The sequence below is a fragment of the Lytechinus variegatus genome, chromosome 3 (assembly GCF_018143015.1).
Source record: "Lytechinus variegatus isolate NC3 chromosome 3, Lvar_3.0, whole genome shotgun sequence".
NCBI lineage: Eukaryota > Metazoa > Echinodermata > Echinoidea > Temnopleuroida > Toxopneustidae > Lytechinus > Lytechinus variegatus.
Window position 1 is genome coordinate 51,433,482 of NC_054742.1, and position 64,800 is coordinate 51,498,281.

A 64,800-nucleotide genomic window follows, 5' to 3' on the forward strand; every position below is an offset into this window, starting at 1 on the left:
CCATTCATTAATCTTATCAGGGCCTCGAAAAAGGCAATCACTTTGATCATGATAGTCTACTTGTCCAAACAATGTATGTACATTACCTTCTCTATTCTATGTGCACAGAGCAAAGAGAATTGTACTATTGATATTTATTTTTTTTTTCAGTTCAAAGAGGACACTAGCCTCATACAGCAGCCTAGCAGGGCTCAGCAGTGTTACAAGTGTAAAGAGTCCAGAGACGCTTGTTAGTCAAGTAAGTTAAAGCAAGCATACTCCTTCACTTCATATAACATGAAGTGAAGGAGTCTTAATTTACTGTAAATTTTCATGTAAATGAAATATTGCTGAAAGTTAGGGCCTAGTCCAAGCAGATGGCCCACAAAATCTTCTAGACTGGTGCACCACTAGGATAAAGAAATGAGAAAGTCAGTGTTAAATCATTAGCACTGCTAAGGATAATGATACAGGGGAGATTGGGGTAAATAGGCCCCATTTTGTATAATTCCAATCATGTCATTGTAATGCGTAGCAGTAGAAACAGTAAAATACAAGGTCAACAGTAGACCTACATTATCCTATAGAAATAGAACTAATCTCATTTGCATTTTAATGAGCACTACCATAGGCAGCTGAAGCAGGGGACCTGTCCCCCCCCCCTAAATTTGAGGTGGAGGGCTGTTCTCCCCCTAAATTCACGTGAGCCCCTCCCCCCTGAAATGTTTGTGGTCCCCCCTAAAATTTAGGTTGATAACTCTTTTGGGGGAGGGGGGGGGGGCTTGTCAAATTTTTTTCCCTGTGTCCATCCAATAATTCAGGTGTGCCCCCCTAAATTTTGGGGCTTCCGCCTCCAATGAGCACTACACATTGTCACATGGCCTTGTTTGCCCCCATTGAAATGGGTCAAATGAGACCCCTTGATTAAAAAATATTGTAATATTTCACTTGGTTTGATACAATTACTGAACATTTACTAGTTACATTGTAACAATCACATGATTAATTGATTATTTTCTCAAAGGCACCCATTTAAGGATTTATTTATTAATCCTATCCAATATGATTGGATTGTTTTCTCAACTGTCACAGATACAAGATATTTTTTCATGTTTTTTTGGATATGGTCACTGGTGTACATAATAATAGACATATATATAGCGCCATCTATCTAGAAATATTCTATTCCGAGGCGCGTTATTATTACCCCGGCTTTAGCTCGAGCTGCCTCTCAGCGCCATGCATTCAAGGAATTAATCCTGCCGGGTACCCTTTCACCTCACCTGGGTCGAGTGCAGCACAATGTGGATAAATTTCTTGCTGAAGGAAATTACACCATGGCTGGGATTCGAACCCACGACCCTCTGTTTCAAAGTCAGAAGACTTATCTACTTGGCCACAACGCTCGCTCCACATAAGCAAGTGTGGAGATGTCTACACTGTATTTTAGTGTTTTAACAGATGTAACCATACAGTGCTGTAATCTAGGGGGCCCTCATTTCCCCTTAACCCTAAATCTCCCGGGGTATTTTGATTCTTGTCATTCCCGGGGGGGCCATTATGGCCCCCCCTTAAGATCTCGGCCGCCGATCGCGCAAGCGACGCAAAAATTTGCACGCTGGTAGTGTGCGATGTAATCTAAAAGGTTGTATGGTAAAATTTTGCAAATTAATGAGATGTTATTTTATATGAATTAATTATGCTAATTTATGCATAAATCATACTTTTTGCTCTAATTCACTAAATAAAGCTCCTAGAATGCTAATTTTGGTAAAAATTTTCTTTGTAGCATTCTTAACAATCGTAATTCAAAAAAACTTTGGTTTGGAAATAAATTTCTTATGTATTTTATTGTTTTATGAATTTCTTATGTATTTCTTTGTTTTTTTACTTTTTGTTTTTTATTGTTTTTTCAATGGAAATTGTTCCAGACATAATTCTGATCATAAACAAGGCAAAATTAATTAGGTTTAATCAGTAAAAGTAGAAATAATGAAACATTTATGAATTTTGGCTAAATACGCAATTTGCATTGGATTTGTACATGAAATCACGTTTATGAGCAATTTTGGGTCTGACATGCACTTGCATAATGTTGCGTAATGTCGTAACCGCGTACCCGGGCGTCACAAATTTGGTCTCAAAATTTGCGCGAGACTTGAATGTAAAAAGTCAGTGAGCTGCAAGGTGAAAAAATTTCGCGCAGCAGATATATCGCGAAAATTGTTGAGGGGGGGGCCATTATGGCCCCCCCCCCCCCCCCCCCCGGAGTATTAGGGTTAAGGCATGCTGAGTTATTTTGCTTTCCAGTCAGAAAAAGAGCATAAGGGGCGAATTTTCCCATACAATGTGAATGGGGGTATGTAGGAATTGGCAATCTGCGGACACAGTCCATTTGCAAATTTTGGGATTCTAACTACTTCCACAGTTTTTTTGCAAATTATCTTGAAATTTGGAACACACGGGTCTGGGGATAAAAGATGTGCTAGACACATTTTTCATGTTTCAGAATGTGTGTTGCCATGGTAACATTTTGGCAAAAATTTGGTTAAAAAAAAACCTTGTAGTTCAAACTACAGTTTTTAACCAATTCTCCTGTAAGTCTGAAATGAAATAGAAAGATGCTTAAAGGAGAAATGTATTGATTATGAATGTGGTCTTATTATATATCAATGGAAAGGTAATGATGTGGGGATTATCAGTGGGTCATTCAAAAATACCGAAAATAATACAAAAGGTGAAAATCGCCGATTAAAAAACGCTAAAATGCCTCTCCGAAATATGCCTCGCATCGGTCTCTGAATTGACTGGAATTTGATGACGTCACTGTCTGTACGAGAGGCGTGATTGGCTCTCCCACGTTAAGCTCCACTTGCATGCAAAACCTGTTGCGTGGGTACGTTTTCTCTACGAAATGAAAGAAAACCCAGAATTTTATCTACATTTGGATTTTCAAATTGATGATTTTAAAGATGAAGAGAATGATGATGAAGTGAACAACAAAGTGACGTAGTTGGAGGTAAATCGGGGGAACTACGCCGATGATGATGATGATGATGAAAATTCAACTTGCATGACGATCACAAGTCATGTACATGCGGATTCGCTACTAACTCGTGCAGCTGCTGCTACAACTTGCTAGCTACACCGCGCGGGCCAAATTAAATCCATGAAAATGAATAACCACATCCAGACAGAGTCTATCATAAGAAGAAAAATAATGATATAACTGTACTTACAAACAAGTGAATAATCCGAACCTGAAGGCAAATCAACTCAACGAATAGCAGCAGACGATATGCACCGACAATATACTTCATGTGGCTGGGACACTTGTCACTCGTTCTGTTAGATGTAATTTTTATCTCATTAATTTGACAAAATTACTATATTTTTATATAGATAAATAATTCCCCGAGTTTCGTAATTTTGTCAAATTAATGAGATAAAAGTTACATCTAACAGAACGAGTGACAATCTATCCCAGCCACATGAAGTTTATCGTCGGTGCATATGCCATTTCGTCTGCTGCTATTCGTTGAGTTGATTTGCCTTCAGGTTAGGATTATTCACTTGTTTGTAAGTACAGTTATATCATTATTTTCCTTCTTATGATAGACTCTGTCTGGATGTGGTTATTCATTTTCATGAATTCAATTTGGCCCGCGCTGTGTAGCTAGCACTTCCAGCTGCATGAATTGGTAGCGAATCGGCATGTACATGACCGTGTTGTAAGTTGAATTTTCATCATCATCATCGGCGTAATTCCCCCAATTTACCTCCAACTACGTCACTGACTGTGTTGTTCACTTCATCTCAAAATCATCAATTTGAAAATCCAAATCTAGATAAAATTTTGGGTTTTCTTTTATTTCGGGATCGAAGTATTCAGTGACAATGAGGAGAAAACGTACCCTCACAGGTTTTGCATGCAAGTGGAGCTTCACGTGGGAGAGCCAATCACGCCTCTCGTACAGACAGTGACGTCATAAAAAATCCCCAATTTCGCGGACGTAATTCTGCGTGTTTGAAGCATTCAGGGAGAGAGCTTTAAACTATCAATTAACTGAGTTTCATCGGTCTCCATGATAAATGATGTACACCATCGTGTTCTCCTTATTTTCTCCTTTATTTTGATATATGATTCTCCATTTTTACGATTTTCAATATATTTCTACTTTAATATCACAAAGCAGTTGCCAGTATGCACTGTTCATTTTGTATCATTTTGCATAAGAGAAAACGTTTTCATTATTTGACAAGCACCCCTTGATGATTAGATCATAAGTTATTTATGACAATTTCACATAGGTCTCAACTCTCAAGATAAAATCAAGTTGTGCTTCATGACGTCATTGCAGGAAAAAAATATTCTGTTCAGTATTATGGGTATAACATGGTCACTGAAACCTTGATTGTAGCACTTCAATGATAACCTTGTTGAGTAAATTCTATCTTTTCCCCAGATTGTTAGCCGTGGCTTCCAGACGTCAGTACCTCAACGTGATGTAGAGGCCGCAGCAAAATTCATTGGTGCAGGTGCTGCCACTGTAGGACTCGCTGGATCAGGAGCTGGTATTGGAACAGTTTTTGGAAGCTTGATCATCGGCTATGCCCGCAACCCCTCCCTCAAGCAACAGCTATTCACATACGCCATCCTGGGTTTTGCCCTTTCAGAAGCCATGGGTCTCTTCTGTCTTATGATGGCTTTCCTGATTCTCTTTGCATTGTGAGCAATGCTTTGTTGTACACAGTTTAGCCATGCCCTCTTGTTTCATAAGTATATAAGATTTTAGAGACCATATTGTGAATTACATTTTGCTTGATTGGTCTTCAAAGAGAGAGAGTTCTAATGAATATTCTGTTAAGGAAAATGTGAGTTCTGTGTAAATTTTATAGCATTGGTTATTGATGAAACAAATATATGATTCCCCCCAAATATCTACTGAGGCCAAGCCTTGTTGACCAATCAATGCACGGATGTCCTGCACATATTTAAATTGACACTTTCTGGACATGCAGTGCTTCATGGGACTGTTGACTGCATGGGCAGCAAGAGGTTCAAAGCATCTTCAATGAATTGTGTTCTGTGATGTCTCATTCTTTACAGTTTCTTTACATTGTCGTAACATCAATTTTCACTCTTGTTGGGAAATGCTCGGTCAGGGAGGGGGGTCAGATGGGACAAATATGTATACATGTATAGCCAGTATATTTCCGGTATGATTCCTTTCAAACTCTACTGCAGTCCAAATACCTTGTGCGATGGTACAGCTTGCAAGTGCAGTACTGCCATTGTCAGAAGACAGTTATAAAACTTGTCTAAGAAATGTGGTCTTGGTTTATAAAGACGATTAAAGAGTGATTATAACTTGAAACAGGAATTGTTTGAGTTCATTATTTTTTGTGTAAGATTCTCTTGGTGATATTTTGGAAGTGATACAGTTATTACATGATGTTTGAGATGTTTTGTTGAGTTCAGTGCTTGTCCACTTTTGAACTGCTTCTGCTGGCTACTTATCCAAAAGAAATTGTAGACTTCAAAAAATATTGGTTAATTCACATTGATGGACATTGCTGTATCAGAGGACAAAATAATTTGCTTTAAAAAAAATGTTCCATGAATAACAAATATTTGATAGTTGTATTCTGAACTTAAAAATAAATTTTGTGGTCAAGCCTGGACTATTGTGTGCAGTTGGCGTGCCCACCATGCCATTACAAGTTTACAACTCCCCCTCTTCTGTTGATATTTAATAATACCCCTGTTGACGTGAGCACCAGTTTGCTTCGTATTTAATTTTAGAAATCTATTTCTGGATGATGGCACAATGAACAAATCTTGTTGGGGTTTCAACTTCCATCCTTTTGAAGATGAAGGGAACGTGCTGCATTTGAATATAATAGGAAGGAGCAACGCAATAAAAAGAGAGGGGCAAGTCCATCGGGTTAGGTCAATTTTTGTGACATACCAAATCCAACAAACTCAAACTATGTAATATCCTCCATTGATTACTTCAGCAAAAAATGGTGTCCTACAAAGGTTTGATCTTCGCTGTGAAATAGTATAGTTTATAACTGTTACATGGACATCTTGTATTTTTAACCTAACCCGATGGAATTTCCCCGAGATATAGAAGGCAAGTTAAAGAAAAAGGTGTAAGAGGCAATATTGTGATGGGGGGGGGGTAGTGTATGTGGATGTTTTTATGAGCATGTCTAGCTGATGGTATTTTTTTTTCTTTTTTAATTCAAAGACAGTGTAGTATCTTGGTGGAGGGCGCCAAGAAATGAATTTGAATAAACTTCATGCAGAGCAAAATAAGCATAACACTTGCAGTTCAAAAATATATATACATCAATTATCAAGTAAGGTGAAGTTGCACTAATAGTTTCTCGAAACATTCACGACACCGGCGGTTTTCAAATAACGGAATCGATTTCCCCCACTCGCCACTACTGTAATTAATAATGTGAAATTACTTTTTTACTTTTCGCCATTGTGAAAATAAAAGTAGATTCCTCCATGAACGTGATGGAAGTGCCATTGTGATCCTATCAAGAGCCCCGCTGTCCAATCTACCAAAACTCGACTATGATTATATAATTTTTATTTAAAAAAATACAAAGCAATGATCGTGTGTATTAGTACCAAAAATGGCTCTCTCATTAATTTGAATATCGCCCGTGTTGTGCATTTAGTGTTTCTTCATCAGATTTTGAGGAAATTTGTTATATTTGTTTATTTATTCAAATCCACTTTTTGTTAGGGTTCACCTGACCTTGAATGACAACTCCATGGGCAACATAGCTGCCTAGGTTCATATAGTATGTAGTAGGGGATGGGAGAGAGATCTGGGGGGTGTTTCATGAAAGGACTTGTCGGACGTTTTATCTGACAAGTCCAATTTTATCCGACAGTTACTATAGTAACAGTGCCTCTCAGCCAATCAAAATCACGGAAAGATGTCAGATCTGACAACTTGTCAGACAAACATGTTGATGAAACGGTCCCCAGTACTGGGAATATTTCTTTCTTGTTGGGTGTTTCATAAAGCTGTACGCAGTTAATCCTAAATAGCATGGGCAGAAATCTCGGGGGGGGGGTCGTGTGTCCCCTCTACTCAAAATAGTAGAGGGACACAATATCAAATGTCCCCCCCCCCCCCCTGTTGATGCTAAGTAATACATCATTCAAAATCGAAATAAAACATGTATATTAGGACGATATGACCTTCTGGGATAATAACCTTTCTTTTTTTTTGGCTTGTCAAATTTTCCAGCCCCTTGTCCCCCCTACCTTTTGGGAGAGATTTCCGCCCCTGTGATCTAGGCCGTCGATCGCGACGAAAATTGGCATGCGCGTTACCCATGGCATAATCTACAAAACTAAGATCAGATTTTACGAAAAATCTCATTGCTAACTGAAAACGCTAATTTATGTATATAGGCAAAACTGCTCTAATTAACTGAATAATGCCCCCAAAATGCCAATTTTTGGTTTTCAGAATCTGATCAAATGTGCTTTACGAAAATTTCAACATTACATATTTTTTCTTATATATTTATTGTTTTCTTGACTAGTTATGTATTTCTTTGTTCTGTTTTTTTTTCAATGGAAATGACTAAGATGAAATTAATGTATTTTAATTAGTAAAAGGAAAATAATGGTACATTAATGAATTTCTTGCAAAAAAAACACATTTGCATTGGATTTGTACACGAATTCACGTTTTTGAACAATTTGGGGTCTGCATGCACTTACAAAATATTGCGTAATGATATCAGAACCGCGTACCCGGGGTCATAATTTTGGTCTAAAAAATGCGAGAGCGAGAGACTTGAAAGTAAAAAGTCAGCGAGCCACGTACGCGGTCAAAAAAAAATGCGCGACTGATTTATCGCGAAAAATATCGGGGGGGGGGGCTGAGTCAGTCCCCAGTCCTAGAGCGACCGGTAATCCTTGCTTGTGGTAAATGGTAAACACCAAAATTGGCGATTGTTTAGCGCTTAAAGGTTTTCCATTCGTTCTTAAATTACGAGCAGCCTTATGAAACACACCTGCTGCTTCTTTAGCTCAGGGTTTGTAATTTACAAGGGCTATTTTGAATATTCAAAGACTAAAACACACTTAGTCCTTAGAACCCGGCTTAGAAATTATCACTATACACCTCGCAATAAATGACAGTCTGATTTTGGACCAAAGATTGTTTTTTTTTTTGAGGGGGCGGGGTGGCTTTGGTTTTCTTTGCCGGTGATTAATGCCATTTGTCTTGTCTTTCACTAGGTAGATAAGCTGTCCTTCAATTTTTCTATTCCTGTTTATGCCATCGAGCAGGGGCATTGATCCATGTTTCAGATTGGAGCAAAAATGAAAGTGCGCCGAAAATCAACAATTTTGGATATGTACTGGTATTTTCATTGCCAAGGTTAATGGTTTTATGTTGCTTTACAATACTTTTATTTAACCCATTTGCAATTTTAATATTATGAATATTTCAAGTAGCTCATCTCATAATTTGTTTACAAATTCAAAGGAAATTGACGTCCGTCTTGGAATTCATAAAAAAAATCTGAATCAAGGGCATAATCCCATTATCGAAAGCTGGATCTGCCCCTAGCTGTTATTAGGTAAAATAATACATAGCTAGAAAGCCGAAAATGTGTTGTGTCCCTCAGACTCAAGTTCAGAGTGACGCCTATGCATGAATACCACAGTACATGTAATACATGTATTCAAGTTTATGTAACGGGCAGTGGCTTGATTTTTGGGCGCATATTTCTATTAATTAATCATACGAGTAGGATTAATTAGAGAATTATTATATTTTTGTTTAGAAAAATAAACCGGCTTGCAGTTATGCGTGAACAAGCAGTCAAAACTGGGTGGGGACTGCGGAGCCGAAAAGGAGGAGGGAATGGTGCTTTAGCCCCCATTTTTTTTTAAACCTACCCAGAAATTGTTTGGATTTTTTTTCATTTTCACCCTCCCCCCTCCTTAAAAACGTCCCGCCATTCCTACATGGGATAATACCCTATCACACACCTTAAGTTTTAAGCACCTTTGAAACAGCTGAGGCTTTGATGTTAAGATGAGCTCTTTATTTTACCAATTTATCATGAATGGTTTGTTTTTAATCCTATCGAGCAAAACCTATTGAATTGATTAAGTTGAAATTACCGAAGCGTGTATTTATACTATTTTCGATTGGTTTTTATTGTTGGTTTTATTAAATAGCAAATTACTACGCATACATGTATTTCTGTTTTACTTGACCCCTAAGACATGTAAGATCCCTGATTTAAAAATAAACACAATTCTTGCTGTCCGGTGAATTTGCTGCCCTACAAAGAGCATATTTGATTGTAGGCTAGAAATTTGTGAATATCAGTCAATAATATTTCGACAATCTCACCGCCAAGGTCATTTTAGATCCTCCGTTATTTTCCAGTAAAATGACAAACAGAATGAAATAAAAGGGGTCATAACAAGAAATGAAAACAGAAAAATCGATGAACGATATGCTGATATCTCACAAATGAATTCCAACTCCATCTCACCCTGTTATATATCCGGTTATATATTCGACCAGCTCCATGATTCGACTATTCATAAATCCATATTAGACGCTCTCTGCGGACATGTTAGCGAATTCATTATTGCCGAGTATTTCGAGCAATAGTGAGTTGCGTGCAAGAAAAACGAATCAATATGTTCATTGGATGATTATAGAACATTGTCGTAAAGTCTACCAACTACATTAATGTACTTGAGAGAGAAACTGATACGTATCATTCCTGCTTCTCTCTATTGCTAATCCCTTATGCACTGATGACCCATTGTGCCCCTCTATCTTTCATCACGGGAACGATTCGTCAACAGTTTAGTCTGACAAGTGGTCAGATCTGACAACTTTCCATGATTCTGATTGGCTGAGAGGCACTATGGTAACTGTCGGATAAAACATGCGATAAGTCATTTCATGAAATGCTCCCCTGACCTTATATCCCCCGATCCCCTTACCCTTTCCTCTCTTCTTTTCAACACGCACACACACCCGACACACACACTGGGGTAGCATGGTCGGGGGAACGGCATGCGCTTTTCAAAAAACTTACAGGGGTCCGGTCCGAAAAATTTGTCTTAAGAATTATAAAAAGGTGATGTTTTCAACTTCGATCGACGTTAGCCCGGCCGTGCCAGGAAGCGCCTTTTTTAATTACACATTCAGTCTTCGATTTTACTATTGTAAGGACCCGGCATTGAAATGCAGATTGTATTACTGGAATGTTGTACGATGGACATGTGGAAGTTTTTCGGACCGTTCATCGTTGTTATGAACTGCATAAAAATCAAACAGCTTACATGTATATAGGCCCAGGGGCGGCAAGCGAAGTTGAAGGGGGGGGGGGCAAAGGAATAGGGCACTTTTTGTTTCGAAAAGGGCACTATCTTAATACAAAGAAAATAATGGTATAATGAGCAAAAAAAATGAGGGGGCTAGATATGACTGTCATATCACGTACAATTTATAAGCTGCGAGTCAGCAAAAATTTTGACATTTTCTTAAAAACGGAAATCCAAATTTGTGATAGATTTCGACGTAGTTTTCAGAAAATAATATCATATTTTACCCTTCTCTCTCTCCTTATCTTTCCTTTCCCTTTTCTTTTTCTTGGTCGTGAAAAATGGGGGGGGGATACCCCCAATATGTACGCCACTGCTTATCTACCCCACTCACATGACTCATGAATAAGGCACTTAGGATTATTCTTACAAATTTGTTTTTCCTTCATAAGTAGTAACATCTAAAAATAGGAGAAGATTGTTTTCTTGTTTCAAAGGGCACTCGTTAACACATAAAATGGGCCATTCTCAGGTGATAGGGGCACAAAACACGTTCGTGAGGGGCTCTTTTCTTTGGTAAAAGGGCACTGATTCGAGAAAGGCACTTGCTCACACATAAAACGGGTCCTTCTCAGGTCGAAGGGGCATAGAACACGTTCGTGAAGGGGTATTTTTATGCGGAAAAGTGCACATTTTCAGTGCTTCAAAAGGTAGGGGGCACTGTGCCCCCGGTCCCCTGGATGCCGCCCCTGTATAGGCCTACCTGAGATTAAGGTGGAGGTGGGAGTGTGTCAGGAGAGTGTCCTGAGATGTTGGTGTTGGAATGACAGCTAACTAGAGATGGGGGTATATTGACCAGTGTTTCAGCTTTTTATTTATTTGTTTGTTTATCAACTTTTAGGTATTTTTTGTTTGGGGGTCAGCAAGGTATCAAAAGCCGGTGAAAATGGGGTGGAAAGCTGAACATGCATTAATGATAAATTTCAAGGTTAATTTTACGTTTTGTACACGGTTATATCGAAATGAGTGGGGAGGGCTGAAACCTAGACCCCCCCCCCCGGTTCCGCGGTCCCTGCTTTCATTCCTTCCCATTTCTTTCCCTTAGTTCTTGGGCAGGCATACTCTCCTCTTATCCCACTTATTTCCCCTGCTCGTACACAATCATACACTTTTTGTTCAACACACACATTCTTAAGGCCCGATCACGCACACCTTCACATCACCCACACCCTCATGCACATCCCCCAGACAGACCCTACCCTCATCTTAGATCTCTCTTTCCCTCTCTCTCGTCCCTCGCAGGCATTACACATCCCAACCCTCACACTTTGACCCATACACACACCCGCGCACCCTCCCTAACTAACAAAAGCATTGCTCCAGGTACGTTTTATATCCATGATTTATTGTCTTTCATTTAGCAAAATTCATATAATCCCAAAGCAAAAGAGAATGTATTTACAAAGAAATTTAATTGTATAACAATAAGCTTAACAATATAAACAGCAATATGCAGTGTATAAAAATGTTATAATTTAGCTTTTGCAATACACAGCATGACGGTGTGTGCTAATAATTATATCGGAAGCACGTTAATTCATAAAAGGCTATATAAATCATAAAATGTTCCGCATTTTGAAAATCTGTTTCGAATTCTTCCACCAACATTAATACGGCAAGTATCTTTATCATTTCATTCAAATATGAGAGGAGTACGAACTAATTGGGCAGCCCCCGCCCCCCCCCCCCCCCCTCGCCTTTAATGACAACCATGCGAACACAATTGTCAACCCCGTAATGTGCCGTTTACAACTGATGAATGCTATTTAATTCATTTCGTTATTTTTATTAGTACATTCATTCTGTCATTTTTAATAAAAAAAACTCTGATATACTCCTAATTACTTTCCTTTGAATTTGTGAGAAGTTCCCAATATGATTATTGTTCTTCTAGTAGCCTACTAGCTCGTATTCGTCCTCGGCCCGCTATGCCCTATAGTAAGCGTAAGAATAGATGAAATCACCCCCATGTACCCTCGCAGTCGTGGTTAATTTCGAGACGCGAATTCTTGAAAATTTAAATTAAACTTTATATGACATATTATGTAACAATAATGTATCTTATTCAAGTTACATCCATTATTCATGTTATTATGTTGCTTGTCGGTTTGCATAAAACTCATAGCACCAGAGTAATAACACATTTATCAAGCATATACACGTAGATATAAAAAAAGTGAAAATACACAAATTACGGAATATCATCATACAAGCATCATCACACACCATCCTGAACTCCTTTGTAAAAAAAATGTTTATTGCATTCATATTAAAAAAGTACAAACTCCTCTTCATCTTATAATGAACTTGTTTGTTCTCTTAATGCCTGAAGCCGATCATCATTCACTAATTATACTAATTATACGCAGTGATTAACCCCTAACCAATCTTATTTTCTTTTTAATTATACAGAATTGTAACCCAGTATATAACCTACCTAGAGCATGCATAGAAAAAATATTTTCGTTTAAAACAAGGGAGAGCCCATTACTTTACAACAAGTTTATAAGATATAGTGAGAGAAAAAAAAAGAAATATGAACGTTAAGCTGAAATTCACCATAGAATAACATAAATAATGATGAACTTAGACATTTTAATTTTGTGAAGGCTCGTGAACTATGTTCTTTCGTTAATTTTCGTTAAACATTCATTAATCATGTTAATGATGTTTTTCCCCCTTTTCAGTCTTCATAATAAAAATGAAGCCAGGCTTACTCGTATTATATAAGACATCAGATAAAGAATAGAAAATAAAATATGGACCAAAGAATTTACAAAAGAATGCAACATACTTATAAAGTACCCGTTCTTGCCAATGGAACAAACATAGGGGTAAAACATTCCACAGTAAAAACACTGCTTAACTTTTTCTATACAACGCCGTTGAACCTTACAGTATTTGTTTAACAGTTTAAACAATCATGCTTAATTCATTGAAAATTGAATATTAAAATCAAACTTTGTTGCTTAAGAGTTAAACACTTTGTTTAAACGACTACTGTAAGGTTCGTATATACACACTTAAAATATTGGGCAACACACTGTCCACTGTGTTGAGTAATGTATGTTGGTAAAAAATATATATACATTCTGAGCAATCATTATCTAATGGAGCAAATTTGTTACACAATTATTAGTTTTTATTACCCAATTTGGACAGATTTTAAACAATAGCTGTGTGGATAGTATGTTGCCCAGGGTTGGTTAAAAGTTGGGCACTTTTACCTAACTATTTTAAGAGTGTAAACAGCGATGTACATTTAAACAGCATTTTTACTGTCCACTAGGAAGAGGGCAATCTATATTCCACACAGAATTGCAGTTTTCATATTAAAAAAAAAAACTCTTAAGAAAATACAAAATTGAGGGATTTCCTTGACACTGATTATGATAGCATTATTTGCAACGATGAAAGCCAGCAGATAAGGCAGTAGCGTAGAGTATGGTAGATGGTCAAAATTTGAAGGGGGAGATGCACGCACCCAGATCTGCATCGGGGGACCGTTTCGTATGGCGAGTCGGTGATTTTCATCGACTAATTTGCTCTTAGCCAATCAGATACAAAGATTTTCAGTAGCTTATAACAACGGTCGGTGAATACCACGAACAGAAATTTTCATTGGGTAAGACCCAGTCGACTATACGAGGGGTTCTTTAGCCGATGGTGTATAGTCCTCGTGTATGTTAGTCTTTTATCATAATCATTGTAATATTTAACATGAACAAGAATAAACACCCCAAATGGAACAAAGTCACAGTACATCGCGTATCACACTGAGGGTATTCTGTGAAATCTCATTGTTGACTGTGATTTTGCACTATATGGATCATTTTATGAAGTGGAAAGTACCACCCCCTTCCTCCATTCCTCGCTGTCCTGATGTGTTAAGTTATAATGGAAAGTTAATGCAATATGGTTAATATTCTTCTTCATCGTCCAACACTTGTCCAAGTATATACACAACTCTCTCTTTCTTCCTCTTCATCTCCTCATCTAGTTCGGTAACCTCCAATTCGTCATCGCTATCGGGATCATCGAACATCATGACGATTTTGGGGTAAATCTTTCGGATGAGCTCTTCGACCCCGTAATAGGCCACGGACCAGATGAACCCCTCGATAGGCATGGATATGCTGAAGATGGACACCAGGGTAAGAACTTCATGGAGAGCGTTTTCGTCTTGCCCAAAATAGTTCCAGGCCATGGCTGAGGCAATGAACCAATTCGGTGTGCCGACAGCGAGCGAGACAGCACTGCAGGCCTCGTATGGTAACTTGAAGAAGGAAGCGAGGATGAGACCAAAGATGAATCCAACAAAGGGTAGGAGACAGCCACCTACCCAAAGCTGCCAGGCACCGATATAGTGATTTGGATGGTTTATGCCGTTCAGGATAGGACATACCACAACAGTCACTACAAATGCAAAGCTGCAAATCTGAAAAGAATATAAACTCAGTACTATTATTTACAATGATTAAAAAATAAATCACATTGACATAAAAGTTAAAGTAATTTATGCTCTGTATGCATGTTTATCCATGCTTGGAACAAAGTGACATCCGGTTAACGAAGAGTTAAAAGTAATACGCCACAAATCTATTATTATAGTAGACAATGTTATCAGCACTGTCAGAAGGCGACATATTGTTGGAAATGACAATTATTTTTCTCTTTTTTCAAATGTGATGAACAATCAACATGATCAAGATCAAAATAAAGAAATGAAAACTGAAAGACGAATATCAGGAAGAAGATTTCGAATGGACTAAAAAGTATTCGAGAAAAAGTTTCCAACTATTCTACGGGGGCATAGCGGCTAATGTACGGAAGTTTTGAGTGCCAAACAGATGACGAGATAGGAAAATGAGAAGATAGTTAAAAATGACGAGATGACGAGTTTTTGGAAGACGACAGGTAGGCTTGTTTGGAACAAGCCAAGATGGTGAGTTGTTTGAATTCAAAAAGTTAACTTTTTTCAGTTTGGGACAAGAAGACAATGCAATGACTAGTTTGACGAGTTGATGATTTTGAAAGTAGACTTGTTCGGTACAAGAATAAAGGATGACAAGTTGTTGAAATTTAGTAAGTTAACTTGTTCGGCGTGCTCGGGATAAGAAAATAAGATCACGAGTTGTTCGTGTTGTGGAACTCGAAACGTCGATTTGTTCAGGACAAGAAGACTAGCTGGCGAGTTTCTGGGAAACTGGCAAGGTGACTTTTTGGAAACATGTTCAGGACAAGAAGACAAGACGACGAGTTGTTGAACTTTGCCAGTTGACTTTTATATAGAGAAAAATAAAAGTTGTTAAAAATTTGAAATTCGACCTGCCCAGTCCCAACAACTCGTCATCTAGTCTTCTTATCTCGTCATCTGGCTGGCACTTTTACGTATTAGTGAATAACAACTAATGAAAATAAATATTACCTTGGCTACTTTCCTGGCCCGCTTCTCCCCTGCCAATCTCTTGAAGAGCACACCTAACCCAGTAGGTATGAAGATGATGACTTCGGTGATGAGGATTTCACGAGGTGTACCGATGACGTAATATGCATTTGACCACGCACTCGAGTAGAAGGAAAACCAGAATGGAATGAGCCCTATCGATAAGGCTGTAGAAAACATTGAAAGGCACAATCTGCAGAAATGGAAGACAAATAAAGGAAAATGTTAAGTCCACCCCAGAAAAATGTTGATTTGAATAAATATAAAAAAAAAACTAGCATAACACTGCAAATTTCATCAAAATCGGATATAAAATAGAAAGTTATGGCATATTAAAGTTTCACTTATTTGTCATAAAACAGTGATAATTTATGTACAACTCAGTGGCATGCAAATAAGACGGTCAATGATGTCTGTCATTCACTATTTCTTTTGTTTTTTATTGTTAAAATTATACAATATTTCATTTTTTTACAGCTTTGGCAATAGGGACCAACTTGACTGAATCATATAGTTTTAAGCAATGCTAGTTCCACATGTTCTTGGAGGAATCAATCGTTGTTTCACTTGATAATGAGGGGAAAATTAGAGTATTTCATATTTCATGCAATAGAATACAAAAGAAATAGTGAGTGGATGACGTCATCAGTCTCCTCATTTGCATACCGACCAGGATGTGCGTATATAACATGTGAAATTAAGCAAAACTTTAAATTGTCATAACTTTGTTATTTTACATCCGATTTTGATGAAGTTTTCATTGTTTTGCTTGTTGGATTTTTCTCTTTTATTCAAATCAATTTTTTGTTGGGGTGGACTTGTCTTTTAAGAACTGTAACGGGGTAGAATAATGTTTTATAATGACACATATATACAGATGATGGATTTCGATCGGTAGAACTTTTTGTTAACAGACTTTTGTTATCACATTTACTAAATGTAACATATTCAAATATGCAATATCTCCACTTTCACACTCGCTCGTTTTAATCGCTTACAAATATTGCTGTATCGTATAAAATGGAGGTTTCGAATATATATACACATATATATATATATATATACTTGCATAACCATTTCAATCAATGCTTAATGCAAAGCACATAGATTAGGCCTTCAGTTCAAAGAATATTCAACGTAATACCCGGGCGTCATATACTGAAACAGGGGGTATTTACTAATCGGAGCCAGTTAAAATGACTTTAGCCATCTCCCTTCTCTCCTATAATGCACTCAAACTGCACCCTCCCTCACGCATATGCGCCTAAACTCACGCACACATCTTCCTTATAAGCATTGTTTCACTTAAATTACATTTCGTTAATGTGAATTGAGGCTAGCTCCAAACCATCTACACCCCTATAGATGACTGTGATCGATTTTTCGTTTCTCCCTCAATATATGCTCGATTTCATGGATATAACTAACCACATAATTTAGTTTCTATATATCCTCTGAGAGTGTTCATGTTCAAGTGCCGTGAGTTAATGCATTTATAAGAATAAGTATGTTGAATTGCTGATACTATCCTTCACAACCTACAATAAAAAATCAAAGGGGAAAAAACTCTCTCTTCATAATGTGCTGCCCGACATAATCATCCAACATTTTCTTTCACTATGCCCCAAGCCTTTGAAATCTCGATACGTTAGTGACTCACGATATATTGTTTACGTTTACCAATTACTATTAACAACTTTTGTGGAAATCTGGATTTTTCATGAATTATTCGCTTTATATATCCATGATATTCATCATCTAGGATCCATGATAAAAAGCCCTGCTTCATGAACAAATATGGACCCTAACCTATATAACAATCCTTCATCCGAATTCGACCACACATCTCACAGTCATGATCTGGCCATGACCGACATTTTCTCAATTGGACCTGGGGAAAGGTTTGATAAGGTTTTGGTTTCAGGATTCTGACATAATTAGGAATATACACCCTTTTAAGCATTTTAAATGAATCCAGCGTGGTTGTGAATTTGTGAGCAGTCAAACATTAGATTTAGATTTAAAGCTTGCAGGTTGAATTTAAAAGCTACATTATTAAATTTAAATCATTTTAGAATACAAAACAAATCATTAGGATTCAAATAAACTCAGATGTCACCATTAATAGCCGTCTTGTATTCATTTTAAATCATTAATATTAAACCTGTATCTCATCTATTTAACCTGCGTATTATGATGCGCAGTTGCATGGCAGCTATAATGTCGCCGGAGCAACGTCGTGGATTCCTGATAAGACATTTTCTATTATTGAGATAAGTGTTGCCAGATCCAATCAGGTGCTCATTTTATTAACTATTATTGTAACTTTGTCATTATGTTAACTATCATGGTAACATGACACAGCAACCAATCACAACCAAGGTTACCATGGTAATTGCTAAAATGCAAAATAGTTACCGCAGTTGAAATCATAAAATGAAACAGGTGCTTAATATATCATAGCCATACTATCATAAATCACAACAAAAAAAATGCATAATTCGACATTAAATCTCAAAAAAAAAAAAAATCGCGCAATTCTAGGTCTCATTTAAATCGCAAAGCATATCACAAGGCCATGAAGAGCTAAATATGAGATTTATATATAACACTAAATAATGATAATACTATACTACTTTATTACTACTAATACTACTTCTACTACTACTACTACTACTACATCTTTATTACTACTACTACTTTATTACTACTACTACTACTACTGATACTACTACTACTCATACTACTACTACTACTACTACTACTACTACTACTCTACTACTACTACTACTACTACTACTACTACTACTGAGTGCTGCTACTATACTTCTACTACTACTAATATACTACTACTACTACTTCTACTACTACTACTACTACCATGACTACTACTACTACTACAATATTACCACTACCTCTTCAATTATTATTACAACTACTACTACTACTACAATTATGACAATAACAATAATGATAATAATATTGATATTTCATGTAATAATGACTGTACTGAATAAAACAAAATGATTTGACTTATCATGTCTACGCAACCAGTATTTTCCATCCAATTAGCATCTGGTCCCCTCATTGTTTAACAAACGTACCAGCAGATAATTGAAATTAATATGTTGCATAATGAAATAATATAGTCTCAGCTGTCCATTGCCTTGTCCTGTAACTTTGTACATCATGTATGACTGAAATGAATTATATCGGACAGCTGAATGATATACAAGGTGAAGAGGGAAAGCTATTCTCTCTGGGGTCCGTTGCAGAAAGAGTTGCGTTTAAACGAAAGTTAAAAAATCAATTGCAAGTCCCAAATGCGCGCAGTTGATTGGTTGAAAATAAAGTTGCGCATGATTTTTAGAGTTGCGATTGATTGCAACTCTTTCTGCAACGGGCTCCTGGTTGTGTTGCAGGGATGTCACCACAACCAGAACCGGGAAGTTGTTTGCATCATGTCAGTCATTAATTTCAGCTATAATATTTGTTAATGATAGATAATAACAAGAGGAGACGACCGAGAGAAAACATAGAGAATACACAAAAGTGTCTTGGGAGGGCGAGGAGGTGGGGACAAAGTTTTTTTTTTCAAGCATCCCAGCGTTGTTATTTTTATATTCATGAACATAATTCCATCTTTACCTTATACAATATCCTAACTGGAGAAAGAAAAACAATATTTAAATGTAGATATTTGTTTAAGTGTCTTTTCCCCCATCCAATGAATTGAATTTGGCCCAGTATCAATTATAGAAAGCCCCTGTTTCTTAAAGGCGTATTTTCCCTTTACATGTGGTTCAATGTTTCCATATCATCAAAATAGAACTTCCTGATTAAAAAAAAAATGATAATTTCGTCATTATGTTGAATGAATGTTGAGATGGAAATGATTCGCAATTGTCAATTTGAAGGACCTACATGGATACCATTCAAGGAATAGCAACATTCCTCCCATTCTTTTTCTATTCGAATGCATTTTAACAAATCACTTTTTTTGTGCGATTAAATCGATTTTCTTTAGAATCTGCGCTCAAATTTCCCTTAAAACCACAATCTGTAGGTATCATGCATATTTTGCAGGGTCGTATAAACTGATGGTTTGCGGTGTATACGAACGCCCCCCCCCCCCCCTCTCTCTCTCTTTCTCTCTCTCACTCTTGGAAAAGTTCATATCACCAAATAGGTTAATGTGACCGTTTTGGGGGTTGATAAAGTGAATTTTATCTCCGAGGTCGACGAGAACCCTTTTCTTTTTACAAAGTGAACCCTTTCCCCAGAAAGTTTGTTGTGGGAGCAATTCAGAACATTTTTATTTTGAATTGCTTAAACTACATTCTTGATAATATCCATAGGGTTAGGATTTTTTCATCATTGTGTTTGGATTCCCTTATTTGGGAAGCCCACATTTTCCCAATTTCATTTGTAATTGTTTTTGTTCATTTATATCTTTTTCTTTATTCACTTTAGGGAATGGATGAATAATACAATAACAAGGCAAAGTAAAATCAACAAAGATCCTCTTGATTCTATATATACGAGCAATCTAATGAATATAAATCTAACCATTCACCTGCATTCGTGCATGGAAAACAAATCAATTATTAATATCGCGGTCCCAGCTTTTATAGGTATATTTCTGTGAATGCCCTTCGACATTATATATGCTTCTCGGTATACTGCATGTTATTGGAGCCTGACTATAGTGAACTTGGGGGAGGGAGCAGGGAGCAGCCCATCCCCAGAAGTTTTTAAGAGTTATACGTTCCATGGCTGATTTTTTTTTTAATTCACACAGAAGATTTCCTTCAATATCAATTCGGACGTTTCCCTCTGTAGTTAACATAATCATATTTTATAATATTATTTAATTGGTGAATAATTATGACGGGGGATGTGTTAATGGACGTCAATCTTCGATATATATGTAGTTTTTTCTTTTATTGGAATTGTTTCGTTCGTTTCCGTTTCTGTAAGACCCCCCCCCCTCCCCCTCTCGCTCTCTCAGATACCTTTTTTCATCAATTCCTTGGTGGAACCGCCCTCCAAACAGTTATTAATAATTTTGACAGTGTCCGATACCATTTTTACTATTTACACTGTCAGTGAGAGAGGGGTGAGGGAAATGGAGGGATAGAATGGCGGAAAAGGGGGTAAATGAAAGAGGGGCACTGAAAATTAATGTGTGATAGGGGGCTATTATTTCAGATAAATGAAATAGGAAAGCGATAAAAAATCAAAGTATAACAAATAAAGGGTCTGTCAAATCATGGTCAAACAAAAAAGATATATAAGACAAGAAAAAAGAAACAAAGAGAAGTGGAGTCGCGCAGATATAATTCTCTATCAATCATAATGACCATATTCATACTCTCTCTAGGTTCGTATGATAGTCTCCGCCCCTAATATAAGTCTCTGAGATACACCAAGTTCGTGATAAACCGATGATTTTACAATTCAACATCCACTGAAATTTCAACACAATCATAAATCTTATTTTTGTATTGTTTATATAAATTCCACCCTATCCATCTGCAAAGAATTTCCTGTATTGTAATCTGACTCCTGCATGATCGTGGACATTAATTATAACCACACGTTATGGAAATTTTCTCGAAATGAAATAAGTGTTATTGCTTGCTCTCCCAACCGAATCGTCTATACTAATTATAAGAAGTCATAATACCCCGTGGGAAATAATTCCACGCTTGCAATATGACATACCCTGAATAGATTACTTCATTGTCGAATTTCCGATACTGCTCAAAATAATGGTTCTACAGGTAACCTCAACCGTCAACCACGATGCTGACATGTACCTTCATTTCTACCTTTCTCCATTTCTCTTTCGCAATGATGCGCCTACTTCTCTTAATGTCATCCTATATAGTCCTTCTCATTTTATTTAAACAGTATCCTTGCACATACTGTCACAACCTTAATCATTTTCATTGTCAAGATTTTATTTTCACATTCTATTCTGATCAATATTGTTCATTTTAATGAGGGATCCGCTTGCAATACAACCCATACTGTTCAATGCATCTCGACTTCATTTTCAGAAACGGATCAATGACCCACTTAACCGGACTACAACATGGGGCGGCACCACAATATTTTGATAGGGACAGGAGGGGGGGGGGGCTTGGTGGAAAGACGTCATATTTTTCTCAATTGAATTAAAGAGATTATATTATAGAATTAAACAGCCCAAACCTGTCCTTTCAATAATCTTCCATTTCTTCCTTTTCTCCCCTTTCTTCCACCTTTTTCACTTCTTAAAGAATCATAGGGGCAATGGTCGCTCCCTCACCCCTCCCCCTCCCTGCGGCGCCGCCTCTGTGGGTCGTCATCAACGGCCAACCTGTGCAGAATAGAATACATACCCGACAGTGACAAACCCTCCTCCGTAGTAGACGAGGACAGAACAGAATGGTGATACAGGACACACGGCCAGCATGATAATAGACAGGGCATCGAAGGTACCCATGTCTAGGATGAGAGCCAGGAGATAACCGACCAGGGGCTGGATGAAGTACTGGAGACCTAGACCAATCATCACGCTCTGAGGAAGATGCATTTCTTTACGAGAGAAGTCATCCATCGAGATGAAACAACCCATACCAAACATGACGATGGCCAACCCAACGTAGCTTATTGTTATTCTAACGATAAACAATACATCCACGTGGGTTTCAATCTAAGAAAATAAAAAGAAATCATCTATTAATTCAATTCAATTCAATTTATTTCACATTTGCATAAAAAGACAATACATACAATTACAGTGATAAAAGGCATATAATACATGAGATCACACTAAATACTGAGAATACAAATGTGTGGAATTTAACAAAGGCAAAGGCCTATCAAAGGCAAATCCCAAACGGTTGTAAGCAGAAAAAAAGTATTGTAGATAAAAAGAAAACATAAAAAAAAACAGAACTAACCAAACACAAAGCAAACGACAAAACGGCGTAAAGAACAATTCATGAGTTTACAAGAATTTTTAAATACTTTCGTTTAAAAGAGTTGAGTGTTGGACATAATTTAAGATCAATGGGTAAACTATTCCACAGAGTGGGTCCAACCAGTGGCGTACGTGTGTCACGGCATTGGGGGGCACCAGCAAAAATTTTGAGCCACTTAGTGAGCGCTAAATTGCCAGGTACACTGACCTAATAGAGACATTTTAAGGACAGTGCCATTAAAGTGATCATATAATGCGAGCGCGAAGCGCGAGCTGAAATTTTCGTATATATTGACCTCAAACAGGGAGATTTTAAGGATTATATCTTTAATAGGAATCCATTAAGAGTATACAAATCTCACTATAGTCATATAATGCGAGTGCCAAGCTTTTGCTGATTTTGTTAGAATTGCATCTAAATGCATTGAGCACTTGTAGTAATTGTAATCATCATTATACGCATCTCACTAAATAATCAAATATTGCGAGCGCGAAGCGCGAGCTAAAAATTTAAGAAATTCAAATATGAAGAGGGGCATTCTAAGGCTTGTTTTTTGTAGAAATTTACTAAGAACATACGTATTTCACTAACCAAAATGATGCGAGCGCAAAGCGCGAGCCTGAAAATCTTTTATATTCAGATCAGAAAAAGGGACATTTTAAGGACTGATTCTAGGAATTCATGGAGAGCAGACATATATCACCAATCCACTAATGTGAACGTGAAAATCTTTTGAATTCAGATCAGAAAAAGGAACATTTTAAGGACTGATTCTAGGAATTCATGGAGAGCAGACATATATCACCAATCCACTAATGCGAACGTGAAAATCTTTTAAATTCAGATCAGAAAAAGGGACATTTTAAGGACTGATTCTAGGAATTCATGGAGAGCAGACATATATCACCAATCCACTAATGCGAACGTAAACACGGACAGGAAATGTTTTATGTTCAGACCTTAAAATTGGGGAATCACTTTAAGCAGTCATGAAAAAGAGCATATATAGTATTGAACATAAAACAATATCTCGAAGTGCGAGGAAATATTTTTGGTGTATGTCGACTTGAAAACGGGAGGTTTTAGTTTATTAGGATTACATATCTCGTTAAACAGACAATGCGAGCACCAGGAACAATGAAGACGTATATAGGCCCTGAGTTAATTACGTTTCATAAAGTTATGAAAAATATTTCTTTTGTAATATAACATAATTATAATTTAATATAACATCATATAATGAACAATAATTTCTTCTTCCCCAGTACGTTTCTCTTCCTTTCTCCCTCTTTTTCTCCTTTTCCCCGTTTTTTTTTTTTTTGGTCAGCCGATGGGGGGGGGCACGTGCCCCGCCATAGTTACGCCACTGGGTCCAACATATTCAATTGTAGTTCGTGAGAAATTATATTTGAAATTAGGTAAATAAAAGTTGTCAGACTGTCTAGTAATGTAATTACTAACATATTTGTTTTTCACAAATAAATCATCATAAAAAGAGGGAAGAGCATTGTGAAGAAACAAGTACATGAAATTTGCAATTTGATAGCTGTTTATATGACTGATGGTAAGTAAATTATTTTTTTGAACAAAGGTTGAGTACTGATTCTTGGGGAGGAATTGGTAATAACTCTTATTGCACGTTTCTGTAAAACAATTATTCGGCTTAAATGGACCATTGCACAATTACCCCAGAGTATATTGCAATAATTGAAGTAAGGCAAGACAATATTGATTGATATATCATTATCATATATTAAAATGTATTTAAAAACGATCCATTATTATAATCATTCGAGAATGATTCTTTGAATGATGTTAAATTAGCGTGTGGCCACCTAATAGCTTCATGATGTTTTTGTTTTCATTTTGAACAGCTCCAGCATACTGTTCTCCACAATGATCAAGATTCCTGTCAATGATTATGGTAGCCATTGCAAAGCACTATAGTTAGAACCCGGGAGTTATAATACTATTTCTTTTAAAACGAGATTGGGATCTATCGTGCAAGCGAGACACCAAAACTTATTGGCTCAGTGGCTTGATGATCATAAAGTCAAGTCAGTGCACCAGTGTCTTTGGTAAGCAATAGCGAGTTTTCACTACCACGCAGAACGCTTTCAAGAACATAGAAAACACATTGTCATAAATATATGCCCTCTATGACAAAGGGCAACCAAGACGTCTTTGTCGAAAATTGGCGAATCAAAACAGCAGTTTCGTCCTGGAGTCCTGGGGAGCGTTTCATGAAAGGACTTGTCGGACGTTTTATCCGACAAGTCCCATTTTATCCGACAGTTACTATAGTAACAGTGCCTCTCAGCCAATCAGAATCAAGGAAAGATGTCAGACCTGACAACTTGTCAGACATAAATGTTGATGAAACGGTCCCCAGGGGTGCGTTTCATGAAAGGACTTGTCGGACGTTTTATCCGACAAGTCCCATTTTATCCGACAGTTACCATAGGAACAGTGCCTCTCAGCCAATCAAAATCATGGAAAGATGTCAGATCTGACAACTTGTCGGATGAAAATATTGATGAAACGCTCCCCTGGACTCTGGACAAACGACATATTTGCAATATTTCGTCAGCTCCAATACTTAGGACGAACTGTTCTTGCAGCTCACCAATTATTTTCAACAAAGATTTCCCAGCTGGTCATTGTCAGTTTGCGGGTATTCTCAATGCATTCATGGTGTTCTTGAATTCGTCCTGCGTCACGATGCGAAAACTCCCTAATCATCAAATATGCACTGTAAAAACTGCGGTGTTAAAACTGACACCAATTGGTGTTGATAGAGGACCACACCCTGAGGTGTTAAAATTACACCCTAGAGATTAAACACAACACCAAAGAGTGTAAATGTAACAACAAAAGGTGTTGTAATAACACCTATAGGTATAAAACTAACACCACCAATTTAACACCGGTGTCAAATAACTGGTGTGGTCGTCTGTGTAAAATAACTGGTGTGGTCCTCTGTGTACACCGGTTAACAACACAGTTTTTGCTGTGTATGCGGTTCCTACAGACGAAGACGATTATCAGTTGACCTTCTTGCTAAGATTGTCTCCTTGCGCATGCACAAGGGTTAAAAGCCAGAAGTTAAAGCATTCTTAGCAGTTGAGTTCAGACCTTAAAATAGCCCGTTCTCTGTGCCCCTCAAACGATGTAATGTCTTTTGAATTGTGTAGGTTGAAAACCATCATAATATAATTATGGATGATTGTTGTTTGAAGTGTATAGGTCAAGCACAAGAGGTTGCATTAGACTTGTTGGAGTTCAAATTCTTATGGATATGGACTTTTGCCTCTTATGCGGCCAATAATGACATTTTTCTTGTTAAATAATCCTCCCATATAGGTCCACAGCCAGCTTATGAAATGGCGAGAAAGTATTTAATTGTTTAATGGTGAAAACTTGCCTAAATATTATGGAGAAAAATTACACAAAAACGAGGCACTATTTCTGCATTATACTCACTGATTGGGCGAGAAACTCGTTTTCTCTTGCTGTGAGGTTGTCGAAATTGAGTAACTCTCTAGAGACTCCCATTTTCAAGGTGATTTCTGCGAAATGAAAAAAAATGATAAATATTATAATCATCATCATTTATTTATACTATATCATTACTGTTATACTCATCAGCAGTATCAGTATTGTTATACATAATTATATCATAATGTATAATGCAAAATTACAGTGCACCAACAAACTGATGTTCTTCTCTTGGTCTATTCAAAGCCTATTTTGTTAAAGTCTCACCTTTTCCAAAGATAAACCCAACTTTTCCTGACTAATGACGCACTGAAAATAGTTCCCATTTTTTTCTCAGATTGTAAAATGAAATAAATAGGTTATTATGACTGCTTTGTTTTATCTATCTTTCTCATTCTACCATGCTAGCATTTCATAGCGTTAAGAAACTTCATTATAATGTGCGCGCTATACACTGTTGAAAAAATATTGGGTAAAAGTTTAACCAGCACGAGGGTAATATGACTTGTGTCCAACAAATAATATTTAGCAGCATTTTACCCAATTCGTGATGCATATTGTCCAGTAATGTTAACTTAACAAGCAAAAATTACTTTAGAATGGGCACAATTTTCATCACACTTGATAAATAAAAATGCCCAAAAGAAATTCCGAATGTTGGTTGGACACATAAATACCCTCATAGATCATTTTTACCCAATATTTTTAGAGCATATGTAAAACTGAATAAGCTTATTATTTTTTTTTATTAATATACCCCCTCTTTCTTTCTTTCTTATTCTACCATGCTATCATTTCATAGCGTTATAAAAATTAATTATAATTTGCGCGCTATATATGTAAAACTGAATAAGCCTATTATTTTTTCTATTAATATAGCCCCCTCCCATGCATGCCCACATGTCAAAATACTTGTAAATAGACATTGAATTTATGGATATTTTGTTTGGAAATATTCTCGTGAAATTTCACCGTTCCTTACATTATACCCTTCTGCTGATGGCACAGTCTTTTTATTGCATGCTACTTTGCCTTTCAATTAATAAACATTTAATTTCACATTAACATTAATGTGTCCTTTCTAGTCCAAAGTCACAAACTGCTCATAGAATCGTTTATTGAATTTAGTCGTGTACATAATTTGATTATTTTACTGATATTGTGTATACGTCAATTATCGTCGCCGAATCCACGAAGCGGCACACGCGACCGTTGATGCACGAAATCACTTTTAGAAATGGACGCGAATAAAGAATTTTAGATTTTCAACTGCCCGTTGCTATATGATTGTGAAGTTTAAGATAATGAAGAATGCACATACCAAGAGCCAGGTATCTTCTCCTGCCGAATGAACATCAAATCTTGACATAGAAGTGATTCAAACACAAGCATGACAAGTGTCGTTTTGTGGAATATATTACTTCAGCGTGCGTAGTTCTAAACGGCGCGCACGGCTGCGTGCTATTTCGTGGATTTATATTTTACAAAAGATGGCTAGTGTAGTTTTTTTTGCTATTACTGATATTGGTATTTATATTCAATATCACCATAGGCGGCGGAAGCGGGGGGGGGACGTGTCCCCCCGCTTCTTTTTTTTTTTTTAGCTTATCAATTTATTTTCCTACGTCCCCCTAAAATTTTTGGGTTGAGAACCTTTTTTTTTTTTTTTTTTGCTTGTAAAATTTTTTTTGGTTGTCCCCTCCTAAAATTTTTGGCTTCCGCCGCCAATGAATATCACAGTGTTAAATAGAATAAAAGTAAATAGATGTACACAATAAAATCAGTGGTATAGTAGACCCACTCAGCTTTGTTAATATTATATTACAGTACTTTTCTTTCCTGGGTCAAGAAAATGTGTAACAAAAGTTACTATAAATGACCTTGAATAAATTATTCATCAAAGAAAGATGATAAATGGCAAAACAGCAACAATGGAAGAGCATATCCCGCAGCTCTCCCCCACCACCCACTCCCACAACCTCACCCCCTTGTCAAGTGTGTTTCTTGCCGATCAGAGCAAGATATTTCTTTTTTACTTCGAATTTGTCACAATCAATATCACCTAGGCCTAAATTAGTTTTAGTAAATTACATTCATATTATGTTACAAGTATACTTGTCACTGCTTCATACCATTGTAAAAAGAAAACTTTACGTTTCCAGTGACAAAGATGACAAATTAAAGGGATACTCTGGGCTGAAAATATTTGTACTTAATTAAATAGAGTAAAATTCACAAAGCAAAATGCAGAAAGTTTCATCAAAACCTGATAACAAATAACGAAGTTATTGAATCTAAATTTTAGCAATGTTTTTAAAACAGTAATAATGCACGTCGTCATGAATATTCATTAGGTTGGCTGATGATGTCACATCCCCTCTTTCCTCTTTCTTATCTGTTACATGAAATCATATTTGTTGCATTATTTCATACATGTGTGAATGATATGTCTCCCTTTTAATGAAATAAGTTGCAAGAATGAGTATCAAATGCACTAAATCAGTTGTCAATCCGATTTTTCGAGTTCTTGGAGAAAAAAATTGAATAAACCTAATTTCATAAAATAAAATACAAAAGAACAAGTGGGGATATGACATCAGCAGTTTGCTCATTGAATATTAATGAAGACACGCCTAGAACTGTTTTACCGGAATAATGCAAATCTTTAAAATGTCATGACTTTCTTATGCATTGTCCGATTTTGTCAGTGTTATGTTTGTCTGATTTTTCTTTTATCTATTCAAATTATATTATCTTTAGCCTGGAGCATCCCTTTCAGTACAGTATTGCATTTTTTTAAAACCAAATTGAGGTGATAATTATGTTTTATTATTGACTCATGTACACGTATATCAGTGCATAAAGAGAAAGAGAGTATGTTGAAATGAACTTCTTTAAAAAAAATGTGTAGTGATATCACTTATCATTTTGAGTAAAAATTTAAGTGTGTTTGCAATTATCGATTTTTTTTTTTAAATACTAGTCAGAGTTTGCAATTGCACCTTTAAGTTTTTAGCGTTTATTTTCGCCTCTGCATCTCTTTTTAGCTATGGAGGTTTTCTAACCAAACCTGTAAGCAATTATAGAGGCTTTCTAACGGAAATGAATTCTAATGATTGGTATTTCTGCTCAGCTAGACGAAGGGATATACAAAGATAACGAATCTGTACCTTATCGACAAGGCGTGAACAACATTTTTGACATATCCTGTAGCAAATGAAATCTGGACTCGCTTATCATTATCATGCTCCAGTCAATCATTTTAAAGAAGGAATTATTTGAATAGTAAAATTCATGTTCAACTTCTAATAGAATTGTAAATATGATTATTGTGTGAAGAGAGATAATGTCATGTTTCTCAAAACTAGATACAATTATGATATAATCCGTCCTTTTTATTATTCTTTACATTAACAATATTTTTTCTGTTGTCTTTTTTAACAAAAAAAAAACACGACACAATATGGCGGTAACCTTGTGGTTAACTGCCCATAAAAAGGTACAAATTAATAATCACCCTTCGGATTTATTTTCCATTCTCACTATTTTCAGTGGCATCGATTCCCATTATCCTTTCTAACATTGTACACCTCTGTTGAAAAGGTAGAGATATTGATTTATAATTCGAATTTGATCCTTGATTAATCATTGCTATGATAGATGATTGTAGGCGCGACCTTGGTTGGAAATTGCATTTTATTCAATTTATTTACTGAATGTAGTACCACGATGTATTCCAGGTCAACATTGAAGTAAATGAATATACACAACATCTGCAACATTACAATGACTGAGTTTGACAGACTGCATGGTGATGACTTCAAACGATGCATTTTTTTCACAGTAACTGCTAAAAAGATTTGTGTCAAAAATGTAATAAAAAAAGTGCTTTTGTTGATTGAGAACTAAACAAACCCTTTTTAGAAATATAACGAAAATATTTTGCGAGCAGTTTACAGCGTAAAACAGGTATTACACGTCAAATAATTATTACTTGAAAAAGAAAACGGCAGTAAAAAAATTTTTGGGTTTATTTAATTTATAAATTTATTTTGGACAGGAACAAAAACAGAACTGATAAAAGAAGTATGTTTTTAAAATATATTTGTCAGAGAAATATTTTTTTTTTAATGGATAGAAATGTGCAGCAGTGCTAGAAAAAAACCCAAAGAAAAGGTTGAATTGCCTAAGGGCTCGTAAGCATTCATGTAAGGAAACTTTAGGTAACTTAAACATGATTTTGTTATTACTGTGACGATTGTTGTTTCATGATTTATAATGTGAGTATACGTCAAAACATGAAATAATATGAAATTGATGATCAAAATGATGACTCCGAACTGCTTGAGTACATGAGCCGTGTTCTAATGACATGCTCAAGCTGATTAAATAAGAAAATCTTTGATTTCTTAATTGGCTAAATCGATCATTGACTATCAGGATAAAGATGTATATATATTAATATTTTAGCTGAAAAATATAGAAAGGATGTCAAGAGAGAGGGGGCGAGGAGGAGGGATAGAGACTGCATGTGATAGTGTGTGTGGATGTGACTACGTGTGCGTGAGATACAAAGAATAGAGGTAAAGAAAGATTGATGCAATAATAGGTGTACATTGTTGAAGGGGCGTGGATGGTACGTTTGGTTTTAGAGGAGAGGGGAATGAGGGCTGAGATACACCCACATACCCACACACACACACATTAACCCCTACTCTCCAATAAGATAGGGGGAGCTCGTGTGGAGGCACGTGTCCTTTACACCCCTGGGACCCGTACAGATAAGAATCAAAGCTCCTGAAACATTCAAGTTACCACTTACTAAACATAGATTTCTGATCACACCGGAATATGATAGGACTGAACTTCCCACAGGTGCATTTTGACATGAATTTTAAAAAGCTATATTACCAGGTCGTCCGCAATGACCGAAAGAAACATTGAATAATCGGAAACACATGTGGATTTCTTCAATGATGTAATGATGCCATAATGTGATGTTAATGACAACCAGTGAGACACATCTCCCAACATATCCATTCAAAGCTCATCCTATATGTATTCTCACTTATCCCATCCCAATTTGACTTGAGGCAACCCCTTGGCAATTACAAGCCGATGGGAAAATGTCGATATACTTGCCATTATCATTCTTAGTTTAAAGGATTAGGGAAAAATCTTATTAATATGTACCAGCACAGCAAAGTGATTACCCTCTGAGTGACATAGCCAACGTACATAATAAACTACTGTGATTCATTCCTGTAATGAATGAGATACAAATTAACATCATTAACTTAGAGAAAAAAGTATACGGGCGTGTGTTCCACTAGATAGAACATTGGACTCATGATTGTTAAGTTGAGATTTTAAATCCCCGCTCGACCATTATCTCCACTTTAACCCAAAATGACCAGAGAGCAATTCATTCCGTTTGTGAGGTCAGCCACTATGACTGATTCACTTATAGACGTTATTTTTTTTCTATATGTAATGGTTATACCTGTTTGGCGTTTATGCGGTGGAACGCGGCACTGCCAAGTTGCTATGGGAGTTACTTCAACCATTACTTCAATCATGGTTAAACGGAAAAAGAAAAAATCTTTTAGCTCAGAACGTTGAAAAATACTGAACGACATTGCTACAATCATGTCTTACTTTTACATTTTGAAAAAAAATGGATAAGCGAAATGCTACATAGATGTTAAATAATTGGAATCCTGACAAACACGTGTTTTATTTCTGATGATTATAGTTCCATATGTGATCACAGTTATAAAGTCGTTACGCATGTCCTTATTGCTGCAGTTGCACCAACGAAACAGACTGAAGTCCGATCAAAGCTAGTATGTTACTTCGAATGACATTATCATCTATCGGTTTGAGGTTGATCAGTTTTGTTGGTGTTGGATCAACTGTATAAGAAAAGGAAATACCTATCGGGGGTTGGGCCTTAGTCTGATCTTATCCTAAATAAGGAGCAACAACGATATTATAGTCATCCAGAATGGGTTAATATCTACTCTAGATGATATTTGCCAGTATACACCCACGAACTCACCCCCCCCCCACACACACAATTATCTTCAGTTGTTATTGACCAGGTCTGACTGGTGCTGTGAACGGCAAATGCCAATCTAGAGTAGATGTGAACCGCCTGTTGACTGACAAGATTGACATATTGCAGAGAAAGAGAGACTTTATGAACATACTAGATAGGATCAGAGATACGGACAGTACAAATCACATCCTGAGTTGCTATGAACGAATGGGACAGTTTTTAATATGTGTGACCCCCCCCCCCCCATCTAGCACGCACAAGGCGATACACACAATTCTAGGATCCTGAAACACTAAAATAATTATCTTGAAATAAACGATTCCATTCAACTTGTTTAATTGTATGAAGTTGATAATAATAATGATAGCTGGATTTATAAAGCGCTTTTTTGCCTGAGGATACAAAGTGTTGTTATTATTACACCGGCTTTAGCTCGAGCTACCATTACCGGCACTTATAGAGCATTCAAGTAATATTAATCACTGAATAATCACTTCACTTTCCTGTATCGAATATACACTCTTTACAATCCGGGGTCAGAATGACATAAGAATCAGTCCGTTTTGGATTATCCTTGAATTACAAGGCAATTTTACAAGCCAATTTTACAAAGAAACGGTCATATCTGACCAAGAAATGGCCTTCGGACATTACTTGAATTTTCCACCGAGGGAAAAATTTCCCCGGTATTCTTTTAGAGTGTATGATAATTCGCTAGGTGTGCTACGGGGAGAGGTGTGGGTCAAGAAGGTGGCATTCCTTTGATGCTTCCTTGTTAAGATAATGTGAATACCATTTGTGATGAATAACGTCATCTCCTGTTTAGACAAGACGAAGATGTGTATATCAAACCATATTTATGTTATAATTATTGTGGGTTTGACGTATGATTCACAGAGAGGAGCCCCATAATTATGTGCGTGAAGTTTACTGTACCATCACTATAATAAATCAGAATCACAGTTTCAACGTGACGTACATGAGTTACGATAAACATCTCAATACATGGATGTAAACATACACTGTGTTGTTATTACTGACAGCATGTGTCTGAACTGCCAAAGTTGACAGTCGTCTACTATTATGAGGGCATTGCCCAGCTACTTGTATGGATTATCTTGTATGACTCTTAAAGCATCTCATGACACATGCTTTTTTATTTGGTAAACTCAGAGTCGTGTTTAGGTAAAGCTTAACCATTAACCATGTGCAGAGAAAGCACTGAACTCCAATATCTGAACGGACATTCTTCCAAGACGTGCATGGGGCGTCGGGGTATAAGAGCTGAAATCGCACCCTCCCCCATCGTTTATTCCCCCTTTGGACATTTTCAGCCCCTTTTAAGGTGGATCCCTTGATCCGCAACACAAAGATCTATGTTAAAATCTTTTCTGTATCTGATACCTAAGGGAGGGAGAGAACGACTTTAGACAATTAATTAGTGAGTATGTATGTGTAGTGTACCCATGAGGACGGTGATAGATTCATAAAACAGCCAAGGGTATTTTGAAAAAAAAAAGGATAGGCCTGTGCAATACAGAAAGATACACTCTTTAAGAGTATTGGTCACCATTATTATAGCCAGAGAATATTGTGCCTTACACCAAAAATGCTAATACGTATTATGGTTTGACTTGATATCATTTGGCATCAGTTTGAGAGTTAATGACCATCAAATCGAATTAACAATCTGTCTCAATATTTTGGGTTGGACACAATTTGTATAACAACATTTTGATATATTCTTTAGAAAAAGAGTGCAGGTATAGACATATAATCAGATTAACAGAAATATGAAAAAAATATACGATGGATAGGTTAATAGAAAAAGAAATAAATGGACAATTAGGCATATATGTAAAATACAGACGGGAAGATAAGTAGATAGATATAATAGTTAAATGGATAGACAGATAGATAGACAAAATAAAACATAGGTCTACATGAAAATGCGGGTATAGATGGACTTGTATTGTAACAAAATCTAACATCCTAAAACAGGATTGGTCCAAGTGTGTGACTGAATTACATGTGCCCAACAACAACAGCATTAACCAAATAATATGTTTTTTGGTATTTTTACTTTGACTATTAATTTTGGTCTGACAGATATTACAAACATACTGATCATATTGACAAATTCTTATAAAACTTTATGTATGAACGAATGTAAATATTCCGATATGGGTCATAATACATGAACCTATATACATGCAAATTAGTATTGAAGGCAGAATGAAATAAGACATATACACTTGCAGTAGCGCAGTAGGTAAACAAATTGAGGGAACATGTAGCACGGGGAGCGGGGAGAGCATTCCTTAAAAGTCGCAAGCGAACGAAGTGACCGAATAATACAAAGATCTTTACAAAATGAAAATCAAGTATTGTGACCCATGCATTTCGAACAAAATATCTATAAAATGATTTTCATTATTACTTCTTTAATTTCCCTTTTGTCAGTCGTGGAGCTTTCTGAGGGAGGGGCCACCAAGGTCCCCCACCTAATTCTGTACGCCCCAAAAGACTGATGATTGGGGCCGCGGAACGGTTTTGAAAGTGGGGGGCCCTGAGCATGCACAAAATTACAATCAGATGTTAATTTCCCTTTTGTCGGTCTTGGAAATTTTGCGAGGGAGGGGCCACCAAGGCCCGCCCCCACATCTATACGCCTCCAAAAGATTTCGGTTTGGGGGAAATGGGGGCTGAAACCTACCCAGCCCCCCCCCCCCGTTTCCGCGGCCCCTGTATAATACAATTATACCATGCAGCACCCAAAATTATAAACTTTGATCGGCCTATATTGCTATATTTGCTATAATCAAATACTCAAAAAATATCAACAGACCTATTTTTCCTTCTCCATTTTTACTACGCTGAATTGTTTATCTTACAGCGCGAAATATCTTGCATTAAAGAACTCCAAATTTCGGCGCCTACAAAATTGATTGAATTAACACATGTTTAAATTAGCTCACCTTTATGAGGAAGGGAATGATAATATATTCCAAGCCTCATATGTTGTCACTGCCCACTCGCTGAAATCCCGAACTGAAAAATGTTCACACTCCTACGAGGGGCCATTATTTTAATCTTCCTGCCATGCTGCAACAACGATATCCAGTAGTGGAGATTGATAGTAGAGTGAAGTGAAAGGAACAAACCCTTCCTTCCCAATATAATTGGCGTAGACAAGGGGGTACATAGGTATACATGCCACATTAGAATGAGAAATTAAAGAGGGGGAACCGCGAGCGGAGAGTAAGTGACATTACACGACACCTTACTTGCAGATGGAACGTTTATCCATCATGTCCATGTCGTGAATGTGTGCATGGTTATTAATGTATGCTCATCCGAAAATGTATCTTACACGTTATTTTCAGGATTGAAAATTACACCGAAAAGTAAGGTGTAAGGTCATAGTTGATTATGTGGTTAGAAAGTACCCTTTTTTTTGGGGGGGGGGGGTACCTTACTGGTGGACAGTGGCGGACCGTGACCCTGAGGAGACAAAGCATTGGAGGGGCACAGCATTGTTCACAAACAATACAGTGCCCCTCCAATGCTTTGTCTCCTCAGGGTCGCGGTCCGCTACTGCTGGTGGAGAAGGGCGCCGTCTCTTAAATTAATGAAAAAAAAGAGACACTGAATCATAAACGATAAGTTGCCTTAAGTTAAATATCGAAGACCAACACTGGATGCCTTCGATAAGGATATATTGCGGATGGTATACACTGTAAAAAAATACAGTGCTAATTTAGCACTTACAGTGCTTGTATAGTGACTGCACTACGAGTGCTGATTTTCTAGTTTTAAATTTGAACTAGAAAAAAGCACTCGTAGTGCAGTCACTATACAAGCACTGTAAGTGCTAAATTAGCACTTCATTTTTTACAGTGTATAAAGCGTAGGCATACATGTATAACATTCAAAATAAAAATAGGACCATATATTTTGTGCCAGCTCATTGGAGATTATGCTGGTAGAACATATAATGTCGCCAAAATAGAGTACATAATAAAATATTACAAGATGGTTTCGATGTCATAAGGTGAACACGATACACACTAAGAAATAAGGGTGCAAATCTTAACCCCCAAGGAGTGCCAATGAGTACAACTATGCTTCTTAAAGTACATTAAAGGGTGCAGTTTGCTACATATAGCACCCTAAACGAATAAATTAAACACTCAATGGGGGGCAAATTTGAACCATTTACTTGATCATGACCATGATCCAAACCAGCATTTACACTCTAAAAAAATATTTGTTAAAAATGCTACATGAGGTTAACTATGTGTCCAACCAACACTGGGCATTTATTTGGGGCATTTTTATTCATCCAGTGTGATGAAAATTTTGCCCATTCTAAAGTAATTGCTGCTTATCTTTCAACCTTACTGGACAATACACTGTAAAAAATGAAGTGCTAATTTAGCACTTACAGTGCTCATATAGTGACTGCACTACGAGTGCTGATTTTCTAGTTTAAATGTTAACATGTGTTTTAAGTTATGGTACCATAAACCCCAATGCTGATACGTCACAAAAAAATAGTGCTCACTCAACCACGAACATACGTTATCAAAAATAGTGTATGTAGTGGTTAAAATATGATGGATAGTAAAACAGCATATAACACCTTTAAATTCACCAAAAAACCTTCACCCAACCCTGTACTTACACTATCTGAAAAACAACTCTTGTGACTTAAACAATTGTCATTTTTTTAATTTAATCTATGCTTACTTATGCATGACCCAACCGATCAATCTCATTTTTTCACAGGATTTGCTTAATGAGTGTAAAAAAACACCTACAAAATGTTATTACTCTGTTCAAAAGTTACAACATTTTTATTAGGGGGGACTTACTTTTTGTTGAGTATACTATAGAACGTATCATAACATTAAGGTTGGATGATACCATACACACAATTATATTTACTTTAATATCAAAGTTAAGTTTTAACTTCATTTAAAACACATCATTCACCAAATTCACTTCTTAAATACCGCATTCAATCTATACAGAATGATGAAAATATAGAAGTAGACATCTTTTATGTGCACTGATGAATGGAGAGTAGCACTATAACTGATTAATTATTGAATACCACCAGGCAGACACGTATACTGGTCATATACCAGCATGTTCATAATAGCCTCATTTAGGGAACGTGAAAGTTAGGTTATGATCGTTCTTAATGACTATCTTGAGTAGGCCTAAGTTGGTCATGTGATATCCCTGTAAGAGAATTTCGAAGGTTCGATATGATAAAAAGGAAAGATAAACTTAAATTCGCCCTCATGGGCATATAATACCGGTGCAGAATGATGGGTATTGAAATACATATGTAATATATGCATACGTGTACGTATGGGTGTCTTCAGGATGTGAGGTTTGTGATTTTTCATTAAAAAATGGGAACAAAAAACTATAGTCTGAACTACTTGAATAATTTGGACATTTTTTTCGATTTGACTTAAGTTACTACTTTTTCTACATTATGTTTGATAAATAATTCCATGAAGGCAAACTTGACTAAAGATGATCATAGAAAAAAAATCCTTATACACACGAAAAAGTTCTAATGAGGTCTATTAGGCCTTACATCAAAGAAAACCTACATATGAGTATTAATGGGGGTAAAATAATCCAAATGTAACATATTCCATTTTCGATACAACGATACCATATATTCAATGGCGCACTATATATTACACCAGCTGTAGCCCCAACTGCTAAAAGCGCTTGGTGCATTCAAGGAATCCTGCCGGATGGTACCCATTTACCTCACCTGGGCTGAGTGCAGCAAGAGATTCGTAACCACTATATAGACCACGACGCCCCCCCCCCCCCCATTTTGAACTTAAAGACCAAATGGACAAATCTTTTTTTTCTCTCTTTATTCATTGATGATTCATATAATTAACGACGCCCCCCATTTTTAACTGAAAGACCACATGGACAAATCTTTTTTTTTCTATTTTCTCTTTATTCATTGATGATTCATATACTCAACTGCAAAGGACCATCAAACAAAATAATCTAATAAAATGCAAATCAGGTATGTGAGGATGTGCATGTGTGTTTTGCCATGGCTGCCAATGTACAGAGGTCTGAGGTACAGAAGTCCGAGGTTCGATTCCCGGCACGACATTCTGCCCTTGAGCAATTCACTTTACACAGTGCCCATTTGTTTTTCATTATAGATGAAAATAACATTGAAGCATTATTCATAAAACAAAATGGTTGAGTTTTTCTGTAGATGTACATCTATTCTGTATGATTAGCTCAAAAATATGTTGATTATGTTTCTAGTTTCTCGTGTCATTACCTACACATTAATGATTAGTCTTAGCACCCTCCTATATTCCCTCTCCTTGTACGACGAGCAAAATAATGACGATGCTGAATATTTCATACAAACGAATACCCCTTCGGGAAATTTAGAAAATGTCTCCTTATGTCCATACAATGGCGATTGCATGTGGATTTTTAATGGGAATCAAATTGGAAGAAAGTTGGAGACGACAAGCCATTACCTTCCACCAATCCGCCACAAAATAATGTTATGAATGTTGCCGACAAGCCTATATGCTAAGTTGTTGCTCCAAGTGTGAGCAAAATGTATTTAATTCATAAAACGGGAAATAGTTGGTTCTTTGGGCAAAAAACACTAACCCTCTAGAAGTTATAGATATCTTGAATAAAAAATAACGTTTTTATCAACGTTAAGAATAATTGATATATTACCTCCTTCGTGCGATTCAAAGCAGTTGCAGAGATTACTTCCCAAGATCTTATTTAGGCAGGCTTCGATTTACAGTATATCCAGGGTAATGATCACCTAAGGAGTGTACAGTACAACACCTATGTTTCAAGGTAGATTTCTCTTTCCGTGAGGTCCATCATTAAGAAAGGGTTGGTGAAACAGAAGTATATTTCGCTGCTTTAGAAAAAGAGATGAGTGGCGCCAACCGTGCCTCAGACTTCAATTAATAGTGAAGCAAAACACGGATAATAATTACATTTGACATCCTCTATCATCCATCTATCATCAAAACGCTGGCTAAATGTTGTCAGATGCCTTTAGGGAATGGGGAAAAGTTCATCGCTGTTTAAGTTGATAAGTTAAACCACGTTATAGGGGAGGAGGATGCTTTAGAAGATGTAAAAGTTGAGAACTATAATGTGCGCTCGCGCAAGCCGTAACGCAACAAGCTTCACGTTATGAGAAAAACGTATGTGCCACTATGTCAACGCCAGCATTGCTCCTCCTCCACACCGTATAAATGCACATGATGAAATGAGACACTCGTCTACCCGGATAATTATCCTGCTTTCGATACCAGTATTATTATTCGTTTGTTGATCTTACGCATGACTATCCTTGGGCACTTTTTACTATACCATATACTCCATTTCCAGCCAAGTCATTGTAAAAAAATAGCTTATCTATATTTTGTTGTTTAATTCCTGAATGATTCGATGACTCTGTCGACCAGAAGAAAGACTTTTCTATTTTTATACTTATAAGACAGGTTTCAGTATTTGTAATAAGTATTATTGGTTGAGTACTTGTAAAAGGCCCTTATTCTAAGATTATATTCATCTATTGTGGATACCGAATGCGACAGTACTATTTAAGGTCAAGAGTCACTGTGGTGTCAGTGGCTGTGTTCAAAGCTCACATCATGGGGTCGTTAATTTACGATATTACAAGTCCCCCCCCCAAAAAATACACAGTAACACAAAATTAGCACGTTGTTTAAGCCTGTCACTCTAACAGCAAGTTGCTCAAACGTTTGAACAAGTATTGTTTAGATTTAAAAAAATGTTTTAATTAAAATTTTATAAAAGATTTGTTAGAGTGTCGGGGTTAAACAACGTGCTTAAAGTTTTAAACAGCGTTTTTGCAGTGCCCCCCCCTCCTCCTCTTTCTTTATCTTATCCTTCCCTTTCCCTGTCATGGCCTGTCTCTCATGCAGCCCCAAAAGTTTCCCCAATTGATTTAATTTTGAGCTCTTGTATTATTGCAGCATTGTCATCATCGTTTCAGGATAATTCCAGACTGCCTCCCTTCTTTATTATCATAATGCTATATATCATTATAGTTTGTTTTTGTCATTACTAATGATATAGTTATTGTTGATATTACCATTATCTTTTGTTAGTCTTACTGTTATTTCATTATCATCAGCATCATCATCATTACCACCGTCAGCATCAGTATCATCTAGCATCATCATCATTATCATCATCATCAACATCATCGTCATCACCATCACCGCCATCATCATCAGTATCATAATAACCTTCATCATCATCATCTTCTTCTTCTTCTTCTTCTCCTTCTTCATTATCATCATCATCATCATGATCATCATCACCACCACCACCATCACCATCTTCATCATCATCAGTATAGTCATATAGTAACCAAAATTTGGAAAGTAGATTATGCTTTATGATTCCTCACATGAACGCATTTGGAGTACGACCTTTTTCCCAATACTCTATAGGCCTACCTATCAAAACTTCTGATTTCAATGCAATATATCGAATCACTCTTGCGCTTGACATCCATCTGAAATTCATTTGTAATATAGGCGCCACCAAGTGTTTAAAGCTATACACTGTTTAACTCACTGTTTACGACTGATTGCCGCGGTTTTGTTGAGTTTTCTTGATTTGTCATCGAGCTGTGTAAAGCATTGAAATGATTTTCTGAGACAAAAATTATAGAGTTTGTTTTGTAAGTACGTGTCATGAAGTAGGTGTAGAATTTGAATAACACGACGTTTAAGGTGTCCTCACAAAATTGAAGTTTAGACAAAAAAAAAGAGAAGAATGCGAATGCAATTCCGTCCATGATAAAGAAGCGAGATGCCTAATTTATTGTTTTAATCATTTCTTAAAAAAAAAAAAACAATGCATAATATTATGCATATGTCTATATTTATATACTACAGCTTATGTACCCGATAAAACGTTAAATACAAGCATTTTCGTAGATAAATTATATTCCTTAACATGTCAGTATAGGACCATTACGACCATATTGCCGAAAATCTTATGTAGTCCATAAAAGAGCTTGTTATAGGCTTGTGCAAGATCATTACTGTTACCCACATCAGAAACACGATGCATTCCAAATTTTCAAACCATAAACATTGTCCAATACAATATGAACACAGTATACCTTGATAAAATGCTGCTTTCGTTAATACACAGTTGTATGTACACACTGGCTTGGTAACGTGAACATGGTGAAGGGGCTTCAATGGTGGTTTTACTGGAAACTTTGTTTGTTTTTTCTCACATTTGGCAGCGGGTTCGAAGTATTCCAGCAATTTTCATTTAAAAAATGTCCGTTCTCATAACAGATCAAGCAACGGATTCGTCAAAATCAAAGTGGGAAACTTTGATGTCAACCTGTGTCATACCCTCAATATCGTCTATTTCTATGATATCAAATTTATCCTTTTCATCGTCGTCGTCATCGTCCGCGTTGCAGCAGCACTTGGGGGATAACTTGGTGAAGAATTCCTGGATGTTTCTAAACATGATGGACCAGATGAACCCTTCAATGGGTAGGGTGATGCTGAAGATGGACAACAGCGTGATGACACCGTGCAGGGTTTCTTCTTCGCCTGAAAAGAAGTGAGTGGCGAGGCTCTTGGCGATGAACCAGTTAGGTGTGCCCACCGCCAGGGAGATGGCGCTGCACACCTGAAATGGAAGGTTGAAGAAGAGGGAGAGGAAGAGTCCACAGAAGAACCCAGATAGAGGAAGGACGATGGCGGCCACCCAGATCTGCCAGTCGGCGTCGAAATCTTCAGGATAGGCAATGCCGCTCAGGATTGGACTGACAATGACAGCCACCCAAAAGGCATTGCTGCAAACCTATCAAGACATTAAGGAAAGAGGGATGTCATCATGTAATGAACATAGGAATAGGAATAGAAAGAAGTATCAGGGAAGCATAGTGAGAAAAAGTGGTTTGGTAGAGTGGAAACAGGGGGAGACGTTGACATTGAAAGATAGCGAAGTATTAGAGGATTGGGGTGGCGGATTTTTTTTTTAAGAGATAGAATGGGTTGGATCACCCATCCATTCTTATGCCCTTGACATTTTTTAATTATATATTCTACAACAAACTAAACACAGATTAAAAAATAGCACAAAAAAATCAAGAGCTAGAATGGAGGTGGAATGACACAGAATTTATAAGATAAACGTTTGGTTTTGGTGTGGTGCTTTGTTCAACAGATCTGCTTGACAGGGCACCACACCAATATGTCCCAGTTTGTAAACAGAATGAGAAGTGTCTAGAATTGCATTTCATTTATACTCTGATTATGATCTGTTTCATTCCACTTTTATTTTGATCTGGTGAGTTTGATCACCCATCCATTCTTACTCTTGACATTTTGAATTATATATTCTACAACAAACTAAACGGGTGACGGAAACTTTATTAGGGGAAATGGAGATAGACCCGATAGACAAGATCATGAGGGTGGTATAGAGAGAGGGAAATGGAAAGCAAGGGACTAGAAAGTGAGAAAGAGGGACAGGTAGACACTAGACAGTCAGCAAACCATTAAGAGTAAAGAGAGAATTTGTTGGGAAGGTCAAAGGAAAGAAGAAAATACCGATTCAGGACAGGAATCAGAAACTCTGAAAAATTGAAATAAACTCGGCGTTAGAGGGAGTTATGAGGATACGGAAAACATTAGATTGATTCAAAGTACTCGCAGTCGTGTTAATGGGAAATGTTATGAGGTTTAGTGTTGATGAAACAATAAATTGTACCTTTGCCATTAGTCTAGCATTCTTCTTCCCATATAATCTCTTGTATAAGAGACCCAGAGCTGTGGGTATGAAGATTTCAATTTCAGCAAGGACGATGTCAGATGGGGTTCCAATGATGTAATACTCTTGGGTCCAGGAACTAGAGTAGAGGGAGAACCAAAACGGGATCAACCCCACAGATAGGGCTGTAGAGAACATGGCCAAAGATAACCTGGGTTGTATATGAAAAGGGATAAGACAGTGTAAGAACAAGATCAATAACAAGAAAAGAGTCAAAGACCTAATACATCACTTCTTTTGTGAATATTTATTCCTCTAAAAAAAATTATCAGTAAAATTCCAAGAAAATATTGTCGTGTAGATACGGCATCATTGGAATGAAATTTCTATCACGCAATTTCAATCTTGATTGACAAAATAAATCTTCTTCAAGTAGGCCGCTTTTCTTCGGCAACATTAACATTTATGACGGAATTGAAGGCAATTCTTAATAACATTACTGAACAAAAATGGCCAAAGCAAGAAGTTTTATTTACGCACCCGACCATGACAACTCCTTCGCCATAGTAGACGAACACGGCACAGAAGGGAGATACCGGGCAACAAGAAAGAATGATCATGGCCATGGCATCGAAGACGTCCATCTGGAGCAGGAGAGCGAGCCCGTACCCGATCAGGGGTAGGAAGAGGGATTGGAAAGCGATACCTATCACCACGCTTTTGGAGAGATGTTTGTCTTTATCAGAGAAATCCTTGATTGAGATGACACAACCCATGGAGAATAAAGCAACAGCAATTCCAATATAGCTGATATAAAAGCTAGCAGTCGATAGGGTTTGCTCGAACGCCTGTTTTGGATTTTCAAAAATAGATGGACAGTCAAGAAATTTGTAACTTAAACCAAGACATCTCATTTTGAAATACGCCCTTTCGGGCAAGGGCACAAAATAGGATGTCGTGGGCGTTTTTGAAAAAAAGAAGTATTACGGTCGTCTTTATCTGACCGGGTCACAACTGTCAACATGGATCTTTCTATGTGAGATATGCGTATGGGGATGCATTTTGTGGTCAGTCGTATAGCTGGTGTGGGCGCTGGGCAGGGGCCTGTTGTCATCTTTATTTTTTAAAGCTGCATTAGTTTTTTCCGCCCGAATGCGCCAGATCATTCAGTTTCAATCCTAGATAACACAACAGGTCGGTCGATTCGCTCGCTTGTGTGTGTGTGTGTGTGAGGGTGTGTGTGTGTGGGTGGGTGTGTTTGTGTGGGGGTGTAGGTGTATGTATGTTTTAAAGGGAAATTATATGTGATAGAGCAGTGGGTAATGAGCCTTAAATATGAAGGGGCAATGCATTGTGCATTTGATTATTTATTTCATTTTTTGCAGGGTACCTTCTTCAACTGATTTACAAGTGGGCCATGGGAAATATAAAAGACATTTCAAAAATCATACAACATACAGTCGTCAATAACAATGAATAGTCAAACACATCATATCGGGAAGTATTTAAGATTACAAATTGAGATTTCAATTATTCAGTGTTTCAGTAATAGAATACATAATTAAGTCAAATTAACGATTAGATAGAATTCAAAAAAAGGCAATATTCTACTACCTACATAATTGTACATTCTAAAAAATGAAGTGCTAATTTAGGCCTTAAAGAGCGTGTATAGTGACTGCACTTCAGCACTAGACAAATCAGCACTCCGAAGTGCAGTCACTATACACACTCTTTAAGAGCTAAATTAGCACTTCATTTTTTAGAGTGTAGTTGAGTCAATGAGTCCCCCCAATATCACCTATGACTTTTATGGAACAAAAAAAAACTCAAATAGCGAGCAAGCGTCCATTTTTTTAACCTTAATATGGAAAGATAATTTTGAGATAGATTTTGCTAACCCTAACCCTTTCAGTTGTCTTTTCTTTTCTCATTTTTGTTCTCCTTGGTGGTTGAACTTGGGGGGGGGGGGGCTATGGCCCGCAAGCCCACCCCCATACGCCTGTGATATAGCATATGATTTGCCTCTTGCCTTTCCTATATTATGCACCTCATTCATTGTCAGTTTCTCAACAATGTAACGATCCTTTCACTAGATTTCAACTGAACTTCGTAAAATGTTCATCTCCATGTGTCTTTTATTTTGTTACAGATATTATATGGGAGAAACACAGATCATGGTCCTGTTGCAGAAAGAATTGTGTTTAAACGTAATGGTAACTAAAACAAGTGCAAGTCCCTAAAAACCGCCACACACAATAGTCTGCGACCCGATTTTGGTCACGTTGATGATAATTTAAAAAAAAAAAACTGGAATGTATACTGCGTAATGTTCTAAATCATCACAGGAATACATACGTTCAAATCTGTGACTATGCTATCATTTATAAGAATGAAAGCGAATTCAATGTCTAGTCGTAAAGTACGATTGTCTACGATTCGAAACATATTTGGACTTAACTGCAAAATAAAGGCTTGCAATCAACAAAAATTGTTATATTGGTATTCTTTCAGTTAATTTTAACTTCATATGAAAAAGATACTTTTCATTTACTTTTTCATAATATGAGCTAAATGCGATTTGCGCCAAATCGGATTGTGGACCAGTCGTTAGGTGGTTGTGAGGTGTTGGCCTTAACATGCGCATTTCATTGGATTGTTTGATTCTTTTCATGCAACCGGTCCCAGATAAATCATATACAGTACCTTTCTATCAAACTCCTCTGATGAGTCTAATGAGTTCATGGTGGTTAGGTTTGTTGCCATGTTTCTAGTGACAATCAGGTAACAACTCTCAAAGAAATCCGTATAGCGATGAGTACAGCCAAATTATGTCGATGTTCTCTAATGAAAACAAGAGTGGATAATAATACTGAACATTCTTTTCTAAAATATACTAATCATGCTTCTTTAAATATGGAAATGAATATTTCCATAATTTAAACGTCAAGTCCACCCTAACAAAAAGTTGATTTGAAAAAAAGGTGAAAAATCCAACAAGCAAAACACTAAAAATTTCATCAAAATCGGATGTAAAATAAGAAAGCTATGACATTTTAAAGTTTCGCTTAATTTCACAAAACAGTTATATGCACATCCTGGTCGGTATGCAAATTGGCAGACTGATGACGTCACCCACTCACTATTTCTTTTGTATTTTATAATATGAAATATGAAATATTCTAATTTTCTCCTCCTTGTCAAGTGAAACAAAGTTTTATTTCTCCCTGAACATGTGGAATTACCATTATTTTAACAGTTTATGGTTAAGTCAAGTTGGTCCTTAATGTCAAATATGTAAAAATTGAAATATTGTATTATTCAAACAATAAAAAACAAGAGAAATAGTGAGTGATTGACATCATCGACTCTCTCATTTGCATATCACTGAGTTGTGCATTTAACTGTTTTGTGAAAAATAAGCGAAACTTAAAATGTCATAACTTTCTTATTTTACATCCGATTTCGATGAAATTTGCAGCGTTATGTTTGTGTGATTTTTCTCTATCGATTGAAATCAACAATTTTTGGGGGTGGACTTGACCTTTAATTTGTTACCATGAGGTAAGCACTATCATTCCACCAAAACATGTAAATATTCACATTTCCGTTTCAATATGATTTGTATACATGCAAGCAGTGGCGTAGATACGAGGGGGCACGTGCCCCCCCCCCCATTGGCTGGCAAAACAAAAAAGGTGGGAAGGAGAAAAAGAGGGAAAAAGAAAGAGATCGAAATAAGGTAAATTATGGTAAATTATATTATACATTTTATGTTATATTGAATTAGAAATTTTATTTTTCATAACTTTATGAAATATAAATTGCTCAGGGCCTATGTGTTCATCGTTTCCGGGTACTCGCATGTATTACGAGATATATAATCCTGTCGTACTGATCAAACACGTTTTACAATTTGTTTAGCGAGACAGTTACTTATCATGATTACAAATTTGCTTATAATGTCCCCTTTTAAGTGTGAATATAACAAAATTTTCAGCTTGCGCTTCGCGCTCGCATTATTTGATCAGTGAGATACATACAGTGGAGTGTTGTGGCCCAGTGGATTAGTCTTCTGAATTTGAAACAGAGGGTCGCAGGTTCGAATCCCTGCCACGGCGTATTTCCTTCAGCAAGAAATGTATCCACACTGTGTTGCACTCAACCCAGGTGAGGTGAATGGGTTTCCGATAGGAAGAAATTCCTGGAATGCTTTGAGCGCCTATAGGCAACCCAGCTAAAGCCGGGGTAATAATAATAGCAGGGCCCGCTGGGATAACAGTTTTCAGAACTGAAGTGGCTTCCCTGGGTAAATATACCTATATTCTTATATTATTATCCGTTGAATGGCACGGCCCTAGTATACCTCGCGCACGCTCACTGACTCAATTTTTTTTGCTCCCCCCCTCCAATGCCGTGACCCACGGTACGCCACTGCATGCAAGCCTACAACTTTAGTGCTTTCCTTCACTCAGTCACTGTAGGGTGTTACAAGAAAATATTTGCAATCAATTGTAAATTTCCCTTACGAATTTACAATTAATAGATGAATTTTAACTAAAGCAAATGAATTCGAACTTCTTGTTTTCAAAAGTAGACCAGCAGCTGAGTGCAAATTTGAAATTAATGGCAAGACTTATGGTTGATTCTTGGACCCGGACATTAACTTCCAATCGATTGTAGATTACTTGAGTCTCTTAAATATTGGGTACCTCTATTTGAGTTCAACTACAAATGCAAATCTCGTTTGTTGTATACACCGCTACAACATCACACGGATAGCCTATTGCAGACATAATAAACATCGAAATAGCAATCGACAAAAACCAAGCAAATGGGATAAAAGAAAACATCGTGTTATTACCTTGTTGAAAGTAGGCCTAGCGTCAGTCTCAGGAAAGGGTAGGTCTGAAGTGATATGAACGACTTAATGATTTACCTTCGTGCAGCGAATATATAAAAAAAATCACTGGATATTAATACCGCTAAAATAATCTCTTCTTTTTTCCTGGTAGTAGCTGTTCAACATAATACAGGACCAATATAATATACACCTTCAATATTTCATATCCATTTTACCACCGGTTTTGTTATAAAGTCTGCTTTTTCCATGCTAATTCTTGACTATTCAGGCTTGACGTTGACTTTGAACCCATTACGATACAACGACTTTTATCAATAACAGAATTTTGGGTTAATAATCGTCAATATTGAAGAAATACAAAGGTGCACAGTGGTTTAGATTCAAGAATGCAAGATATTTACAATATTACAAGTCACGAATTCAAATATGAACATGTACTATAAAGGCATTTTTTATGCAACTATATACTTCTGCATTACTGGATATACCGGAAGATGATAATAATTTCATAGCTGTAACTTATTTCATACAGTTGCATTTTAATTTTACAAGTTTTCCAAACTTGGGCAGGAGTACCATTATATGATTAAAAATTTTCTAAAATATCATCATGAATAGTGGCAGATCCAGGGGAGCACTTCATCCCGCCCCCCCCCCCCCCCCTTGAGAGCCATGAGAAATATTTTTAGTGGAAACTGTTGTGCATACGCAAGTGAAGACCTTTTTTGTGCTTGTTAATTTTTTTCTGGACACCCCCCCCCCCCTCTTTCTCCTTATTGGAAAGTTTTAGATCCGCCGTTGAACATGAATTTGAATTAATTTAAGCTAATCTGGGCTCCGTTGAACATTATGATATTTTAGCGAGTGGTAGCGGGATTCGTCATTTCTACGATTGATTATTGTGCATGATCAGTCGCAAAAATCAGCCGACGTTCAAATAAGTTTTGTGTTACAAATTTAAATGAAATTGTTTCTTTATTCTATTATTTTCTCCTTTTTTGGGGTATCGAAAGGTAAAATATCACCCCCCCCCCTCTCTCTCTCTCTCGCTCTCTCTTTAACGATTAATCTTATTTTGGTATACATGTTGTTCAATGTTCAACAACTCAAAAATTCCCTTTCAATTGTAATCAATTTTAAATTTACCTATTTACTCATTAAAAAAATATACATATAATTATACATATATAGCTACATTATGTACAGGTAAGTCACGGTTTAAGGACAAGCTGACAATTATATCAACTGAAAGTAAAATCTAAAGCCAAGTTCACCCGACAACAAGTTGATTTGGAAAAAAGAGGCAATCAGACAAGTACAACATAAAATTTTCGCCAAAATAATATATTTTTATGATATTTTAAGATCTTGCAATACATACAACATTGTATAGAAGGAACTGATGATGCCTCACACTCGTCATGTCTATTTATATTTTCATACATAATAATGTATGGAAAATGAAGCCTTGAAGCTATTAGTGGTTAGAATTAAAAAAAAATCATTCGCGCTTCGCGCTCGTGCAGCTCTTGCACACATAATTTTAGTAGGGCCTACCACTCTGATGAATAGTAAAACTAAATGGAAAACCCGAAGTGCTTAAAATTCTATGCTTTCTGGTCGCATTTATTATTTTCAAAAAGTGGTATTACAACATATTCATGGATATTTTTTTTACGTGATTATGAAATAAGATAATTCAACATGCATTTGAGGCACCTATATGATTGCCTGGCGGGGGGGGGGGGGCATTTTCCGAAAAGTTCACAGGGGCGCCAAAATTTGGTCAGGGCCCCTGGGGTGCAAAATCCTGGATACATGCCTGTTAATATAAACAAAATCTCATATTTTCTCCACTGGGTGTACATACGGATTGTATTGATAAAAAAGAAAATTATGCAACTTAAATTATTGCTTTAGAGGAAATTATCCGATTGATAATCATAAAACTCATTTAACTTGAAAGTGTGACTTGAAAATGACAAAAAATCTATGAGATCTAAAACTATATAAAAAAAAAAATCATTTTTTGGGGTCGCGCGGGCACTGCCATGCCCTTTCAGGGACGCTATTACTTCGATGGAAGCCCATTACCATTGCAGGGTTTATCCATTTGTTTATATGCAGTAAACCATATACGGTAGTAAACAAGATTGTATTAAATGTATAGAGGTCATTTATTGTTTTTGTTTTGCTTCGTTTAGTTAAAGGCTTTAACACAGCCAATTGCCCGACATTTTTTTTAAAAGGGATGCTCCGGGCTGAAAATAATCTGATATAAACAGATAAAGAAAAATCAGACAAACAAAACACTGAAAATTTGATCAAGGAATAACAAAGTTATGGAATTTTAAAGATTTGCATTATTCCGGTGCAACAGTTCTCGGCATGTCTTCATGCATATTCAATGAACAAACTGACGATGTCACATCCTCTCTTGTTTTTGGTATTTTATTATATGAAAATAGGTTTATTCATTTCTTTCTACCAATAACTGAAAAAAAATGGATTAACAACTGATTAAGTGCATTAGATATTCATTGTTACAACTTATTTAATTATAAAGAAGACACACTATTCACACATGTATGAAAAAATGAAACAATTATGATTTAATGTAATGACATAAGAAACAGGAAAAAGGGGATGTAACATCATCAGCCCATCTAATGAATATTCATGATAACGTGCATATACTTTCACAAAGTATTGCTAAACTTATTTGTTGTCCGATTTTGATGAAATTTTCAGCATTTTGATTTGTGAATTTTACTCCATTTATTTAGATATAAATATTTTCAGACCAGAGTACTCCTTTAAGGCAGATATTGTAGTTAATATTTTGTAATTCCTTATTTCACCTTGTATTATTTTTTCCCCTCAAATTTTGCTCGAATTATATGTTTGTATGATTTTATACATTTTTAACATTATAGTAGTAATTTCACACTTCTCGCTATTACCGACAAACTAATACTCAGCATCATCATGATCATAAAACTGCATTCGCTAGAAACTTATTCGCTCTAAACCTGACATGCATTTAACAATTGATGGCAGTATAGATGATTTGACGTTGGCGATGATAATCACGATCTTTTCGTTGGGCAAATATATTACCGGTCTGTGGCGTCTTTCACGACCAAGGGGAAAAAAGTGAAAATGAAAGAAAAGGAACGGGAGGGGGTGAAATATGATATTTTCTGAACATTACGTCAAAATTTATCATAACATTGGATTTTTGCAAATAAAAATGTCGAATTTTTTGCTCGCTCGCAACTGTTTAGAAATTTTGTCCGATACGCCATACCTCGCCCTCTCAAAAATTTTGGGTCACTATACGCCACTGGTGCCTGTCTTATTGCAAGCACCCTTTTTATCATTGAAAAATACCCCCTTTTCTGACTGACAAAATAATGCTCTATTTTATTTGGATACTAGTAGTCCACACAGTGGTGCAACTACGGGGGGCACATGCGCCCCATCCCCATCGGCTAGCAAAAAAGGGGAGGAGAAAAGAGGAATAAAGAAAGATAAACGTACTTTATTCGCACTTCGAGCTTCCATCATTTTATGTAGTGACATATGCTTTTTTTTCATGACTACTTCAAGTGATTGCCCCTTTCTGAATATAAAACATCTCCAGTCCGTGCTTACCTTAATTCGCATTAATGGATTGGTGTGATATGCCTGCTCTTCATGAATTCCTAAAAACAGTCCTTAAAATGTCCCCTTTTCTCGTCTGAATGGTGTGACTGAAAATGATATACGCATGGACTCAATGAATTCCTACAAACAAGGAAAAGACGTGAAATAACAATTAATGATAATTTAAAAAGAACTTTGTTTAAGCCTGTCACTCTAACAAGTTGTTTAAACTAGAAAAAATATTTTTTCAAACTTTGTTTGAACCTTTTTTTAAAACAACTTGTTCTAAACTTTAACCCATTTGTGTTAAATTTTATTTAAGAAAATAAAACGTTAAACAACTTGTTAAATAACTTAAAGAATATTTGCTAGAACGACGGGTTTAAACAACGTGCTTAAATTTTCAGCCAGAGATGTTACAGTGTATAATCCCACGAGATGAATTATTGTATTAATTCGAGTGACTCAATTATTTTCCATTCCCCACCCCTCCCCCATCTATTTCAAAACTAGAGCATTCCATATGAAAGACAAATAGCACAACTGTGTTGTTAGTTTGCATTACTTGTTGACATGGATATCGCCTAAAATACTTTGTTGGTTGTGATGTGAACTGCGATTACTGAACATTCGTAGGTCATAGTATCGCACACAATATTGTTGTGATGAGAAGTGGCAAATTGACTTCAAGTCGAGAGCATAGTTCACAAACTTGTTATTTCCCTTGTAAGAATATAACCACACAAGCTTACCTGACGAAGTTTTAAGAAACTGTTTGTTAAGGGAAGTAAGGGGCATGGGGACATTTTAACTTCAATTCAATTATTCAACAGCCATCGACCTTTCAACAGCTAGCATCAGTGGCGTAACTACGGGGGGGGGGGCATGGGGGGGCACGCGCCCCCCCCCAATTGGCTGGCAAAAAAAATCGGGGGAAAGGAGAAAAAGAGGGAGAAAGGAAAAGAACGTAGTGGGGAAAGAAGAAATTATTGTTCATTATAATGTTATATTATATTATATTACATAAGAAGCATTTTTTTCATAACTTTATGAAATATTATTTGCTCAGGGCCTATGTCTTCATTCTTCCTGATGCTCGCGTTGTCTGTTTAACGAAATATATAATCCTGTTGTACTAAAACCTCCCGTTTTCAAATCAATATACACCAACAATATTTCCTTGCAATTCGAGTTATTATTGTTTTATGTAGTGACATTAACTTCTTTTTCATTACTACTCAAAGTGATTGCCAAATTTTAAGGTCTTAATATAAAACATTTCCTGTCCGTGCTAACGTTCGCATTAGTTGATTGGTGAGATGTCTGCTCATCATGAATTCCTAAAATCAGTCCTCAAAATGTAAATTTTTCTGATCTGAATATCAAAAATTTTTAGCTCGCGCTTCGCGCTTGTATCATTTAGTTAGAGAAATATGTATGGTCTTAGTGAATTCCTACAAACAAGCCTTAGAATGCCCCTCTTCTGGTCTGAATTTCCTAAATTTTCAGCTCGCGCTTCGCGCTCGCAGTATTTGATTAGTGAGGCGCGTATGACTATGACAACAAAAGTACTTCATGTGTAAAGATGTAATTCTAACAAAATCAGAAAGCACTTGGCACTCGCATTAGATGACTATGGTGTGATATTGCTTGTATACTATGGATTCCTGAACAATAGTTCTTGAAATAATCATGTTTAGGGTAAATATATAAAAAAAAAAAAAAAATCAGCTCGTGCCTCGCGCTCGCATCATTTGGTTAGTAAATTATGTACGGTCTTAATGAATTCCTAAGCCTTAGAATGTCCCTCTTCAGGTCTGAATTTCCGAAATTTTCAACTCGCGCTTCGCGCTCACAGTATTTGTTTAGTGAGATGCGTATGATAATCATGATTACAATGACTACAAAAAGTGCTTCATGTGTTTAGATGTAATTTTAACAGTATCAACAAAGGATGGCGCTAACATTAGATGACTGTGCTGAGATATTTATACTCTTAATGGGTCCTAAAATATAGTCCTTGAAATGTCCCTGATTGGGGTCAATATATAACAAATTTCAGCTCACGCTTCGTGCTCGCATTGTTTGTTTAGCGAGAAAGTACCATGATTTAAAAAAAATGCTTATAATGTCCCTTTTTAGGTCTGAATATAAACAAATTTCAGCTCGCGCTTCGCGCTCGCATTATTTAATCAGTGAGATACATATCCGTTTAATGGCACTGCATGTCAATGTCTCTATTAGGTCAGTATACCTGGCAAATGAGCGCGATTCGCGCGCTCCCCAAGTGACTCGAAATTTTTGCTGGTGCCCCCCCCCATGCCGTGACCCACGGTACGCCACTGGCTAGCACGGTCAAAGTCATATAACTGATGTTCTGTAAACATCTCTCTTTGTGGCAAAAATACGAGGTTTACAGTGTAAACCTCGTATTTTTGCCACAAAGAGTGATGCTTGTAATTGTCAATCTTATTATGTCTTTAGTATTGAAATATTATATTTGGGCAATTTTAGGTACAACGATCATGGAAACTTATTGCTATATCATAAAGACATGATAATACATAAATTCTCCGTTTCTTTTCATCTCGAAATATTCCCAAATTTCAAATCGAATCAGTGACATATGGAAGAGTTTGTAATATAATTCCTACTGTGTTCTTATATAAATATAAACCTATTATGGTGGCTCTGTGAAAAATCTGAAAATGACAAATTTTCTTGCCTGATCGTATGAGAATTTACTTTTTTAAAGTTGAAGTAATTTTTTCTTTACATTTTCAACAAAACAGTACAAATCCATAGAAATGCAATTATAATAAACAATTGAACTTTCACCATATTTTCTAGCAATCAAATCCAACTATTTTTACATTTTTGTTAAGATATTTTTTGTTTTGTTTAATCTGAACGCATGTATTACATCATAAACATAATATATGTGTTTTATTTCTAGACGTTTTGTTTGCGACCTATTTTGTAACATGTTCTCATAAATAAATTATATTCAATGTATACTTGGTAAGTGTATTTGCATTTACCAAATATTCTAATGTTTACTGATATTTCAATATTTCATTATTTTCACGAGTCAAATTATGATTTTTTTTGCTTGTCTGATTTTTGTTTTGCTTTTTTTTCGTTTGTTTGATTTATTGGTTGGTGGTTGGTTTGGGTTTGGGGGTTTGGGTGCATGGGGCTTGTATTATACGAAGAAAGGTAGAGGCTTAGGAGGAAGGGGGAGGGGTAGATATTATTCTTATGTATACAAGGTTATACCTATCCATTATAGGCTCTTTGATGATTCGCTTGCATTAAATGCTTCATATATTACGAGAGGGCGCATCTAAATTATGCACATTTTTTGTTGTGGTGAATGAAAAACAAGAACGCTATACCCAATAGATGTTTACAAAAAAAAATGTTTGTAGCATTTGTTAATCCAATTAAGTTCTCTGTCAACTGAACAGCTATCTGTCAATATTATATTGTAAAATGACGATCTCTCATATTTGAAACATGTCACTGCGATAAATGATAACGTATTTTCACACTGTAGTACAGGGTGTGTCAATATTTTATTTTCCCACATAGTGACTACCGCAGTATGAAAAAAAGATATTATCACAGTGGGATGACCATGTGAACACATCGGAGAAAATGTATAAATTTAGCCACACAGTGAATACATTAAATCACCAATCATTCACCCTGAAAATCCAATGAATTAAAAAAGAAAAAAATTGAATTCAATCAACCATAAACAGTATGTACTATCTAATTATCCAACATGATCACACATCACATTAATACGACGTAACCTATGGCCACGCCTTGAAATCTTTTTTCTTTGTGAATCAGATAATTTATTTATTATCATATCTATTATTACCGCAACTTTAGGATGTGATAATAGGCCTACACATGATATCATATTTTTCGTAACAAAATGTTTTTTTTATAATTAATTATCTATAAAAATAACAATGCGCATCTGGACCTTTTCTCGAAATATGGAATTCACTTTTTTCTGAATATTCAATCGAAATATGCAAAACAGGTCATTACACTGTGATCACACTTTGCTAAACAAATGCTACACAGCGACAATCCTCTTCACAGTGTGGTCATAACTACGTAAACATACTGTATTGAACGAATGCCACACAGTTACAATCCTTCTCACAGTGTGGTCATTATGTTTATCTACGTTAACATACTGTATTGAACGAATACCAGACAGTGGCGATCCTCTTCACAGTGTGGCCATTATCTGCAACTACATAAACATACTGTATTGAACGAATGCCACACAGTTACAATCCTTCTCACAGTGTGGTCATTATGTTTATCTACACAAACATACTGTATTGAACGAATACCAGACAGTTGCAATCTTCTTCACAGTGTGGCCATTATCTGCAACTACATAAACATACTGTATTGAACGAATATCACACAGTTACAATCCTCCTCACAGTGTGGTCATAACTACATAAACATACTGTATTGAACGAATACCAGACAGTTGCAATCCTCTTCACAGTGTGGCCATTATCTGCAACTACATAAACATACTGTATTGAACGAATATCCCACAGTTACAATCCTTCTCATAGTGTGGTCATTATGTGTAATTACATAAACATACTGTATTGAACGAATACCACACCGTTGCAATCCTCTTCACAGTGTGGCCATTATGTGCAACTACATAAACATACTGTATTGAACGAATATCCCACAGTTACAATCCTTCTCATAGTGTGGTCATTATCTGTAATTACATAAACATACTGTATTGAACGAATACCACACCGTTGCAATCCTCTTCACAGTGTGGCCATTAAGTGCAACTACACAAACATACTCTATTGAACGAATACCACACAGTTGCAATCCTCTTCACAGTGTGGTCATTATGTGTAACTACATAAGCATACTGTATTGAACGAATACGGGTCGCGTGGTCCAGTGGTCAGTGCATTGGACTCATAATCACAAGGTTGTGAGTTCGAATCGCCACTCTGCCATTGTCTCCACTTTGATAAGGTCAGCTATTATGACTGATTAGCCTATAGACGTAATTGGTTATAAACCAGCCTGGCGTTTTCTGGAGGAATTTAAATGAACACACTTGGGAACACACCATGCTGATCGAATTAGTTCTTCTACACAGTTGGGTTTTCCCTGTGTGGGCACTGTGTAAACACATTTGGATACATGAATTTCACATTGCTCATTTGTTTGTGTGTCGGAATATGTAAACACAGTGTGTTACCACACAACGAATGGGTTCACATCGTTTCACTGTGTGGCAACTATGTGAAATTACTACTATAAAATTCTACATTCTTTGTTTATACTTCGTAATTCCGAAACACGTAAATTGCCTATACCTCGACGTTCGTTTAAAAAAAAACGAAAGAGGGTTCGTTAATCTGAACATTTGTGGCGTTATTCCGAAGGTTCGTTAATCCGAAAACGAAATAAGGTTCGTTTATCCGAAAATGAAATAATGTTCGTTGTTCCCGTGAAGTTTCGCTCATTCGAAAAATGAAATAATCTGTGGCGAAGCCGGGGAAATTTCAAATCATATGTTCTAAAACTCGCTTTTTGGTCAATTATGGGGCATTAAGCCATATAGGGGAAGGCGGGGTAAGTTGAGCATAGGGGCAAGTTGAGCCACCAGCCCCAGGCCAATAATGAATGAGTCAGACATTGTGGTGGTGTCATGTATTGATGACCCATAGCATAACCCCTAACCCCACCATATTGTTTTCAACTTTGAAACAAAAAGTAGTTTTTTAGAGGGAAAATGTGAATTTCAGCCAAAAAAGTAAAAAAGAGTGTGAAATAGATAAGTGCTTTATAAACACACACGTCTTTAAATGTAATAAAGACAGGATAACAACATTATTAGTACAGGTATGGATCTTCATTCTTGTCATAGTCTTTTATATGATGGATGCATAATAAATGTGTGGATACAAAATTATCGCACTAAGTTCGGACTGGGGCAAGTTGAGCCATGGTAATTCCTATGGTAATGTATCTAAAAAACAAACAAACCATAAAAATTGATTGAAATGCTGGCTGAAAGGAGCAAATTTACATGACTGCTCTTTTCTTTTTAAAGGTTGTTAGTATTTATAGAGAATTAGCAAGTGAAAAGACTTTAAACAAAAAATGAAATGCTGGTTCTCCCCTCATACATTTTGTACATAGTTTTTGCGGCTCAACTTACCCCAGAAGGTGGCTCAAACCTACCCCATATATGGGGCAAGTTGAGCCATTTGACATCGTTTTTTTCAAAGGTCACGATGACTTTCAGTGTGGGGATAGAAAGTTATATATAGGTGGAAAATATTTCAGAAGAACTAAATTTCAAGGCAAGGTACTTATTTCGACAAGATTATTAATCATATCAATTCTAACATGCAAAAAGCAAAACCTGTCACAACTTACCCCGCCTTCCCCTACTGTTAAACAGACATCCCTCACTAGATATTGTGATCGCTAATCGCAAGCTCAAACTTTTAGACATATCGATAAGAAATTAACATTAATCATTCTGAGCAGTTCTCGCAATCATGAAAACGATGTGTGACTAACTACAGCATTAAATTACATTCCAACCTGAAAACTGGACATTCTAAGCATTTTTATAACCAGGAAAGGGGTGAGTGCTTCACTACATAGTAACTGAGGCGAGCGTGAAGCGCGAGCAAAAAATAATTGTGATTTTCTAACCTGCAATGTATTATGTTGTATACTTACTTCAAAAAAGAATATTTAATTTTAAAAAGGGCACATTTCAAATTGAAAAAAAATTGGCATTTTCCCTTAAAAACACATTTTTTTCCTACGGGGATTTATGGTCATAACCAGCAGAAGCTGTTTAAAATTACAACCCTCTCCTAAAAAAATAATTTGGAGATTATTCACATGTGATCAACATTCAGTCCTCAACATTTGTAATCCATTCGCTCGATCAGGCAGCAATTGCTCAGAGAAAATGAAAACAAGATAAGTGATCCGGGATTTGATCCAAGCGCCAAATTCTTAATGCAAAACATGGACATGCTTTGACCACACCATACACATGTATCATCCTCCGTTGAAACTATTACTGCATAATATCATGGGTTTTTCTTTTTTACAACACCGTTTTGTTCCTAAAATAAATTCAGTTCATTTTCGGAAAAAACAAACCTTAGTTCATTTTCGGACTAACGAACATTGTTTCGTTTTCGGACTAAGGAACCTTCGGATTAAGGAACCATATTTCATTTTCGGATTAACGAACCTTCGGAATTACGAATGTTACCCCGTTCTTTCTGGCAGGCAAAAGCGGAAATCCCAGGGGGGACGTGTCCCCCCTACTCAAAATAGTAGGGGGACACAATATCAAATGTCCCCCTATTATTTGTGGTCTTTTATGATGGTAATCATTCAAAATCAAATAATGACCTTACTTTTGGGATGATAATTGGGGTGATAACTTTTTTTTGCTTGCTTGCTTGTCAAATTCATTTTCGTCGGAATGACCTTAAATTTTGGGTGATAACCTCTTTTTTTTTGCTTGTCAAATTTTCCAGCCCCTTGTCTCCCCTACCTTTTGGGAGAGATTTCCGCCCCTGCTGGCAGGGTTGTAATCAGAGTGAAAACTTTAACTTTTTTCTTGCTGAGAATGAGCTAGTCTCGATTCGATTATACTGTCAATCGAATGGTTATTCTAACTAACGGCCATAGTGCTGTGAAAAACTTTTTTCTTTGTGTAAATGAACTAGTATTTATTCAATTGTACTAAATTTAAAACATTTGATTACAAGTCATGTTTGCAGTTATACCCAAGGGTATTTGTGTATCATCAGACGGTATGTGTAGTTATAATGTGATGCCTAACTGAATAAATGAATATCTTTCCTGACTAAAATCCTCAAATTTCAAAACCTTTTCTAACAATGCAAGTTAGCCTCGATCAGATTAGTTTCTCTGACGTGAATGGAACGCCCCTTTGCTGAAAATACATGTACATGGTTTGAGTATTTCCATCCTCCCGTTCTCTTCTCTTCTCAATGATTACAGGGGATAAATAGGGGCTGGGGACTGCTACCCCTATAAATGTAGACCAGGGAGGGGTGGGATGCTGTGGTCGCTATCAAAATGATGGAGACCAGAGGAATAGAGGGGAGGGTGCTGAAACCCCTATCAAAATGATGGAGACCAGGGAAGTACACTTGGATTTAGATTTAGATTTATTAATTTTCCGTTCACAAAGCACAACAAAATCAAACAATACATAGTCAAATTTAAAGAACAACATCAATCGGAATAATGCATAAGAATTAGAAGGTATAAACAATGAGAACTAATGCGAACTAAAGTAACTTTGACTATAATAACTATATAAAACAGAACGGAGGGGCTTGCCAAAAAAAAAAGCAAAGCTTGTATGGGAGGCAAGTCCCTGTAACTTAGTTTCAATACTTTTATTACAAAACTATACATTGTAGTATAAAGGAGAGACGGAAGACAGTTTAAAAGGAGGCTATAAAAAATATCGAAGGTAACAACGAAAGAGTCACACAAATTAGAATAAATGATAATAGTAATAATAATAATTAAAAAAATAATAACAATATGGTTACAATAATTGTGATAATGAGGGAGGAACAGAGAGGCCAATGTAGGGAGAGATGGGGGTGCAGGTAAAATTGGAGGTGCAAAGAGGAGCATGGCAGGTGCGGGAACAAGTCGGCAGGCAAGTTGTATCCTGGGAGGTTAAAAAAAGAGTTTTTGTTGAGTTTTTGGATTTAAACCCCCCCAAAAAAAAAAAAAAAATTTAGCTCTTCGAGGGGCCGACCGTGGATGACCCCCCCCTCCCTCCCTATAGCTTGATTTAAAAATCAAAGGGGAATGAAACCTTTGGAATAAGTAGGCTTGTGTCGAAACAGAAAAATCAAAGAATAAGAACAAAGAAAGTTTGAGAAAAATCGGACAAATAGTGAGAAAGTTATGAGCATTTGAATATTGCAATCACTAATGCTATGGGAATCCTCCCATTGGCAATGCGACAAGGATGTGTGATGTCATTGTGAACAATTTTCCTTTTGATGGACTATACCCTCAAATTGTCTCTTTCTGCCTTTTCTTATGGTGATACAAACTCTTTATCCATTATGTATTCTTTAAAAATCTGTATTACATGCCCTCGTATAGAAAGAACACATAATCTACTGATAGATGTGATAAAAGAGGCAATTTAAGTGAAATATATACTAAAGTAATGGGGAAAGTTGTTCACAAGTGACATCACACATCTTTGTCGCATTGCCAATTTGAGGATCTCCATAGCATTAGTGATCGCAATATTCAAATGCTCATAACTTTCTCATTATTTGTCCGAACTTTCGTTGATCTGTTTCTTTGATTTTTCACACAAGGTATCTTGTTTCAAAGGTTCCCATTCTCCTTTAACTGTCTGTGTTCAGCAATGTAATGGGGTTGCAGTGTCAACCCCTCCCTTGTGCAATTATCATACCACTTTATTGTGCGTTAAGAAACAATAATATTTAAATATTATCAGGCTTACACTTGTCATTAAAAACTGGTTTGCATCTTTTCATTGTCAATCTTTCTATGCCAAAATGAATGAGGCAATTATTATTATTTATTAAGCCCCCCCCCTTATTGTTGCATACATGCACGCAAAAGGCTTTAGTTTTTTTCACAGAAGTGAATTTAGTCTGAAAAACAACTCGCACTGCCAGATCCAGGGGGCAATAGTGGCTGCGGCCCCTTAGCAACGCAAAAATAAACTACAGGGGGTAGGAAAGGAAGGGGGAAAGAAGGAGAGGAGAAAACAAGGGAATGGAAAATATAAAAGAAAACAAGGAATGAGGATGGACATTTAGATGGATGATCCTTTAGAAAACAAGGAATTGGTAAAAAAAAAAAAAACCTTCTGGTTACCAGGTAAGAATAATCGGTTCGCGCCACATTATTTTTAAATGAGAGGTATCCTATTCAAGAGGAGTGAATGTAACTTTGAATACCCCGTTTTTAAGTCAATACGCAAAACAAATTTGTGTTCGCGTTTCGAGTTTCCATAATTTCTTCACGATTACAAAAAGTGCGTGGAAGTTCCATTTCCAGGTTTATATTGACTTTCCCCAAATTTCAGCACTTGCACCGTGCTATTACATTTATTTTTTTGGCTCATAAGATACCCCGTCTTGTACAAATAAAGTTAAATTATGTAGACCTCGACTGAAGTATCAATGAGACTACCCCCATCTAAATAAAACCCTCCAAAAACACCCCCAACAATAACAACAACAAAACCATCTTAATTTCGCCCATCGGGCAGCCGAGCAGGTTATTTGCCCGACCCAAACCCGAAGACTATATCACAAACACCACCCTTGTCCTATTTTGTTTGTGTTCTAAAAAATGTACTGGGATTATCGTAAAAGGAATACAATCATCATTTGCATTTATAGCTTAAGCATTGTTTACTTAATTTACCTTCCTTTTTCGTTTTTATTGTAAAAAAAACAGGTCGAAAATAGTTGCACCTGAATTCCTTTGGAGCGAATTGGAGAATAACCGAAGCCGAAAAAGGAAAACATAACCCAAACTACCGTACCATTTGACATGTTTGCTCCCATTGAACTATTTTCATGCTGAAAATGTTCACATTCCCTGGTGAAATAACTGAATATTTCATTATTTATAGGCAAATAGGCCTGTGTTTTAGAACGATTTCTCATCAGGCCTATTTTCAAGCACACGCCCAGAGAAAGCGAGAAAGCATAATGTCATCTTCATCTCACACGCGATACACCGTGATACTGAGTGATACAAGCCTCTTCAGTTCCCACGGCAACGGCTTTCTATCACATCACCCTTTTTGGCAGCATTCAAATACTTATTGTAATAACTTGCATGAATCGAAATAAATGGGGGAGGGGGTAACTAATATAGAAATGGTTGAACACTGTAAATGAAAACTGGAATCGCGTAAGGCAGAAAACGCGGGAAAGAGCGATAGAGCTCTTCCGATGATGCTCAATTTTGTTGAACAATGACACCGGTGGTATCACCCTGGTATACGGAGTCAAAATCTATCGAAGTCTAACTTCGCAGGGGGTCAAGTCGACGCGTGCGACTAACAGTCATAGTCTACACAAACGAGAAATTGTGCACATTTGTGATATATTTTATTTTCTTTCTTTCTCTCTTTCTTTCTTCCTTCCTTCCTTCCTTCCTTCTTTCTTTCTTTCTTTCTTTCTGTTTTTTTAAATTTTCTTTTCTTTCTTTGTTTGTCTATCTTTCTTGTTAGTATAATTTACAAGTTTGAAGATCGTGAAATCATACAACAGAGCATTAATTGTGTATGCATAAGGAAGCTTAGCGACCAACTGGAGAATGAATAATCAAAATAATAATGGAATGAACATGGGGCTCTGACAGCCAACCCTTACCGCCAACCCCCCCCCCAAAAAAAAATGAATAAAATAGATCTCCGATACTTGAACGAACAAGACAAGTCTATGAACAAACTCGGCACCACCATTACAAGAACTACACGTAAAACCCGATACAGAATTGATCTGCAACAAGTCCGAAACTATCATGCATTTTATAGTAGGCCTATATCTGGCCGATTCGGATACAGTAACTAGCAACGGGTTTGAATCGTTAGACTATGAGAGCTAGCCGCGCCTGGCCTGGGCATACTATAAATAACTTTTGCTTGGCTGTCATGTGACTAGGGGCGGTGCCTTTGTTGTCTTACTGGGCAGAGGTGAGTCTAACAATCGAGATGTGTGCCTAAAGTGTTAATTGGATTATAAAGTAAGTTTAGGTGGTAAACGATGGTCAAGCTAATGCCATTCACTTTGTTCATACATCCACATTAACTATTGTCCTCTATATCCGGTTTTGATTGGGCCATCTCTCCTTCACCATTCTCTCTCTCTCTCGACCTCACACAGGTCAAAAGTGACAACACCCTCCCAGAAGTACATGATTTCACCTTTCATAAAAATGAATATTTTTCCTGAAATAGATATAAAATCGCCAATTGAAATCAGAAGTTTTTTTTTGTTCGATCGGTCTTGAAGGTGGGTGACCGTACTAAATTCTAAATCATATCATCATATCGGTCTTTAAATGACGATTATTTCAAATAGTCTTATAATTTCCCCTTGGAACTGTGATTTGGATAATGGTGTACAATGTTTTATTTAGGATGCCTTTTAGGCCTAATCAAATAATTTTAACACTGATAAATATTTTCATTGAGTAATTACTTCGGGTATTTTTTTTTAAAAAGATTTTCATTTGAGCATGGACCTACTACATGAATTTAGTAATAAGTGGCAAGCTCACTCGTGAGTTTTACTTCATATATTTTTATTTGTACTACGACCTAGGCCTGTGTAAAAGAATGAAATAAAATGCAAATATAAGAGTTACAGAGTATAATTACAATTATTTACAGGGACCGCGGAACGGTTTTCAGTGGCCGGGGGGGGGGGGGGGGGCTGACCATGCAAATAATCAAAATCATGTTGTCTTTTTTACGTTTCTGTACACGGTTTCGAAAAAAACGTGTGTGTGGGGGGGGGGTGGCTGTTCGCTTCCGCAGCCCCTGATTTAACGGAGATAAGAATATAAGATGCATATAATAATTGTCAAGTTCCCGAAAAGGGTGAGCAGTAAGTTTACTTTTCTGTCAGTTTTAATTCTGTAGGTCCTATTCTGTTTCTCTGTTATTTTTCAAATAAGATTGGAAACAAACATCCGGAACCATCTTTAGGAATTAACATATTTAAAGGACATCGAAATGTACAAAATATAAACCCCGGGGTTAACCCCCTGTAGGGTAGGCGAGTTGGTGGAGTGGTAGAAACAATTCTTCGGAAATACCTATGCTGGGAGGATTTCTCGCATTTCAGATTCAGAAAAGATGAGATGATCAAAATGCGAATCGAAGTACTAGTAACTATTACTTTGATAATTCATAATTTCCAAATTATTCTTATAAAATAATGATACGCTCAAACCTACTTTTGGTCAAAA

The 64,800-nt window shown here is 36.6% G+C and overlaps 3 protein-coding genes across 4 annotated transcripts in view; 1 reads left to right on the forward strand and 2 right to left on the reverse strand.

The window, feature by feature from the left end:
- The window catches only part of LOC121411302 (ATP synthase F(0) complex subunit C1, mitochondrial-like), a 12,994-nt gene extending 7,637 nt beyond the window's left edge, over positions 1-5,357 (forward strand). The window contains exons 4-5 of the mRNA XM_041603955.1: positions 151-238; positions 4,446-5,357. Of these exons, the coding sequence (XP_041459889.1) occupies positions 151-238; positions 4,446-4,712 (355 nt within the window). The 3' untranslated portion in view covers positions 4,713-5,357. The remainder of the gene's footprint in view (positions 1-150; positions 239-4,445) is intronic.
- Positions 5,358-13,585: 8,228 nt separating this feature from the next.
- On the reverse strand, positions 13,586-39,693 carry LOC121411303 (ileal sodium/bile acid cotransporter-like). 2 transcript variants are annotated; one of them, XM_041603956.1, is made up of 6 exons: positions 39,129-39,693; positions 35,345-35,471; positions 26,291-26,376; positions 22,223-22,536; positions 15,816-16,026; positions 13,586-14,825 (listed from the first exon to the last, which is right to left on the reverse strand). In XM_041603956.1, the coding sequence occupies exons 2-6, from the start codon at positions 35,382-35,384 to the stop codon at positions 14,307-14,309; spliced, it is 1,170 nt and encodes a 389-aa protein (XP_041459890.1). In that variant the 5' UTR covers positions 35,385-35,471; positions 39,129-39,693; the 3' UTR covers positions 13,586-14,306. The 2 variants fall into 2 exon arrangements, with proteins under 2 accessions (XP_041459890.1, XP_041459891.1); XM_041603957.1 differs by lacking the exon at positions 35,345-35,471 and having other exon boundaries at positions 39,129-39,690.
- A 1,701-nt stretch (positions 39,694-41,394) lies between these two features.
- On the reverse strand, positions 41,395-48,279 carry LOC121412226 (ileal sodium/bile acid cotransporter-like). The gene is made up of 5 exons (XM_041605131.1): positions 48,058-48,279; positions 45,900-46,037; positions 43,734-44,041; positions 43,194-43,404; positions 41,395-42,281 (listed from the first exon to the last, which is right to left on the reverse strand). The coding sequence occupies exons 2-5, from the start codon at positions 45,957-45,959 to the stop codon at positions 41,763-41,765; spliced, it is 1,098 nt and encodes a 365-aa protein (XP_041461065.1). The 5' UTR covers positions 45,960-46,037; positions 48,058-48,279; the 3' UTR covers positions 41,395-41,762.
- Between the last annotated feature and the right edge of the window lie 16,521 nt (positions 48,280-64,800).

Bases quoted from the DNA above. Each gene is read 5' to 3' on its own strand.
- LOC121411303 (XM_041603956.1), bottom strand. From the start codon at position 35,384: ATGAGGCTTGGAATATATTATCATTCCCTTCCTCATAAAG. The intron at 16,027-22,222 runs GTATGTATTCTA...CCATTTCTGCAG, and splicing joins GGAGGGTTTGTCACTGTCGG to ATTGTGCCTTTCAATGTTTT. The intron at 14,826-15,815 runs GTAATATTTATT...TATTCTTTTCAG, and splicing joins GGGCCAGGAAAGTAGCCAAG to ATTTGCAGCTTTGCATTTGT.
- LOC121412226 (XM_041605131.1), bottom strand. From the start codon at position 45,959: ATGGCAACAAACCTAACCACCATGAACTCATTAGACTCATCAGAGGAG. The intron at 44,042-45,899 runs GTACTGTATATG...AATCCAAAACAG, and splicing joins CAGAGGAGTTTGATAGAAAG to GCGTTCGAGCAAACCCTATC. The intron at 42,282-43,193 runs GTACAATTTATT...ATGTCTTGATAG, and splicing joins ATGCTAGACTAATGGCAAAG to GTTTGCAGCAATGCCTTTTG.